General features: G+C 58.8%; 1 long non-coding RNA gene and 4 other non-coding genes across 5 annotated transcripts; all 5 read left to right on the top strand.

The window, feature by feature from the left end:
* Window positions 1-242: 242 nt before the first annotated feature.
* On the top strand, window positions 243-316 carry TRNAN-GUU (transfer RNA asparagine (anticodon GUU)). Its single transcript has one exon. It is a non-coding gene; the product is annotated as a tRNA-Asn (tRNA).
* Window positions 317-1,867: 1,551 nt separating this feature from the next.
* Window positions 1,868-1,941, top strand: TRNAN-AUU (transfer RNA asparagine (anticodon AUU)). Its single transcript has one exon. It is a non-coding gene; the product is annotated as a tRNA-Asn (tRNA).
* A 30,833-nt stretch (window positions 1,942-32,774) lies between these two features.
* On the top strand, window positions 32,775-34,023 carry LOC149521545 (uncharacterized). The gene is made up of 3 exons (XR_016347882.1): window positions 32,775-32,898; window positions 33,453-33,520; window positions 33,918-34,023. It is a non-coding gene; the product is annotated as an uncharacterized LOC149521545 (long non-coding RNA).
* Window positions 34,024-45,832: 11,809 nt separating this feature from the next.
* Window positions 45,833-45,906, top strand: TRNAN-GUU (transfer RNA asparagine (anticodon GUU)). The gene has a single exon. It is a non-coding gene; the product is annotated as a tRNA-Asn (tRNA).
* Window positions 45,907-64,321: 18,415 nt separating this feature from the next.
* Window positions 64,322-64,395, top strand: TRNAN-GUU (transfer RNA asparagine (anticodon GUU)). Its single transcript has one exon. It is a non-coding gene; the product is annotated as a tRNA-Asn (tRNA).
* The last annotated feature ends 4,585 nt before the right edge of the window (window positions 64,396-68,980 follow it).

The raw sequence follows: 68,980 nt of genomic DNA on the forward strand, positions 1-68,980 counted from the left end.
GCCTGGCCTTTAGCTACTTGCAGCCTGGAGTGAAGGCGCGGAGTCAAAAGAGGCCGGCCCACACGTAGCAGAGGATGGTTTCGATCCATCGACCTCTGGGTTATGGGCCCAGCACGCTTCCGCTGCGCCACTCTGCTCCCTTTGGGCTAGACTGCCCGCAATCCACTCTAGCACCTGGGCTGCACTGGCACGGCCAGGCAGAGGAGCATGCTGCTAGGCAGCGTTTCGGAAAGATCTTCGAGGTCTCTGTGGCGCAATGGGTCAGCGCGTTCGGCTGTTAACTGAAAGGATGGTGGTTCGAGCCCACCCAGGGATGTGGCTACGCTCGGCCTCCTGGCGCTTGCTAGCGGGCTCCCTTTTGCCACCTCCAAGCCATCCCTCTCGGCCTCGGTGAGGTCACCTTGTGGCCGGCAAGGTTCAGGGGCCGTGCCGTGCCACAGGAGCCCGTCTCCCAGCAACCGCGCCGGGGCCTCGACCTCGGGGCTTAAGCCCCGAGCCCAAGCGCGAAAGCTCCAGCCGGGCAGGTGTCGTTCCCCTCCCGCCTCTACGCCAGCTGAGAGGGAGAAACGCACGAGCCGCGCGGGTTCTTAGCCGCCTCCCTCCTGCGGGCCTGTTTGCTGCGCAGACCTCTGGGCCTGTCTCATGCCTCCCCTGGGAAGCGTGGCCGCGCGAACTGAGCCCCAGTCGCAGCTCCTGAGGTTTCCTGTGCAGCCTTGGACTTGCATGGCTGCCATGGTTTCTCTTTGGAAGGGACTCGGTCCCGCTTGGACAGGCGACTCGCCCGTGTGACTCCAAACGCCATCTTGTGGCTGTCTTTTTCCCCCACAGCCAGAACACCAGGATTCGCCTCCCACGGCAGAAGATGCAAAAGGCCCTGGAAGGAAAGCCCTCCTGCTTTTTTACCTCGGGAGGATGTGGGCTACCAACCGAAGCTCTGAGCCAAGGACTGAAGGACCCGTCCAAGCCGTGGCCGTACTCCCGAGACTTGACCGAAGCCAGCTCTCTCTTCCATGACTGCTGCAAGCCTCAACCGAGACCGTGGCGAGTGCTCCCACAATTCCCTCTCCCCCTTTCCATTGAGGATTCTGAAGGACCGTCAGCTGGTGATTTTTGGCTCTGACTGTAAGGGATGAATTGAGCCGGGAACGTAGCTGGTCCTCTTGGGCTGGGCAGAAGCTTTTGATGGGATGAGATGGGTTTTGGTCAGCCGGCGTGTGCCTAAAGAGCGTGGGTGGTGGCGATGCGGGAGAAGCGGCGCGTCGGAGGGAATTGCTCGCGTGTCCTGTTGTTGAGCAGTATGGCGAAGGCAGAAGTTCTCTTTGTGAGGGGTTTGGCGTGCCTGGGAGTAGTAGAGCAAGGCCAGTGTTGATGCTGTGGCAGCTCTCTGTCTAGGCGTTTTGTCTAGGCCTGAATGAAGGCTCTGGGTAGCGTGGTCCAGAAGTGCTTTGTTCCACGAGCGTCTGGAGAGCCTCCCTGGCGCGCTCCCTGAGCGGGTCCCGGCGGCCCTTGTGGGTGGGAAAAGGGCAGGAGGAAGCCCTGTTGCCTGAGGACAGAAGAGGAGGCCTCCGTGCCTCCCACACAGGAAGCGGGGGGCTGCCGAGAGCTTCCCCGCAGGCGGCATCCTGGCCTGGCCTTTAGCTACTTGCAGCCTGGAGTGAAGGCGCGGAGTCAAAAGAGGCCGGCCCACACGTAGCAGAGGATGGTTTCGATCCATCGACCTCTGGGTTATGGGCCCAGCACGCTTCCGCTGCGCCACTCTGCTCCCTTTGGGCTAGACTGCCCGCAATCCACTCTAGCACCTGGGCTGCACTGGCACGGCCAGGCAGAGGAGCAGGCTGCTAGGCAGCGTTTCGGAAACACCTTTGAGGTCTCTGTGGCGCAATGGGTCAGCGCGTTCGGCTATTAACCGAAAGGATGGTGGTTCGAGCCCACCCGGGGACGTGGCTACGCTCGGCCTCCTGGCGCTTGCTAGCGGGCTCCCTTTTGCCACCTCCAAGCCATCCCTCTCGGCCTCGGTGAGGTCACCTTGTGGCCGGCAAGGTTCAGGGGCCGTGCCGTGCCACAGGAGCCCGTCTCCCAGCAACCGCGCCGGGGCCTTGGCCTCAGGGCTTAAGCCCGGAGCCCAAGCGCGAAAGCTCCAGCCGGGCAGGTGTCGTTCCCCTCCCGCCTCTACGCCAGCTGAGAGGGAGAAACGCACGAGCCGCGCGGGTTCTTAGCCGCCTCCCTCCTGCGGGCCTGTTTGCTGCGCAGACCTCTGGGCCTGTCTCATGCCTCCCCTGGGAAGCGTGGCCGCGCGAACTGAGCCCCAGTCGCAGCTCCTGAGGTTTCCTGTGCAGCCTTGGACTTGCATGGCTGCCATGGTTTCTCTTTGGAAGGGACTCGGTCCCGCTTGGACAGGCGACTCGCCCGTGTGACTCCAAACGCCATCTTGTGGCTGTCTTTTTCCCCCACAGCCAGAACACCAGGATTCGCCTGCTCCTGGGTGGCCTGTGTCCCTTTCGGGCCATGGCGGCCGCTATGCGCCCGTAGACGGCCACGTTCCTCCTCCTAGTACAGAGATCATGGACGCTGGGGCCCTGCCCCCAAACCTCAATGAGGTCCATGACCTCCACACTAGACCAGGAGGGTGCGCGCCATCTACGGCCCCTGGCTGGCCCCTGGGTGCTGGGGGACTGGGCGGGGGGACGGCTCGCTGGCACTGGCTGCCTGGCTCATCCTGCAGCCCCTGGTTCGGGGCAGAGACTGCTGGCAGGGCTGGCTCTGGCAAGTGCCGTCTGGCCAGAGTCTACCCCTTTAAGGGCCCCAGGGCTGGGGAGAGGAGAGGAGTTTTCCTGCTTTGGCCCAGAGCAGCCACCAGGGGAACCTGGGGAGGGCTGGGCTCCAGCTACTTCGAATTAAGTGGCTACACAGCCCTTAATTCCAACTACTGAATTCGAATTTGGCGTTACTCCTGGTAGAATGAAGTTTACCTAGTTCGAATTAAGTCCAAACTAGCGGTTTGTATGTGTAGCACCTATGAAAGTTACTTCCAACTAACGGCTGTTAGTTCGAATTAACTTTGTAGTGTAGACATACCCATAGTTCCTATACAACTAGCAGCTAATGGGTAGTCTCCAGTAGTTTAAATCTTGGGGCATTTGGAAAAGGAGGGGGAGCTACATGTGTGCGGGGTGTATTGTTGCCCTCTGCTGGATGGACTGTAAATGCTTTATGTATGTATCATATGCCCTATAGTGCTAACAGTTAATGGAGATTCTCCTCTAGCTCACACCTGGCATTTTCTAAAGTAATATATGTGTGTGTATGTGCGAGAAAGAGCAAGAGCCTGGGGGCTCCCTCATGTCTCCTCCCCATCCTGATCTGCTTGGCTTAAGTGCAGGAAAGAAGAAGTAGTGAGCTTTGTGTATTTGACATCAGGTGGAAGCAGGGGAATGGAGGAGTAGTGGGAACAAGAGCACTTGGCTTCTTTTCCTGCAGACCGAGAGGGGTGGGGACTGGCTTGAGCTATATAAATCAGATGCCGCTCCATGCCTCAGTTTCCCCCTTCATACAATGCCGATGACACAGAGAATGTTTGTAAAGTGCCTTGTTGTTAGCCCATGGGGCAGAGGGGGAAACTCGGTCTCAGAAGCAGACTGGGGGGAGGTAAAAGCCTACCTAGGCAGCGCTGGTTCCACTACGTCACGCTGCCAGACCGGTCTGAGTGGGTCCCTCTCTTGGCTGCTCCTCCCCCCAGGAGGAGTGGGTTCCTCTCCATCGGCTGCAGGAACCAGCATTTCAAGGTCTTTGCCAATGGGCAGCCGTTCTGCAATTCAGCTCTGCCGCGGCTTCCAGCAGATCGATACACTGGAGATCGATGGTGCCGTGGTCGGGTCCTGTGCCCAGTTCTGAGCCCGACCGGTGCCGCTGCCCAGACGGAGATGAGTGGCACACACACGACACCCCCCTACGGCCGCCCTCGCAGACCCAATAAACCTCTCCCTTTCGCAGAACGACTCTGCTCCTGCGTGGTTCTGGGGCTACTTGTGTGTGTGTCCTAGACCCCCTTTCTGCTCAGCGCAGGTAGAGCTGAGTGCGACGCCTGCACTGGGATGGCGTATTGGGATAATGTACTGACAGCTCCTCTGCGCCACCCCTCCTCTTCCTGCCGCTGCAACATCAAATTAACCTTCCTGGTCTGCCCCCGTCCTCCCTCCGGTACCAGGAGACCCCACGCATGATGGGAGGGGTTCGCACTAGCCGGCTTTTAAAAATGGCGGCGCCGGCTTTATGCTAATGAAGCCCGGGAAATTCAAATCCCGGGGTTCATTAGCAAGTTCGGTATGCATACATTACCCCCCTAGTTCAAACTAGCGGGGTAGTGTAGAAATACATACCCAGGGGGCCTAGAGCCTCCAGGCCTGGCCCCCGTTGAGAGAGAAGCTCAGAGATTGGAGCTGGGGCAGCCAGGAGCCCCCCACTGCTTTGTGGGGTGCAGAACAATGACTGCTCCCGAGGGGGGAAAGGAAGGTGCCTGCACTGCAGGGCCTCCCTGGAGAGACAGTATCGGTCCCTGGCAGACAAAGGTGGAACCAGTTCCAGGGCCTGGCCAGGAAAGAGCCCAAGTCCTGGGAGAAATCAGGCTCCATGCTCAGCTGTGAGTCCGAGTCCCATAGACAAAAGCGCCCCAGGGCAGTGGTGGAGTCTCCACATGTCAATGGGTCTAGTGCAGGCCAGAGGCCTTGCTGGGATGCGCTAGGGCAAAGCCCAGGGCTGGGGCCGGACGGGAGCCCGTGAGAGGCAGCGGGGCGAGTGGGAGGCTCTAACTCTTGCTCCTGGCCAGGAAGTCCAGTGCTGGGTGACACCAAGGCCACGTCTGCACTGCAGGCATTTTGCTCAAGAACAACTGTTCTTGTGCAAAAACTTGTGGCGCGTCTACACTGCACGTGAATTCTTGTGCAAGTAAATTTGCAGTAAAGCATCAGAAAAGAGGGCTTCTTGCACAGGAGTTATTCCTCTCCCCACGAGGAATAAGCCCCTTTTGTGCAAGAGCTGTTGTGCAAGAAGGCAGCGTGGACGGGCACCAGGGGCTTCTTGAGCAAGACACTTTTATGGCTAAAATGGTCATCAGAGCTTTCTTGCACGAGAAAGCGTTCACAATGCCATGGACACTCTTGTGCAAAAGCACATGGCAGGGTGGAGGTGCTCTTGCACGAGACCTTTTGCGCAAGAACTCCGGTGTGAAACAGTTCTTGTGCAAGAAGCCTGCAGTGTAGGGCAGGGAGCAGCCTATGGGGCTACTGGAGCTGCTGGCTGCAGGATGCCCAGTCAGGGAGTGGGGGGGACCCCTAGGAATGGCTCCAACTTCCCAGAGGGGTGGCCAGAGGCAGGACATTTGCCTGGCAGGGTGAGGTGGGGGGGCAGTGACCTCACAGGGGCTTTGGGCAGCCCTCAGCAGATCAGGCAAAGGGCAGGTGGGGAGGTGGTGACCTCACAGAGGAACCCACATCTCAGGCTGAGAAAAGGGGGGGGCGGGCCCAGGGGACTTTGGAGACCCCCGGTTGCTTTAGCTCTGGTGCGTCTCCTGCTCACAGTTGCTTTGTCCTCTGTGAGTTCCACATCCGGACAGCGTTTTGCAGAAGGTAAGAGCCCCCAGGGGTTTGGATCCCGCCCGGGGCCGGCTGGGTTCCAGGCAGGCCCAGCCCTCGGTCAAGGGCCAGAAGTGCCTGTGCAAGACCGAGCCGATAAGCAAGGGGCCATTTGGGGGCTGGGGGCAGTCGCTCTGGGGAGCTGGAACCCCTGGATTTCGCTCTGCAGGCTGCGCCCCAAGCTCCCCTTTGCTCCCCTCATTTGCAGCATGGCCAAACACATCAGGCTGTGGTTCCGGAAAGCCCTGAAGATGGCCCCAGGGCCGGTGGGAAGCAGCTCCTCCGTCCCCGCGGGCGGGGAAGCTGAATCCCACCAGCTCGGGGCGACTCGCCCACCGGCCAGGCCCCTCCGGACCTGGCTCCAGAGGCGGCTGGGAAGGCGGGACCCAGCCCAGCGGGGCAGCCGGGTAGGGTGGCTCTGGGGCCTCCTCTGTGGAGAGAAACACCTGCCCCAGGAGCCCAGCCCCCATTACCACCAGGGGGCATCGCCCTGCCCGGCCCCCGGGGACCTGCCAGTCTCCGGGAGCCCCCAGCCTCTCCGCACCAGCCCCTGCAGCTGTGGGTCCAGCTCAGTGAGCAGCAGCGCCTGGGCCTCCAGCTGCAGCCGGGCCACCTCCTGCAGCCGCTCAGACCCAGGTGAGGGGCCGTGAACATGCTGGGCCCAGGGGCTCACCCAGTACACGGGGGGGCAGCCCCAGTGTCTGCCCCGCAGCCAGGGCAATGGATGGGGGCGGGAGCTGCTGCTTGGCTCTCTTGTTCCTGGTGGGGGCTCTGCTGAGGGCGTTGGCAGATGTGAGGGTGGAAGGGGGATGGGTCCCTGCGAGGGGCGTGTGGGGCCCAAGCTGCCCTGGGTCCCTGACATGGGGGCGCGTGACCCCTGCTGGCCGCTGGAGTCACCCTGGTCCCTTCCCTCCCGCACAGAGCCCCCCTGCGCCTCGGCGGAGCTCTGCCAGGAGCGGATGGACTCCCGGGTGGAGGAAGGGGCCATCTATGATATTGAAGAGCAGCTCCACACCCGGGACACGGTAGGAACCTTCTCCACACGGGGGGGACCCGAGATTGTCCGGCCCCTTCCCAGCACGTCCCCCCCTCCGGGAGGGGCTTGTCCCTGGGGATCCCCCTGGGGCCCCTTCTCCTGCATGACCTGGGCCCCCCAAGCTGAGGTCTCTTGTCATGCACCAGCTGGGCCCCCACAAGCCTGAGGAAGCAGTTGGGGGGGGAGTGTGGGTGCTTGGACAACCGGCAGCTCCCACCTCCACTCCTGGGAGGCCTGAGCCCTGCAGCTGTCCGTGGGGGGCAGGCAGGCCCCAGGCTCACAGACTCTCTCTGGGGTGCAGAGCCCAGCCGCCCTGCAGCGGTTCCTCCTGGCCGTCCCCCCCGCCTGCCTCGCCGCCCTCCAAAGGGGCGAGGACACCCTGGCGCCGCGCTGCTGCAAGGACACCATGATGGCCAGGATCGTGGTGAGCGAGTCGCGGCGGCCGGGAGGAGGGGAGGGGATACGTGGGGTGGACAGGGGTCTGCCTGGGCCATGGCGGCGGGTGGGGGTGCTGGAAATGGGATGGGTGGGGCCAGGAGTGCTGGAGGGGAGGGGGAGGTGGACATGGGGAGGGTGGGTGGGGATGCTGGAGGAGGGAGGGACACAGAAATGGGGCAGGTCTGGGGTGCTGGACAGGGAGGGGGATTCGGAACAGGGAGGGGTCTCCCCGGGCCATGGGGGGGGGGAGCTGGAAGGTTAGCAGAGCGGGCTGCTGAGGATGCGCCTGGGGAGCAGGGATGAGGAGGTTCAGAGGCTGGTCACCAGGGCAGTGAGGGGCAGGAGACGGCCTGGGGACAAGGATTGAGCTGGTCCCGGTTTGGGAGGGGGGTGCTGGGAGGGGCCCTGTGCCGGGCAGGGGGGCTACAGGCCAGCGGGAGGCAGTGGGGTTGGATCCTGCTGGGTGGGGGCGCTGGCCGTGTGAGCGTCTCTTGGGGGCCCCAGCCTCACACGCCCCTTTGTCTCCTTGGGTCTCACAGGAGATCATGGAGGACTCCCCCCCCCCACTGGTCTTGGCCGACTGCCTCAACGCCGCCTGCAGCCTCAGGTACCGACCCCCCCCCCCCCCCCGCCGACTCCCCCCCAGAGCAGATCCCCTGACCAGGGAGTGGGAAAGTCTCTGTCTCCTGGGCTATGTCTAGACTGCAAGCCTCTTTCGAAAGAGAGCACCCAGTGAGTCTGGATGCTCTCTTTCGAAGAAGCCCTAGTTCCATTCAAGAACGCCTTCGTTCGAAAGAAGCACTTTCCAAAGAAGGCGTTCTTCCTCGTGAAATGAGGTTTACCGCCGTGGAAAGAAAAGCCGCGTTCTTTCGATTTAATTTCGAAAGAACGCGACTGCAGTCTAGACGCAGGTGATGTTTTTTCGGAAAAAGGCTACTTTTCCCGAAAAACCCCCTGAGTCTGGACACAGCCCTGCTGCTGAATGAACAGTCTCTGCCCCTCTCTCCTGCCAGCACCTTGCAGCCTCCCCTACAGGCCCAGCTCCTGAGCCCCCTGCTGAGGGCGGCCGTGGGACAGACTGTGTCTGGGGACTGGCAGCAGGAGCCCATCCACACACAGGTACGTCCCTCCGGGCCCTGCTCCCGGGCTGGGCTGGAGCTCCAGAGAGGAGTGGGGGTGGGGGCAGAGGGAGAGAAGAAGCTGCAGGTTTGGATCCTTCCCTCCAGGTTTCCCGTTGCTCTCCCTGGGGGCCCGTCCCTTCCATGCCCAGCCTGGGCTCCTCCCTGCTCTGCGAGGCGGCTCAGACCCTGCTCAAGGCTGCACCCCGGGGCCAGCGGGTGGCCTGGATTCCCCAACCCCCCTCTGACCCAGGGCTCCCCCTTGTCTTGCAGCAGTTCATCCGGGCCCTTCCCGTCGACCTCCAGGCCCTACTGGCAAGCCTCCTCGCCGAGTCCCCAGACACCGCCAGGCTGCAGCTGATCATGGAGGTGAGCCCCGTGGGGGGGACGGGGCCATTGGCCCTGCTTCCTCGGGGGGCCGAGAGAGGAGCTGTGTCAGTGGCTGGGGGGGGGGGGCACAGTCTGAGAGGAGCCCCAGGCTCTGCCCAGAACCGGCGCCTCCCTACGGGTCCTGACCTGCCTCTTTCCCCCCCAGCACCTGAGCCCGTGGCTGGAGTCCCGCCTGCCCCAGGAGCGAGCCAGGGCCCTTGGCAGCACCACGGCCCTGCTGGGAGTCGCCACCACCCTCCCGGGGTTTGAGGTAAGTGACCTCGGAGCCGGGGGGTCTGGGGCTGCAGGGCGCGGGGCTGGGAGCGTCCCCGGGAGGCAGAGCTGGGAATGGGCCGGGAATGGGCCGCGTTCTCCTTTCCCCGGGGAGGGGCGACCCTGGGCCTTTCCGGGGGGCACCTGGGCCCCAGACTGGGGAGTGGCCGTCAGTGGATCCCCTTGTTCCACCCCCGGAGTGACCCTTCAGTCGGGGCCATTGCTCAGGGTTGTCTCCTCGCAAGGCCGGCCCCGCCCCGCCCCGCCCCGCCCCGGGAGGTGTCTCTGTCCGTCCCCGAGCTCAGAACCGCCTCGGCGGCCGTTAGCATGGGACGTGCAGCCCCAGGATGCTGAGGGACCCCCCCTCTTCTCTCCCCTCAGAACTCCGCCGACTGGCCGAGGATGGGTCACCACGTGGCCCAGCTGGGCCTTTTTATTTCGGACCCATCCGAAGACGTCAGCCGGCTGGCCCGGAAGGGGGTGCACAGCCTGTACCGACTCCTCCTGCACCACAGGGGTAAGGAACCCAGCCGGGACCTGGGCCCCAGGGACACCCTGAGGGTGCCGGCGGCGGGGGGAGGGGACCCAGCCCTTTTCCCCCAGACTGGCCCAAGGGGGGATGCGTCCCTCTGTGTTCCCCTTCTGCCCCCTGTGCCCCTCCATTTGCCCAGGGATGCCTGCAGGGACCCGTGGGAGGGGAAGGGCTCAGACCTGCCAGCAGAATCACCCTGGTTTGTCTCTTGCAGGCCTCAACATCCACCAGGCAGAGGACCTGTGGTGCAGGCACTACTATAAGGAGAGATGGGTCCTGGCGCACAGCAACACCGTGCGGGTGGGAGAGGTAAGGACGCGCTGCCAGGGCAGGGCAGGGCTCGGGGGTGGGGCTGGCTGGGGCCCTCGTGCGGGTAGGACGCGGGGTGGGAGCGGGGAGTCGCTGATCGAATGGTCGATGCATTTTCCCTCGACTATTCGAGCCGTGGACAGGGCGGCGCTGCCCCTTTGTGACGCTGTCCCGGCGTTTCAAAGGGGCGGCGCTTCCTAGGGGCAGCGCCGCACCTTGCCCCGGATCTCCCGTAGGAGGGGAAGCAGGGCGGGACGGGGGGCAACACTTTTTGATGGAGGTCGCTCCAAGATGTTGGCCAGTGGCCTAGGGCTGCTCTGTTGTGCGGAGGGGGGTGAGGTCTGGGAGGGTCTTGGGGGCAGGAGGAAGGTGTGACCTGGGGCAGGGGTTAGGGTGCAGGGTGAGGAGAGCGTCTGGGTGCAGGGTCTGGAAGGGAGTTTGCAGAAGGAGGAAGCTGTTTTAGCCCCAGGAGTTGGGGCCGGGCTCTGGGCCGTCAGCTGAAACCTCCCGTGCTCTTGATTTCAGGTCTTTGGGCAGCTCTTCACGCCAGAGCAGGAGAACTGCTTTTTAGACAAGGCTCTGCTCGCTGCCCGCTCCCCCCTGAGGCGCCCCAGCCAGGCCGGGCTGGTCCTGGCCCACGCCCTGCATGGGCAGGCCCATCAGCTCCTGGGATACATGGTGAGCAGCCGGAGCAGATGCAGGAGAGCGGGGCAGGGCCAGGGTCTCCTTCCCATCCCCTCAGGGAGTCCCCCGCCCCTTTCCTCATGCTGCCCCCACCCCACGTCCCTGCTGGGTGGGTCAGAAGCTCACCCTGCGGGCCTGACGGGGGGTGACCAGAGAGCAGAACAAGTCTCAGCGCAGGGGGGAGGAGGGGGAAATGCTGGGGGGGCCCAGTACCCCTGAGTCCCCAGGGATGAATGTGACGGATTCTGCTTCCCTTGCAGCAGGAAGACAGCCAGTGAGAGCACAAGGAGCTGAGGAGCCAGCAGCTGCGTCCCCCTCCCCCCAACCCTCCCAATTGTATAGAATGTATTTAAATTCGGATTAAATAACGTTTCAAAAACCATTTGGATCAGGCTTTGTCAATAATTTTTAATGGGGGGGCATTTTGGCAAGTGGTCAAGGGCCACATTTCTACCGAGGAGTTTGGGGTCTGGGACGGGGCGGTTGGGTGCAGAAGAGAGCTGAGGGGAGGAGCCTGGGTGCGCACCGTCCATTGCATCATCACGCGGCGCCATTGTGCTAGTGCTGGAGCTTGGGTGACTGGTTTAATTTGAATGTTTACACAGATTAGGTGTTTTAACTTTAGGAAACTTCATTTTCAATAAGGTCAAATGTTAATTTCTGTCTACCACAAAGGGTTTCAAAGTTTTCTTTCTTAAAGGCAGGGATGAGGAACCTTTTTTGTCTCCAGGGCCACTGACCCCCAGAAAAACCAGTTGGGGACCACACACGAGAAAAGCAAAATACAAAAACCCTTCTTCCAAAACCCACAAGCCTCACTGAGGTGAGGGGAAGGGACAGGGAGGACTGAGGTTCGGGGATCCCTCATTTTTGGCCCCCCCTCAGATTGAGAGGGACCCGCAAATGCCACTCTCCCTGGAACCCAGGAGAGTTAATCTGTGCTGGGGCTGGAGTGCCAGGGGAGTGAGATGTCTCAGTCGGGGCCACATTCGTGAGGCTTGGGGGGGTTGGAGGCGCCAGGGACGCATTCAGATAGAGCAGGGGAGCCGGCAGGGACCCTGAGAGGAGAAGTGGGAGTGAGAGCCCAGCCGGGGAGACACAAGGAAACCAGAGTCAGTCTAGTATCTCTCAGGCAGCTGGGGTAGACACCCCCCACCCCAAACCCCAGCCTCCTGTTGGATCCTCCTCCCACAGTTAACTGCCTCTGAGTCTGCACCCAAACTCCCATCGCTGCCCTGAACCTGTCCCAGAGCCTGCAACCCGCAGCCTCTCCCGCGCCCCACTCCCCAGCCATCCTGCACCGTAACCCCAGCCTCAGGCCAGCGAACCTGAGTGAGGGTGGGGGAGCCCAAGCAGCAGAGGGAGGGGGGAGTGGAATGAGTGGGGGCGTGGCCTCAGAACAGGGGCAGGGGTAGGTGCGGGGAAGGGGGCGGGGCAATGGTAGTGGCCTCTAATGCCCACACCCCTCCCTTCGGCATCGCTTATGTCCCATGTCCGCCCCCTCCTGAGCCCACAGCCGGTGCCAAGGCCTCGTGCCCAGGGCGGGGTCGCCCCTGTGAGCTGCCAGCCATACTGGGGAGAGGCGAGAGGGTCTGGGCTGCTGTGTCCGTTGCTGGCTCCTGTCAGGCCTTTGCACCAAGTCCTGGTGCAGCCTGAGCAAACCTGGGTCCTTCCCTGCTCCTCCAACACCACCTGGGCAAAGGGAGGAGAGTCCCCAACAGCCTCTGTCACTTCGGCCTCCTGTCGGGGGAACATGCCCCCTGCAGCATGATCCCCTGTAGATCTAGCCCTCTGGGCACTCACCCAAGGTCTCTACACGGCAGCTGCTCTGTGCCTAGTGCTGGCACTGCAGAGCCATTTGCCACTTTGCACCCGACTGTCACCAGGTCCTTTCCATTTGCAGGGCCGGCCACATCTCCTGCCCGCTAGGCCATTGGCTGCACCCTCGTCTCGCTCCTCCTGGTGTCTGTATCCGTCATCACCTTGGTGCTGGAGAGATGGGGCCTGCCCCAGCCTGCCGGGCTGCAAGGGACTCCTGTTGGGAGCAGCTGCATGGGAACCAGAGGCCCAAGAATGGGAGAACCCTATTGACCTGCTGTGAGCAGGAGACGGGGGTGGGGAGGGGGCTGGGGAGGTACCTGTACTCAGCTCTGAATGGGGGCTGGGGAGACACAGACACTGCTGATGATTGCTGCACTGTGGGCCCCTGGGTTACAGTCTATGCCCAGGCAGCTCCTCCAGTCACTGCCTGTCACATTACTGGATCTTGAGGGGAGCAGCCAGATCACTGCTGCACCCATAGGTGGGGGTGTTGGCCCCAGAAAATGGTAGAAAAGGGGGCCATGTGGGGTGCTGAATAGAAGCTTATTATCTGATAGTCCTATGTAAGCTATTTATGTGCTTGTATAACGTCTGTGTGTGTAGTTAGGAATCTGTAGTCTGTGTGGATCCTGAATATTTCTCTGCATGTGGTTGAGCATTGGGCAGAGCCCGGCCTGTGGACATGCTAATTAGCGAGGCCCTGTGGGACAATGGCACTGAATGGGCCAAGGACACACCTAAAGCATGAGGGCGGACACCTAAGAGCGGCCAGCAGAGAGAGGCTGAGGACCAGGTGATCTCCTGCAGCCAAGAAGAGGCCAGGAAGGAGGGATAAATAGGCCATGTGGTCGATGCCATCTTGGTTCTCAGCTCAGCACTTCATCCCAGAGGCAGCATTGCAGGGATCGAAGAGCCTGGAAGACCTGTGAACCCATCCTGACCCTAGGATGTGCAACAAGAACTCTTAAACCAGCAGCTGTAACATCTCTGCTAGAGGCTGCATCGAGAACTGGGAGATTCGGTGCATGTAACATACTATTCCTTTAACAACCTTACTCTCATGCTTTTCTTTATTGTAATAATAAACCTTTAGGTGTTAGATGCTAAAGGATTGGCTCAGCATGATTTGTGGGTAAGATCCAGAGGGTAAATTGACCAGGGATCTGTGGCTGGTTTCTTGGGACCAGACAGAACTTGTTCGGGGTAGGTGGGATTGGGTGCTAGGACCCCCACCGGTGTATGAGGCCCGGGGCCATCGGGGGCATGGATATTGCTGGGGTGCCGGAGGGGTTTTGCTCGTGAGGCTTCAGGCAGGCAGCTGAAGCGCTCTGTGGGACTGGTTTGTGGCCTGTGTGGAGAGGTCACCAGTCTGGGGGCTGTAAGGAGCCCCGGATTTGAGCAATTCGCCCTGAGCAGACGCCCTCAGCTGTGCCCAGACACGGCCCGGTCCGTCACACTGCCCCTCAGCCTGCAGGCCTCTCCTCGCTCTCAGCCAGGCCAAGGGCTGAGCCCTGCTGTGGCCTGCCCCAGCCAGCCAGCCAGCCCAGCTCCTCCTCCTGCACAAACAGTCCCGCCTGCTCCTTTAGCAAAGCAGAGCGGGCTGGTTGTGGAACTTCTGGGAGACTGAGGTTCAAGTCCCAGGTCTGCTGCAGAGCCCTTGGCCCTGCCACTCCCCTGAGTGGGCCTCAGCCCCCGTGTGTGAAACGGGGACACTGATTCTAACTCGTCTAAGGGGAGAATTTTCAAAGCCCTAAGGGAGTTGGGAGCACAAGTGTGTGACTGTGCTTTGTGCCCACTGCTTGGTGCTCCTAAATCCCCCAGGTGCTTAGCTTGGGAGCTTTTCCGGGCAGGGGCTGCGGCTAGGGTTGCCAGGTGTCCCGTTTGAACCGGACAGTCCAGTATTTGAGCTTTCTGTCCAGGAGATAAATTGAGAAAATATCTCAGTTTTCTAAATAAGATGTACTCTAGGTTGTGATGCAATGGCAAGTATGTCTGGTATTTTTATTGACCATCTGGCAACCCTGGCTGCGGCTGCCTCTCACTACTCTGGTGTGGACAAAGCACTGCAGTCATCCCGGGACAACGCCCCCAGAGACGCTCTCCCTCTGGGGCAGGGTCCTTTAATGCTTTTCACACTGACATAGGCTACGGGACAGCCCCTTGGACACGGGCATGAGTGTCCCCGCGGGGCGGTATCCCCCGGACGCTGCGCAATGCAGAGAAGAGGGGTGAGTCCTGGGGGATTGGTGGGACAAGAGACGTTCCGTTATTTTAACCCCACCCGCTATAAAGCAGCAAAACCCTGGGTCCAGGTACTCAAAAGTGCAGGGCTCTGCTTCTGCGGGATTAGCCGCCCCTTCTCGGCTGGGAACACGCAGGCGAAGCATCAAAGGGCTCCCACCCCACTGAGATGGTGACTGCATGTCTCGGGAAGGGAAGAATCCAGCCATGGGGGGGGGGGGGAGGGATCCCCTCTGGCACTGACAGAGAGGCCCAGAGACATGCAGAAGGAAAGTTCGGGAGGGAGGGGGCAGAGATACCAGGTAGGGAGGAGGACGGAGGTGCAGCTAACTCTGGTACTCGTGACACCCAGACCCCATCTCTCCCCACCTCCTTGGACCCAGGCAGCACCTGCTCCTTTTTGTCTCCTCTCCCATTGACTGCCGCCCTCCTCACCACCAGGTCTCCCAAAGGTTCCTCTCCCCAAATGTTTCCCACTCCCCTCCCACTGTTCCTCGCTCCCAAATCCCTGGGGTCCTGTCAAACAAACGTCTCTTCCTCCCTCCTGTGGCTGGCACCTCCATGTCCTGTAGCCTGGCCCCCCTCCCTTTACTCCATCCTTCACCAACCCTTCCAGCTCCTTGAGTTCCATTTCTTCCAGCCTCCACCCCAACTCCCTCCATCTGCATCTCCACCCCAGCCCTGCCTCCCAGCCCCGCCTCTTAGCCCCTGGCCCCAAACCTTCCCTTCCCTGGTTCTTCCCTCCCCAAACTGCCTGTTCTGCTTATTTCTAGGCCAGGGGTGAAGCAGGAGCCATTCTGCTGGGCACTCTGCAAACACAGAACAAGGACAGTCCCAGCCCCACACATCTGGCCCTTGAAGAACAAACCCAGAGGCAGAGGGACCTGGACAGACGGGATGGTGAGGGGCAATTTCCCTCAGCAGCTTGGGCCGTCCTGGCAGAATGGTGTCTCAGTCTCCTAGGAGATCACGGTAGTGGGAACCAACTGTCCATGTTGTGCTAGACAAGGGCGATAGGAAGCCGCTCTGGGGTGCCCCACTAAGCCTGGCGGGCTGGGGGCGGGGCTTTGGGTGCTGTCAGCACGCTGGGCTGCACAGCCACAGTGTACTCCAGGGATCTGGTGGCCAAGTAGTGTAGTGGCTGCACTCCCAGTCCCCTGCCCTGAGCCTCCAAACACCCCCCCCCCACCTACCCCTGACTCCTGCACCACAATCCCTGCACTGCGCCCCCCCTCACTCCTGGACTCCCTGCCCTGAGCTCCCCACACCCCTACACTCCCCAGCCCCCTGTCCTGAGCTCCACCATACCCCTGCCCTGAGCTCTCCATCCTCCCACACTCCCCACCCCCTGCCCTGAGCTCCCCCACATCCTCACACTCCTCATCCCCCGCCCTGAGCTCCCCATACTCCCACATTCCCCATCCCACTGCTCTGAGCTCCCCCACATCTACAGACTTCCCACCCCCCTGCCCTGAGCTCCCCCACATCCTCACACTCCATCCCCCTAACCTGAGCTCCCCACACCCACACACCCCAGCCCTGAGCTCCCTGGATTCCACACATTCAAATTTCTCAGAGGTAATTTCCTGTCATTCAGTTTGGACACAGGCCGGCTAACCTTGTGAGGAGGGCTTTAAACTAGGTTCGACGGGGACAGGTGAGCAAAGCCCACAGGTAAGTGCTGAATGTGCGGGACTGAGAGATGGGTTGGAAATGGGGGGGATTACGGCCTATAATGGGAAGGAGCAAGGAGGGTCAGGGCACAACAGGGAGGCAAGATCAAATCAGTATCTTAGATGCCTATATACAAATCCAAGAAGTATGGGTAATAAGCAGGAAGAACTGGAATTGCTAACCAATAAATACAACTTTGATATCATTGGTATTACAGAAACCTGGTGGGATGGGACGCACGATTGGAATGTTGGTATGGAAGGGTACGGCTTGCTCAGGAAGGACAGACAGGGAAAAAAGGGAGGAGGGGTTGCCTTGTATATTAAAAATGTACACACTTGGACTGAAGTGGAGATGAACGTAGGAGATAGCTGTGTAGACAGTCTCTGGGTTAAGCTAAAAGGGGTAAAAAACGAGGGTGATATCATGCTAGGAGTCTACTACAGGCCACCTAGCCAGGTGGAAGAGGTGGATGAGGCCTTTTTTAAACAATTAACAAAACTAGCCAAAGCCCAAGATTTGGTGGTGATGGGGGACTTCAACTATCCAGACATATGTTGGGAAACTAACACAGCGGGGCGCAGGCTATCCAAGAAGTTTCTGGACTGCATTGGAGACAACTTTCTGTTTCAGAAGGTTGAAAAAGCTACCAGAGGAGAAGCTGTTCTGGATTTGGTTTTAAGAAATAGGGAGGAACTAGTGGAGAACTTGAAAGTGGAAGACAGTATAGGGGACAGTGATCACGAAATAATAGAGTTCATGATCTTAAGGAAAGGTAGAAGGGAGACCAGCACAATTGAGCTAATGGATTTCAGGAAGGCAGATTTTGATAAGCTCAGAGAACTTGTAGGTAAGGTCCCATGGGAAGCAAGACTGAAGGGAAAAACAACTGAGGAGAGTTGGAAGTATTTCAAAGGGACGTTGTTAAGGGCCCAAAAGCAAACAATTCCGCTGTGTAGGAAAGATAGAAAATATGGCAAAAGACCAGCTTGGCTTAACAAGGAGATCTTGCATGATCTCAAAATAAAAAAGGAGTCGTATAAAAAATGGAAACTAGGACAACTAACAAAGGATGAATATAGGCAAGCAACACGGGAATGCAGGGGCAAGATTAGAAAGGCAAAGGCACAAAATGAGATCAAACTAGCTACAGGCATAAAGGGAAACAAGAAGACCTTTTATAAATACATTAAAAGCAAGAGGAAGACCAAGGACAGGGTAGGCCCACTGCTTAGTGAGGAGGGAGAAGCAGTAACAGGAAACTTGGAAATGGCAGAGATGCTCAATGACTTCTTTGTTTCGGTCTTCACCGAGAAGTCTGGAGGTGTGCCTAACGTAGTGAATACAAGCAGAGAGAGGGTAAGTTTAGAAGATAGGATACACAAAGAACAAGTTAAAAATCACTTAGGAAAGTTAGATGTCAGCAAGTCACCAGCTCCTGATGAAATGCATCCCAGGATACTCAAGGAGCTGATAGAGGAGCTATCTGAGCCTTTAGCTATGATTTTTGAAAAATCATGGCAGACAGGGGAGATTCCAGAAGACTGGAAAAGGGCAAATATTGTGCCCATCTATAAAAAGGGGAATAAGAACAACCCAGGAAACTACAGACCGGTCAGTTTAACGTCTGTCCCAGGGAAGATAATGGAGCAGGTAATTAAGGAAATCATATGCAAACACTTGGAAGGTAATAAAGTGATAGGGAATAGCCAGCATGGGTTTGTGAAGAACAAGTCATGCCAAACTAATCTGATAGCTTTCTTTGATAGGATAACGAGCCTTGTGGATAAGGGAGAAGCGGTGGATGTCATATACCTAGACTTTAGTAAGGCATTTGATACGGTCTCGCATGATATTCTTATTGATAAACTAGGCAAATATAACTTAGATAGGGCCACGATAAGGTGGGTGCATAATTGGCTGGGTAACCGTAGTCAGAGAGTTGTTGTTAACGGTTCTAAATCCTGCTGGAAAGGGATAACAAGTGGAGTTCCTCAAGGGTCTGTTTTGGGACCCGTACTGTTCAATATCTTCATCAATGATGTAGATATTGGGATAGAGAGTACGCTTATTAAGTTTGCAGATGATACCAAACTGGGTGGGGTTGCAACTTCTTTGGAGGAGAGGGACATAATTCAAAATGACCTTAGCAAGTTAGGGAAATGGTCAGAGGTAAACAGGATGAGGTTTAATAAAGAGAAATGCAAAGTGCTCCACTTAGGAAGGAACAATCAGTTCCATACATACAAGATGGGAAGCGACTGTCTAGGAAGGAGCATGGTGGAAAGAGATCTAGGGGTCATAGTGGACCACAAGTTGAATATGAGTCAACAGTGTGATGCTGTTGCAAAAAAAGCAAATATGATTCTAGGTTGTATCAACAGGTGTGTTGTAAGCAAAACTCGTGAAGTCATTCTGCCGCTCTACTCTGCACTAGTTAGGCCTCAGCTGGAGTACTGTGTCCAGTTCTGGGCGCCACATTTCAAGAAAGAGGTGGAGAAATTGGAAAGGGTACAGAGAAGAGCGACAAGAATGATTAAAGGTTTAGAGAACATGACCTATGAAGCCAGGCTTCATGAACTGGGCTTGTTTAGTTTGGAAAAAAGAAGATTAAGGGGGGACATGATAGCGGTTTTCAAATATCTAAAAGGGTGTCACAAGGAGGAAGGAGAAAATTTGTTCCTCTTGGTTTCTGAGGACAGGACAAGGAGTAATGGGCTTAAAGTGCAGCAGGGGAGGTTTAGATTGGACATTAGGAAAAAATTCCTAACCGTCAGGGTGGTCAAATATTGCAATAAATTGCCAAGGGAGGTGGTGGAATCTCCCTCTCTGGAGTTATTTAAGAACAGGTTAGATAGACATCTGTCAGGGATGGTGTAGACTGAGCTTGGTCCTGCCTTGAGGGCGGGAGGCTGGACTCGATGACCTCTTGAGGTCCCTTCCAGTCCTATTATTCTATGATTCTGTGATTCAAGCTCTTGCCTTGACCTCCACAAAGGGAGGTGTGGTACCACAGTACCTGTAAGAATTTTAAGTTGCTTTCACTCCTGACGCTAGACACAGAAAGTGAGGGGGGATTTTTAGGAAACAATGTGGGGGAGAGGAAAGCAACTTTTCCTCCCTGCCCCCAGTCATGTTACTGGATGTTGAGGGGAGCAGCCAGATCACTGCTGCACCCATGTGGGGGTGTTGGCCCCAAAAGTGGCACAAAGGGGGGCCACGTGAGGTGTCCAGTAGAAGCCTACTTTCTTCTGATTCCATATATGCTATTCATGTGATTGTATAATGTTGGTATGTGAAGTTATAAGCATGTATTTTGTATGGATACCAGATGTTTCTCTGTATGTGGTTGAACTATGGGCAAAGCAGCTCAGCCTATGGATATGCTAACGAGTAAAGCTCTGGAACAATAGCCCTCTTTAGGCCAAGGACACACCTCAAGAGTGGTGACTCATACCTAGTGGCTACCAGCAGGGAACACAGGGATAAGCCATGGGCCAGGTGACCTGCTGTAGCCAAGAAGAGACCAGGAAGGAGGGATAAATAGGCCATGTGGTCGACTCCATCTTGGTACTCAGCTCAGCACTTCATCCCAGAGGCAGCAGTGCAGGGATCGAAGAGCCAGGAAGAACTGTGTGCCCATCCTGACCCTAGGATGCGCAACAAGGACTTGTAAGCCAGCAGCTGTAACATCTCTGCTAGAGGCTGCATCGAGAACCGGGAAATTTGATGCATGTAATGTACTATCCTTTAACAACCTTACTCTCATGCTTTTCTTTATTGTAATAATAAACCTTTAGATGTTAGATGCTAAAGGATTGGCTCAGCATGATTTGTGGGTAAGGTCCAGAGGGTAAATTGACCAGGGATCTGTGGCTGGTTTCTTGGAACCGGACAGTACTTGTTCGGGGTAGGTGGGATTGGGTGCTAAGACCCCCCCACCGGTGTATGAGGCCCGGGGCCATCTGGGGCATGGATATTGCTGGGGTTTCGGAGGGGTTTTGCTCGTGAGGCTTCAGGCAGGCAGCTGAAGCACTCTGTGAGACTGGTTTGTGGCCTGTTTGGAGAGGTAACCAGTCTGGGGACTGTAAGGAGCCCCGAAGTTGAGCAATTCGCCCTGAGCGGAAGCCCTCAGCTGTGCCCAGACACAGTCCGGTCTGTCCCAGCCCCAGCCAAGCCGTTTGCTGCGCCCTGAGGAGAACCGCCCTGTGCTGGGCACCTGAGCAGTGAAGAGAAGTTCAGCGCCCAGACTGCCTGGGAGGGCAGCACAAGGAGTCATCGTCTCCAGGAGAGGCAGTGGTCTCATCACACCATCAGCCCCAGGGTTCTCCTGGCTTTGCAGGCGTCATGGAGACGGGGAGTGCTACGGAGGGAAGGGATGATGAGGCAGCTCAATGGATGTTTTCGGGGAGTTCGTTCAGAGCAGCGAGGCAGAAAGCACAGAGCCCTGGAGGGGCAGGGCGTCAAGAAACCCCCTGAAATCTTCAAGTCTGAGCTGTGAGGGGAGCACGTCACCCTGGACCATTCCTCACAGGTGTCTGCCCAGCCTCTTTTTAAACGCCTCCAGCGACAGCGATTCCACAGCCTCCTTTGGGAGCCTCTTCCAGAGCTTAACTGCCCTTAGGGACAGAAAGTTCCCCTAAATCTCCCTCGGTGCAGGTAAAGTCCCTCACACATTGTCCAACTTCAGTGGACATAGAGACAAGTGATCATCAGCCCCTTTAGAAGAGCCCGTAACACACGTGAAGGCCTGTTATCGGCCCTCCCTACCTTTTCTTTTCTCAAGACTGTCTATGGCGTTCTCATGGGTCAGGTATTTTACACCTTTTATCATTTTTGTGACTCTCCCCTGGACTCGCTCCACCTGGCCCACATCTTCCCTACAGTGTGGCAGCCAGAACCCAACAGAGTCCGTCAGCTGAGACTGGTGGAGGAGGACAGGCACCGGCCAGATCTGACAAGCCAGAGCCCTGTTTAGACAAACCCTTTTTTGCAGCTGTATTACCTTGTTGACTCATATGCCCATTTGTGATCTTGGATAACCCCCAGATCGTGTTCAGCAGCACTGTCCCCAGCCCATGGGCCATCCTCAGCTGGAGCAATTGCACAATCTGGCCTGGGACTTCCTGTCCATTACTGCCCCATGCCCTGCTCTTTCCCACCATCACCCCGCCCTCTCCCTGCGTGGCATCTTGTACCCTAGGATGCAGCTTTGGGGATCACTGGGGGGCTGGCACCACATGGAGGCAGCAGTCATGCCCCCTCTATTCTCTGTGTGGCAGGAGCCATGGCGGAGTCAGACAGCACTGGACAAATGCACTTGCTCTGTTGTGCTCTGCTTCCCCATGGCTCCTACTGATGTGGGGAGTGTGTGTGGGGCCCGACTGCTGCCTCTGCACAGCACCAGGCCCCCCAGTGACCTCCAAAGCCACGTCCTCCCTCTTCCCAAGCAGAGAGATCCGATCCCAGACAGGAGATGCCACAGCTGAGGATGGCACAACTATGAGGAGCTGCCGGTGTGGGATGCTGGCTCCTGGGAACTTCTTCAGAGGGGTATCCCAAGCTCTGCTACCACTAGCAAGCTTGAAGAAAACCCAATAATCTCTGATAGCTGACCTCTCAGTCTTAGTCATGCACTCACCCACCTCCTATTACTTTCCAGGACACAAGAATCAGATCCTAGTCTTTAAAAGGGTGTTCTTATTCACAAAACAAAAAGATATTCTTGATAAAGGATACTTCATTGCTAGGTGTTATAGAGCAGCTGAGAAAAGAATAGATTAAAACACAGAGAATTGCTTCCCTGGGATTCAGTTTTAGTTACAGCGTAAGGGGGGGTTAACTAAACACCAAAACAAAGAAAATTGTGTAGAACTATAAACATTCCCTATCTACTCACATGTTTGTACTTCCAAAGTCTAGTCCATTTCTAGGCATGGGTATTCATCTCCCTTCCCCCCAGTTCTTGGTTTGAATGCCCAAAGGAAAAGCAGCAGGCAGATTCCCTTTCAAGCCAACTCTAACACGGTCTTCCCATTGGTTCTCCTGGCTACCTGCCAACACTTCCTGGTCACCCACTTTCCAGGGTGAACCCTTTAGTTACTGAATGCTGAACTGTTTCTTCAGACAACGAGGGTGAGAAAGGCCAATCTGTACCTCTCTCCTTCACTCTCTTACCAAAACATTGCTTCTCTTTTGAAGCTGTAATATTTTACTAGAAGACTTACTTGGCCTTGCTCGGGTCCTTCAGGGCAGGGGGCTGGCGGTGTGGGGAGTGCAGGAGTCAGAGCTAAGTGGGATGGGCCCTGCCAGCAAGGAGGAGACAGGAAGCCTGCACCTCGTACTCCTGCGAAAAGCCTGCCTGGGGGAAACTCAGCTCTGGAGGGAAGAAGGAAGCCACAGGCTGGCGCACACAGGGCTCTGTGGGCTTGTCGGAGGCTATGGGTGTCAGGCTGTGAGCCCAGCAGCAGAGCATTTAAGGCACCCAGAGTTCCAGGGCAGACGATGACACAACACCTCACTCCCAGAACATGCACCTCAGTCTGTAGAGCGGTGCCGGTAAGGTTCAGGGAGGTGTCACAGGCCGAGGGAGCGAGCTGCAGTGGCTGGAGGCTGACCCTGGAGGTGCTCCCTGTGGCAATAAGAGGCCAGGCTGATTATGGAACCTGGTGGGAGGGAGGGCAAGGGCATGGCAGGTAGCACTGGCATGAAATGCCCAAGCCAGGCAACGCTCCTCAGCCTGGTCCATCCTGCCAGGCCGGAGCCATTCCCTCCCATAGGCTGTGTGAACCACGGCAGCCAGCCACTCCCAGCAACTCAGCCCTGGCTCCTCGTGGTCTCCTGGATGCTTTATTCCCACTGTTCAATCCCAGGGCGCATCCCAGGGGAACGCCCCCAGGAGGCCTCCCATGCGGTCCCGGTAGATCCCGTCGAAGGCCTTGCTCTGCGCCGCTGTGAAATGGTTCTTCCAGTCCCCACAGATGCCTGTGGAAGGCGAGTGGCGCTGCTCAGGATTCGCACCATGGCCATCGCGGGGACTGGGACTCGCCTCCCACCCTGCAGATCGCGGGGCGCTTGCTGCTGCAAGGGGGGTTGAGCCCACCCTGCTCCCAGTGCACAATCCTGGCTCTGCCCCCGGCTCATCCCCCACAAGGGCTCGATGGGATCTGTGAAGCTCCCCAATGATGGGGCTGCCTGACAGCAGCCTCCTCACTATAACTTTGGGCTGGGCCCTGACTGAGCTCCCAGGCAGCCTTCTTATAGTCCTAGTCCCGCCCTTTGACTTCCGGTCAGGTGAGGGGGCGGGGCTAGGCTGGGCCCAAAATGGCTCCCAGAGGGGTTCCTCCGCCTCCGGCTCAGTGGGTGGCCATTCCACCCCCCTACACTCCTCCCCCCTTAAGTCCAGCTCCCAATCTCCGGGACCGGGATTCTGCTCTTCCTCCCTGCGGGACAGGGCATCGACATTGTCCCTCCCTGCTCGGTGTTTCACTGTGAATACATACGGTTGGAGGGACAGGTACCATCTCATGATGCGACTGTTGGTATCCCGCATCTGATGGAGCCATTGTAGGGGTGCATGGTCTGTAAAAAGAATAAAAGAGTCTCCAAGGAGGTAATACCGCAGCGCCTCGATGGCCCACTTTATCGCTAGGGCCTCCTTCTCAATTGCGGCGTAGCGGGGCTCTCGAGGAAATAGTTTTCGGCTGATATACAGCACTGGGTGTTCTTCTCCCTCAATTTCCTGGGACAGTACTGCCCCCAGTCCGCAGTCTGACGCGTCCGTCTGGACAATGAAGGGCCGGGAGAAATCGGGGCTGAACAGAACTGGCTCGCTGCACACAGCGGCTTTTAGGTCCTGAAAAGCTGTCTTGCATTCCGGCGACCACCTGATCCTTTGAGGACTGTCTTTCTTGAGGAGCGCCGTGAGAGGCGCGGCTCGAGTTGCAAAGTGTGGCACAAAACGGCGATAGTAGCCTGCCAACCCTAAAAACTGTCTTACTTTCTTCTTGGAGTTGGGTGCCGGGTAGTTTTGGACCGCCTCCACCTTCCCTACTAGAGGCCGGACTAGGCCCCACCCCAGCTGGTACCCGAGGTAGGTGGTTTCCTGCCAGCCAAGTTTACATTTCGTGGGATTGGTGGTCAGGCCGGCATCCCGCAATGTCCGCATTACGGCCGCTACCCGCTCGAGATGTTCCTCCCAATCTTGGCTGTAAATTACCACATCATCTAGGAACGCGGCGGCATACGCCGTATGCGGGGATAGCAAGCGGTCCATCATTCGCTGAAATGTTGCAGGGGCCCCATGGAGTCCGAATGGCATCCTTATAAAATGGAACAATCCCGGGGGAGTTGAAAAGGCAGTTTTTTCTCTCGATTCGGAGTCCAGGGGGATCTGCCAATATCCCTCTGTAAGATCTAGGGTGGTTATAAAGTCGGCTCTCCCCAAGCGTTCTAACAGTGCGTCTGTTCGCGGCATGGGGTAGGCGTCAAATTTTGAAATTTCATTTACTCGTCTGAAATCGATGCAGAAGCGGACACTGCCATCTGGCTTCGGCACCAAGACGATTGGGCTACGCCACTCGCTCTGGGAGCGCTCTATCACTCCCAGTTGCAGCATCGACTGGACTTCCTCCTCGACTACCTTCCGCATCTGGCGGGGGAGAGGCCGAGTACCTTCTCGTACCACTTGGCCTGGAGGGGTCCAAATGTTATGTGTTATTACCCCAGTATGGCCGGGTTGGGTTGTGAAGGTCTTTCGAAATGTCTCTCTGGGTATGTCTACACTACCCTCCTAGTTCGAACTAGGAGGGTAATGTAGGCATACCGCACTTGCAGATGAAGCCCGGGATTTGAATTTCCCGGGCTTCATTTGCATAAGCGGGGCGCCGCCATTTTTAAAAGCCCGCTGGTTCGAACCCCGTGCAGCGCGGCTACATTCCATGAGGAGTAACGGTAGTTTGAACTAGGAAGCCTAGTTCGAACTACCTAGTTCGTGCCCCGTGTAGCCACGCTGCACGGGGTTCGAACCAGTGGGGTTTTAAAAATGGCGCCGGCCGGCTTATGCAAATGAAGCCTGGGAAATTCAAATCCCGGGCTTCATTTGCAAGTGCGGTATGCCTACATTACCCCGCTAGTTCGAACTAGCGGGGTAGTGTCGACATACCCTATGAGACAATGTGCTTGTTTCACCTGGGTTGCAGAGAGGGTGTTTCCCAGCTGTGGCTCTCTTTCCTCCCCCAGATCAGGTATTTCCGGCCCTAGAGTGGGCTCCGCTGGCTAGGGGGTAATCATCAGGGCCTCCTGTTCTCGCCAGTGCTTCAGGAAATTTACATGAAATATTTGGGTTTTCTTCTTCCGATCCGGTTGATAGATCTCGTAGTTCACCGGCCCGACCTGACGAGTGACCTCACCGGTGTATGAGGCCCGGGGCCATCTGGGGCACGGATATTGCTGGGGTGTCGGAGGGGTTTTGCTCGGGAGGCTTCAGGCAGGCTGCTGAAGCGCTCCGTGGGACTGGTTTTTGGCCTGTTTGGAAAGGTCACCAGTCTGAGGGCTGTAAGGAGCCCCGAATTTGAGCAATTCGCCCTGAGCGGATGCCCTCAGCTGTGCCCAGACACGGCCCGGTCCGGTCCGGTCCGTCACACATGGCAACGGATGCCAAAGGAAATATGATGACACAACGGGGGGGGGGCGGGCTTGTCCAATGAGGTGCTTTGTCTCCATGCCCCTTTCCTGGGCTTCGCCCAGCATGACTGAGCCTGGAAATGTCTTTTCAGGGCAGGAAAGTGGCTCTTTCCGAGGGGGAATGCCAAACCCTTCTGCTGGGCGAGTTTCTTCTGGAATTCCCTGCCCCTGTCGTAACCCGGCAGCCAGTGAGTTATTGCCTCCTCTGCACTCACTGGGTGGGGGGTTGCTGTGGCAGGAGGCACCAGACGTATCATCCCACCTGGGCTTCTATTTGACATTTTCCTTTGTTTTGAGTTTTTTGCAAATGAAAGGAGACAGAACGGTCAGTTAGAAGCACAAATGGCTTGTGTGAGGTTTAGTTTCAAATAGACATTTTCCTGCCAGTTTGGATTTGGATGCCCAAATCCAAATTGTCACCGCAAAGCACAGGAAAAGATCGCCTTTCAATGCTAAATGATTGTGTGGAATGCCCAAGATCATTGCACGTGAAGTGTTTGAGGGCAAAGATTTAACTGAAATTAAACGATTTGTGCTTTAAAAATGTTGGTAAAATATTGTAGAAAAACTTCAATCAGCTTTTTTTTTCATACGCAACGTTTTCGGTGCAGTCTGTTGCCCTCTGTTGCATGGCATCAGAACTGCAAGAGTGTGTCATTAATGGGTATGTCTACACTACAGCACGAATTCGAACTAACTGAATTGGAATTAGTTAATTCGAACTAAGCTAATTTGAACTAGTGTATCTAGACCTAAAAGCTAATTTGAATTCAATCGGGGGACTGTCAGGATCCAGGAGGCCCTGCAGGAGAGCTTCCACCCAAGGAGCCTGCAGAGCCACCCTAGTCCTCCCCATCGGGGGCTCATGCCCCATTCCTCCCTCACCTTCTTCCACTTACCCCTCCCTAGCCCCCCTTCCTGATGTAAAAAAAATAAAGGACACGTGTGTTCAAAAATACAAACTCTCTTTATTTAACAAAACTGGGGAGGGGAAATAAAACTGTGGGGAGACGGGGGAAAGGAGGCAGGAAAGGGCAGGAGAGAGTGTGGGAGAGGGGAGGGGGAAAACTGGGAGGAGGGAGCTGGAAGGGGAAAGCAAGGGGAAAGAGGGGGAGGGGAAACTCAGGGATCGGGGTGGGGGTGACGCCGGGCCAACCGCCTCCCAGCACGGCAAGGGAGGGGGCCTCGGCGTCCCCGGGGGGATGGGGTGGAGGGTGCAGAGGTTGAGGTGGGGGGTGTGGACATTGAGGAGGAGGAGGGTGTGGGGGTTGAGGAGGAAGAGGTGGGAGGGGGGCAGGAGTGGGAGGAGGGACAGTTGTTGGGGGGGCAGCAGGCGCAGGATCAGCACAGGGCACCATGCTCTGCAGCAGGGCCTGCAGATTTGCATTTCTGGCTCGGTCCTCAGCCAGCTGCTCCTGGCGGAGCTGCAGGTCTTCCCACATCCAGGCCTTGACGGTGTGGTGCAGGGCTCGCAAGGACCCCAGGTGCTGGTCCCAGTACTCCTGCTCTGTGGTGGCGGACCGGAGCAGGCCATGGGTGCGGGAGCATGTCCCGGGTGGGGTGGTGCGCCCTGCACGAGCAGCTGGTACAGCTGTAGAGAAAGAGAGTGGTCACTTCTCCCTGGGGACACAGTAGATGATGCCCAGCCCCCTCCCCCCGCCCCGCAACGTGAGGGCGACCATGCCCTGCACCGTCAGAGCCGCTGTGCTTGTACAGAGGCCATGGTCAGGATGTCTGGCTCTCCCCGGGACGGGGAGCTGCCCCAAGACTGCACCCATGTCCCTGTGCCATGTATAGTGTGGCCGGGGCGGTGGGCGGGCGGGCGGGGGGGGGGGAGATGTCCCCTGCCTCCATGTAGAGGAGACGTGTGGAGGGAAAGCATCCTGCTGGGTCCCGCCCCAGGGTCAGGAGCATGTCAGGTCTCTTCAGACATGCATGTGCCTATTGGGCCACGGCCCCTGGGTGTCACGCAGCTGGAGCGTGGCATGGCATGTGCTTGCACGTGCACAGGTGTCTGTGTGATCCGTGGGAGGCATGGCCCACGTGCGCGGTCCCTGGTCTCCCTCCCGCCTCCTCCCCCGAACTACTTAATTGGAACTACTTCCCCGGTACGGTCTCCCTGGATGACCCTGCCGACTCCAGTGCTGGAACTCCTTGTGGTGGCCCCTCCGGTGTGCCCAGGTCAGGGCCCTCCAGTCCCGGCTCGCTGCCTCCCGGGCTGGCACGGACCGCCCCGCCCCCCAAGAGTCGGTCGAGGGCAGGGAAGTAGGGGCAGGTGGCAGCCCCTGCTGCGGCGCCGCCCCTGGTGGCCATGGCGTACGCCTGCCGCAGCTGTTTTACTTTCAGGTGCACCTGCTCCTGGGTGGCCTGTGTCCCTTTCGGGCCATGGCGGCCGCTATGCGCCCGTAGACGGCCACGTTCCTCCTCCTAGTACAGAGATCATGGACGCTGGGGGCCTGCCCCCAAACCTCAATGAGGTCCATGACCTCCACACTAGACCAGGAGGGTGCGCACCATCTACGGCCCCTGGCTGGCCCCTGGGTGCTGGGGGACTGGGCGGGGGGACGGCTCGCTGGCACTGGCTGCCTGGCTCATCCTGCAGCCGCTGGCTCGGGGCAGAGACTGCTGGCAGGGCTGGCTCTGGCAAGTGCCGTCTGGCCAGAGTCTACCCCTTTAAGGGCCCCAGGGCTGGGGAGAGGAGAGGAGTTTTCCTGCTTTGGCCCAGAGCAGCCACCAGGGGAACCTGGGGAGGGCTGGCCTCCAGCTACTTCGAATTAAGTGGCTACACAGCCCTTAATTCCAACTACTGAATTCGAATTTGGCGTTACTCCTGGTAGAATGAAGTTTACCTAGTTCGAATTAAGTCCAAACTAGCGGTTTGTATGTGTAGCACCTATGAACGTTACTTCCAACTAACGGCTGTTAGTTCGAATTAACTTTGTAGTGTAGACATACCCATAGTTCCTATACAACTAGCAGCTAATGGGTAGTCTCCAGTAGTTTAAATCTTGGGGCATTTGGAAAAGGAGGGGGAGCTACATGTGTGCGGGGTGTATTGTTGCCCTCTGCTGGATGGACTGTAAATGCTTTATGTATGTATCATATGCCCTATAGTGCTAACAGTTAATGGAGATTCTCCTCTAGCTCACACCTGGCATTTTCTAAAGTAATATATGTGTGTGTATGTGCGAGAAAGAGCAAGAGCCTGGGGGCTCCCTCATGTCTCCTCCCCATCCTGATCTGCTTGGCTTAAGTGCAGGAAAGAAGAAGTAGTGAGCTTTGTGTATTTGACATCAGGTGGAAGCAGGGGAATGGAGGACTGGTGGGAACAAGAGCACTTGGCTTCTTTTCCTGCAGACCGAGAGGGGTGGGGACTGGCTTGAGCTATATAAATCAGATGCCGCTCCATGCCTCAGTTTCCCCCTTCATACAATGCCGATGACACAGAGAATGTTTGTAAAGTGCCTTGTTGTTAGCCCATGGGGCAGAGGGGGAAACTCGGTCTCAGAAGCAGACTGGGGGGAGGTAAAACCCTACCTAGGCAGCGCTGGTTCCACTACGTCACGCTGCCAGACCGGTCTGAGTGGTTCCCTCTCTTGGCTGCTCCTCCCCCCAGGAGGAGTGGGTTCCTCTCCATCGGCTGCAGGAACCAGCATTTCAAGGTCTTTGCCAATGGGCAGCCGTTCTGCAATTCAGCTCTGCCGCGGCTTCCAGCAGATCGATACACTGGAGATCGATGGTGCCGTGGTCGGGTCCTGTGCCCAGTTGTGAGCCCGACCGGTGCCGCTGCCCAGACGGTGATGAGTGGCACACACACGACACCCCCCTACGGCCGCCCTCGCAGACCCAATAAACCTCTCCCTTTCGCAGAACGACTCTGCTCCTGCGTGGTTCTGGGGCTACTTGTGTGTGTGTCCTAGAGCCCCTTTCTGCTCAGCGCAGATAGAGACTCCTCTGCAGGTAGAGCTGAGTGCGACGCCTGCACTGGGATGGCGTATTGGGATAATGTACTGACAGCTCCTCTGCGCCACCCCTCCTCTTCCTGCCGCTGCAACATCAAATTAACCTTCCTGGTCTGCCCCCGTCCTCCCTCCGGTACCAGGAGACCCCACGCATGATGGGAGGGGCTGCAAACTGGGGAGCAGGCTACTGCAGGGCTGAGGGCAGCAAACCAGCCCCCAGAGCCCTGCAGGGCCTGGCCACGGGGAAGGGGAACTGATGTGAGCAGCATTTAGAGCTGGGGGGGGGCTGCGGGGAGGAGGACAACGGAGCCACGAGCAGGACAGGGGGTGAGCCAGCACCAGAGAGTCTCAGGGGGTATGTCTACACTACCCCGCTAGTTCGAACTAGGGGGGTAATGTATGCATACCGAACTTGCTAATGAAGCCCGGGATTTGAATTTCCCGGGCTTCATTAGCATAAAGCCGGCGCCGCCATTTTTAAAAGCCGGCTAGTGCGAACCCCTGCTTTGTGGGGTGCAGAACAATGACTGCTCCCGAGGGGGGAAAGGAAGGTGCCTGCACTGCAGGGCCTCCCTGGAGAGACAGTATCGGTCCCTGGCAGACAAAGGTGGAACCAGTTCCAGGGCCTGGCCAGGAAAGAGCCCAAGTCCTGGGAGAAATCAGGCTCCATGCTCAGCTGTGAGTCCGAGTCCCATAGACAAAAGCGCCCCAGGGCAGTGGTGGAGTCTCCACATGTCAATGGGTCTAGTGCAGGCCAGAGGCCTTGCTGGGATGCGCTAGGGCAAAGCCCAGGGCTGGGGCCGGACGGGAGCCCGTGAGAGGCAGCGGGGCGAGTGGGAGGCTCTAACTCTTGCTCCTGGCCAGGAAGTCCAGTGCTGGGTGACACCAAGGCCACGTCTGCACTGCAGGCATTTTGCTCAAGAACAACTGTTCTTGTGCAAAAACTTGTGGCGCGTCTACACTGCACGTGAATTCTTGTGCAAGTAAATTTGCAGTAAAGCATCAGAAAAGAGGGCTTCTTGCACAGGAGTTATTCCTCTCCCCACGAGGAATAAGCCCCTTTTGTGCAAGAGCTGTTGTGCAAGAAGGCAGCGTGGACGGGCACCAGGGGCTTCTTGAGCAAGACACTTTTATGGCTAAAATGGTCATCAGAGCTTTCTTGCACAAGAAAGCGTTCACAATGCCATGGACACTCTTGTGCAAAAGCACATGGCAGGGTGGAGGTGCTCTTGCACGAGACCTTTTGCGCAAGAACTCCGGTGTGAAACAGTTCTTGTGCAAGAAGCCTGCAGCGTAGGGCAGGGAGCAGCCTATGGGGCTACTGGAGCTGCTGGCTGCAGGATGCCCAGTCAGGGAGTGGGGGGGACCCCTAGGAATGGCTCCAACTTCCCAGAGGGGTGGCCAGAGGCAGGACATTTGCCTGGCAGGGTGAGGTGGGGAGGGCAGTGACCTCACAGGGGCTTTGGGCAGCCCTCAGCAGATCAGGCAAAGGGCAGGTGGGGAGGTGGTGACCTCACAGAGGAACCCACATCTCAGGCTGAGAAAAGGGGGGGGCGGGCCCAGGGGACTTTGGAGACCCCCGGTTGCTTTAGCTCTGGTGCGTCTCCTGCTCACAGTTGCTTTGTCCTCTGTGAGTTCCACATCCGGACAGCGTTTTGCAGAAGGTAAGAGCCCCCAGGGGTTTGGATCCCGCCCGGGGCCGGCTGGGTTCCAGGCAGGCCCAGCCCTCGGTCAAGGGCCAGAAGTGCCTGTGCAAGACCGAGCCGATAAGCAAGGGGCCATTTGGGGGCTGGGGGCAGTCGCTCTGGGGAGCTGGAACCCCTGGATTTCGCTCTGCAGGCTGCGCCCCAAGCTCCCCTTTGCTCCCCTCATTTGCAGCATGGCCAAACACATCAGGCTGTGGTTCCGGAAAGCCCTGAAGATGGCCCCAGGGCCGGTGGGAAGCAGCTCCTCCGTCCCCGCGGGCGGGGAAGCTGAATCCCACCAGCTCGGGGCGACTCGCCCACCGGCCAGGCCCCTCCGGACCTGGCTCCAGAGGCGGCTGGGAAGGCGGGACCCAGCCCAGCGGGGCAGCCGGGTAGGGTGGCTCTGGGGCCTCCTCTGTGGAGAGAAACACCTGCCCCAGGAGCCCAGCCCCCATTACCACCAGGGGGCATCGCCCTGCCCGGCCCCCGGGGACCTGCCAGTCTCCGGGAGCCCCCAGCCTCTCCGCACCAGCCCCTGCAGCTGTGGGTCCAGCTCAGTGAGCAGCAGCGCCTGGGCCTCCAGCTGCAGCCGGGCCACCTCCTGCAGCCGCTCAGACCCAGGTGAGGGGCCGTGAACATGCTGGGCCCAGGGGCTCACCCAGTACACGGGGGGGCAGCCCCAGTGTCTGCCCCGCAGCCAGGGCAATGGATGGGGGCGGGAGCTGCTGCTTGGCTCTCTTGTTCCTGGCGGGGGCTCTGCTGAGGGCATTGGCAGATGTGAGGGTGGAAGGGGGATGGGTCCCTGCGAGGGGCGTGTGGGGCCCAAGCTGCCCTGGGTCCCTGACATGGGGGCGCGTGACCCCTGCTGGCCGCTGGAGTCACCCTGGTCCCTTCCCTCCCGCACAGAGCCCCCCTGCGCCTCGGCGGAGCTCTGCCAGGAGCGGATGGACTCCCGGGTGGAGGAAGGGGCCATCTATGATATTGAAGAGCAGCTCCACACCCGGGACACGGTAGGAACCTTCTCCACACGGGGGGGACCCGAGATTGTCCGGCCCCTTCCCAGCACGTCCCCCCCTCCGGGAGGGGCTTGTCCCTGGGGATCCTCCTGGGGCCCCTTCTCCTGCATGACCTGGGCCCCCCAAGCTGAGGTCTCTTGTCATGCACCAGCTGGGCCCCCACAAGCCTGAGGAAGCAGTTGGGGGGGGAGTGTGGGTGCTTGGACAACCGGCAGCTCCCACCTCCACTCCTGGGAGGCCTGAGCCCTGCAGCTGTCCGTGGGGGGCAGGCAGGCCCCAGGCTCACAGACTCTCTCTGGGGTGCAGAGCCCAGCCGCCCTGCAGCGGTTCCTCCTGGCCGTCCCCCCCGCCTGCCTCGCCGCCCTCCAAAGGGGCGAGGACACCCTGGCGCCGCGCTGCTGCAAGGACACCATGATGGCCAGGATCGTGGTGAGCGAGTCGCGGCGGCCGGGAGGAGGGGAGGGGATACGTGGGGTGGACAGGGGTCTGCCTGGGCCATGGCGGCGGGTGGGGGTGCTGGAAATGGGATGGGTGGGGCCAGGAGTGCTGGAGGGGGAGGGGGAGGTGGACATGGGGAGGGTGGGTGGGGATGCTGGAGGAGGGAGGGACACAGAAATGGGGCAGGTCTGGGGTGCTGGACAGGGAGGGGGATTCGGAACAGGGAGGGGTCTCCCCGGGCCATGGGGGGGGGGAGCTGGAAGGTTAGCAGAGCGGGCTGCTGAGGATGCGCCTGGGGAGCAGGGAGGAGGAGGTTCAGAGGCTGGTCACCAGGGCAGTGAGGGGCAGGAGACGGCCTGGGGACAAGGATTGAGCTGGTTCCGGTTTGGGAGGGGGGTGCTGGGAGGGGCCCTGTGCCGGGCAGGGGGGCTACAGGCCAGCGGGAGGCAGTGGGGTTGGATCCTGCTGGGTGGGGGCGCTGGCCGTGTGAGCGTCTCTTGGGGGCCCCAGCCTCACACGCCCCTTTGTCTCCTTGGGTCTCACAGGAGATCATGGAGGACTCCCCCACCCCACTGGTCTTGGCCGACTGCCTCAACGCCGCCTGCAGCCTCAGGTACCGACCCCCCCCCGCCGACTCCCCCAGAGCAGATCCCCTGACCAGGGAGTGGGAAAGTCTCTGTCTCCTGGGCTATGTCTAGACTGCAAGCCTCTTTCGAAAGAGAGCACCCAGTGAGTCTGGATGCTCTCTTTCGAAGAAGCCCTAGTTCCATTCAAGAACGCCTTCGTTCGAAAGAAGCACTTTCCAAAGAAGGCGTTCTTCCTCGTGAAATGAGGTTTACCGCCGTGGAAAGAAAAGCCGCGTTCTTTCGATTTAATTTCGAAAGAACGCGACTGCAGTCTAGACGCAGGTGATGTTTTTTCGGAAAAAGGCTACTTTTCCCGAAAAACCCCCTGAGTCTGGACACAGCCCTGCTGCTGAATGAACAGTCTCTGCCCCTCTCTCCTGCCAGCACCTTGCAGCCTCCCCTACAGGCCCAGCTCCTGAGCCCCCTGCTGAGGGCGGCCGTGGGACAGACTGTGTCTGGGGACTGGCAGCAGGAGCCCATCCACACACAGGTACGTCCCTCCGGGCCCTGCTCCCGGGCTGGGCTGGAGCTCCAGAGAGGAGTGGGGGTGGGGGCAGAGGGAGAGAAGAAGCTGCAGGTTTGGATCCTTCCCTCCAGGTTTCCCGTTGCTCTCCCTGGGGGCCCGTCCCTTCCATGCCCAGCCTGGGCTCCTCCCTGCTCTGCGAGGCGGCTCAGACCCTGCTCAAGGCTGCACCCCGGGGCCAGCGGGTGGCCTGGATTCCCCAACCCCCCTCTGACCCAGGGCTCCCCCTTGTCTTGCAGCAGTTCATCCGGGCCCTTCCCGTCGACCTCCAGGCCCTACTGGCAAGCCTCCTCGCCGAGTCCCCAGACACCGCCAGGCTGCAGCTGATCATGGAGGTGAGCCCCGTGGGGGGGACGGGGCCATTGGCCCTGCTTCCTCGGGGGGCCGAGAGAGGAGCTGTGTCAGTGGCTGGGGGGGGGGGGGGCACAGTCTGAGAGGAGCCCCAGGCTCTGCCCAGAACCGGCGCCTCCCTACGGGTCCTGACCTGCCTCTTTCCCCCCCAGCACCTGAGCCCGTGGCTGGAGTCCCGCCTGCCCCAGGAGCGAGCCAGGGCCCTTGGCAGCACCACGGCCCTGCTGGGAGTCGCCACCACCCTCCCGGGGTTTGAGGTAAGTGACCTCGGAGCCGGGGGGTCTGGGGCTGCAGGGCGCGGGGCTGGGAGCGTCCCCGGGAGGCAGAGCTGGGAATGGGCCGGGAATGGGCCGCGTTCTCCTTTCCCCGGGGAGGGGCGACCCTGGGCCTTTCCGGGGGGCACCTGGGCCCCAGACTGGGGAGTGGCCGTCAGTGGATCCCCTTGTTCCACCCCCGGAGTGACCCTTCAGTCGGGGCCATTGCTCAGGGTTGTCTCCTCGCAAGGCCGGCCCCGCCCCGCCCCGCCCCGCCCCGGGAGGTGTCTCTGTCCGTCCCCGAGCTCAGAACCGCCTCGGCGGCCGTTAGCATGGGACGTGCAGCCCCAGGATGCTGAGGGACCCCCCCTCTTCTCTCCCCTCAGAACTCCGCCGACTGGCCGAGGATGGGTCACCACGTGGCCCAGCTGGGCCTTTTTATTTCGGACCCATCCGAAGACGTCAGCCGGCTGGCCCGGAAGGGGGTGCACAGCCTGTACCGACTCCTCCTGCACCACAGGGGTAAGGAACCCAGCCGGGACCTGGGCCCCAGGGACACCCTGAGGGTGCCGGCGGCGGGGGGAGGGGACCCAGCCCTTTTCCCCCAGACTGGCCCAAGGGGGGATGCGTCCCTCTGTGTTCCCCTTCTGCCCCCTGTGCCCCTCCATTTGCCCAGGGATGCCTGCAGGGACCCGTGGGAGGGGAAGGGCTCAGACCTGCCAGCAGAATCACCCTGGTTTGTCTCTTGCAGGCCTCAACATCCACCAGGCAGAGGACCTGTGGTGCAGGCACTACTATAAGGAGAGATGGGTCCTGGCGCACAGCAACACCGTGCGGGTGGGAGAGGTAAGGACGCGCTGCCAGGGCAGGGCAGGGCTCGGGGGTGGGGCTGGCTGGGGCCCTCGTGCGGGTAGGACGCGGGGTGGGAGCGGGGAGTTGCTGATCGAATGGTCGATGCATTTTCCCTCGACTATTCGAGCCGTGGACAGGGCGGCGCTGCCCCTTTGTGACGCTGTCCCGGCGTTTCAAAGGGGTGGCGCTTCCTAGGGGCAGCGCCGCACCTTGCCCCGGATCTCCCGTAGGAGGGGAAGCAGGGCGGGGGGGGGCAACACTTTTTGATGGAGGTCGCTCCAAGATGTTGGCCAGTGGCCTAGGGCTGCTCTGTTGTGCGGAGGGGGGTGAGGTCTGGGAGGGTCTTGGGGGCAGGAGGAAGGTGTGACCTGGGCAGGGGTTGGGGTGCAGGGTGAGGAGAGCGTCTGGGTGCAGGGTCTGGAAGGGAGTTTGCAGAAGGAGGAAGCTGTTTTAGCCCCAGGAGTTGGGGCCGGGCTCTGGGCCGTCAGCTGAAACCTCCCGTGCTCTTGATTTCAGGTCTTTGGGCAGCTCTTCACGCCAGAGCAGGAGAACTGCTTTTTAGACAAGGCTCTGCTCGCTGCCCGCTCCCCCCTGAGGCGCCCCAGCCAGGCCGGGCTGGTCCTGGCCCACGCCCTGCATGGGCAGGCCCATCAGCTCCTGGGATACATGGTGAGCAGCCGGAGCAGATGCAGGAGAGCGGGGCAGGGCCAGGGTCTCCTTCCCATCCCCTCAGGGAGTCCCCCGCCCCTTTCCTCATGCTGCCCCCACCCCACGTCCCTGCTGGGTGGGTCAGAAGCTCACCCTGCGGGCCTGACGGGGGTGACCAGAGAGCAGAACAAGTCTCAGCGCAGGGGGGAGGAGGGGGGAAATGCTGGGGGGGCCCAGTACCCCTGAGTCCCCAGGGATGAATGTGACGGATTCTGCTTCCCTTGCAGCAGGAAGACAGCCAGTGAGAGCACAAGGAGCTGAGGAGCCAGCAGCTGCGTCCCCCTCCCCCCAACCCTCCCAATTGTATAGAATGTATTTAAATTCGGATTAAATAACGTTTCAAAAAACATTTGGATCAGGCTTTGTCAATAATTTTTAATGGGGGGGGGGGGCATTTTGGCAAGTGGTCAAGGGCCACATTTCTACCGAGGAGTTTGGGGTCTGGGACGGGGCGGTTGGGTGCAGAAGAGAGCTGAGGGGAGGAGCCTGGGTGCGCACCGTCCATTGCATCATCACGCGGCGCCATTGTGCTAGTGCTGGAGCTTGGGTGACTGGTTTAATTTGAATGTTTACACAGATTAGGTGTTTTAACTTTAGGAAACTTCATTTTCAATAAGGTCAAATGTTAATTTCTGTCTACCACAAAGGGTTTCAAAGTTTTCTTTCTTAAAGGCAGGGATGAGGAAACTTTTTTGTCTCCAGGGCCACTGACCCCCAGAAAAACCAGTTGGGGACCACACACGAGAAAAGCAAAATACAAAAACCCTTCTTCCAAAACCCACAAGCCTCACTGAGGTGAGGGGAAGGGACAGGGAGGACTGAGGTTCGGGGATCCCTCATTTTTGGCCCCCCCTCAGATTGAGAGGGACCCGCAAATGCCACTCTCCCTGGAACCCAGGAGAGTTAATCTGTGCTGGGGCTGGAGTGCCAGGGGAGTGAGATGTCTCAGTCGGGGCCACATTCGTGAGGCTTGGGGGGGGTTGGAGGCGCCAGGGACGCATTCAGATAGAGCAGGGGAGCCGGCAGGGACCCTGAGAGGAGAAGTGGGAGTGAGAGCCCAGCCGGGGAGACACAAGGAAACCAGAGTCAGTCTAGTATCTCTCAGGCAGCTGGGGTAGACACCCCCCACCCCAAACCCCAGCCTCCTGTTGGATCCTCCTCCCACAGTTAACTGCCTCTGAGTCTGCACCCAAACTCCCATCGCTGCCCTGAACCTGTCCCAGAGCCTGCAACCCGCAGCCTCTCCCGCGCCCCACTCCCCAGCCATCCTGCACCGTAACCCCAGCCTCAGGCCAGCGAACCTGAGTGAGGGTGGGGGAGCCCAAGCAGCAGAGGGAGGGGGGAGTGGAATGAGTGGGGGCGTGGCCTCAGAACAGGGGCAGGGGTAGGTGCGGGGAAGGGGGCGGGGCAATGGTAGTGGCCTCTAATGCCCACACCCCTCCCTTCGGCATCGCTTATGTCCCATGTCCGCCCCCTCCTGAGCCCACAGCCGGTGCCAAGGCCTCGTGCCCAGGGCGGGGTCGCCCCTGTGAGCTGCCAGCCATACTGGGGAGAGGCGAGAGGGTCTGGGCTGCTGTGTCCGTTGCTGGCTCCTGTCAGGCCTTTGCACCAAGTCCTGGTGCAGCCTGAGCAAACCTGGGTCCTTCCCTGCTCCTCCAACACCACCTGGGCAAAGGGAGGAGAGTCCCCAACAGCCTCTGTCACTTCGGCCTCCTGTCGGGGGAACATGCCCCCTGCAGCATGATCCCCTGTAGATCTAGCCCTCTGGGCACTCACCCAAGGTCTCTACACGGCAGCTGCTCTGTGCCTAGTGCTGGCACTGCAGAGCCATTTGCCACTTTGCACCCGACTGTCACCAGGTCCTTTCCATTTGCAGGGCCGGCCACATCTCCTGCCCGCTAGGCCATTGGCTGCACCCTCGTCTCGCTCCTCCTGGTGTCTGTATCCGTCATCACCTTGGTGCTGGAGAGATGGGGCCTGCCCCAGCCTGCCGGGCTGCAAGGGACTCCTGTTGGGAGCAGCTGCATGGGAACCAGAGGCCCAAGAATGGGAGAACCCTATTGACCTGCTGTGAGCAGGAGACGGGGGTGGGGAGGGGGCTGGGGAGGTACCTGTACTCAGCTCTGAATGGGGGCTGGGGAGACACAGACACTGCTGATGATTGCTGCACTGTGGGCCCCTGGGTTACAGTCTATGCCCAGGCAGCTCCTCCAGTCACTGCCTGTCACATTACTGGATCTTGAGGGGAGCAGCCAGATCACTGCTGCACCCATAGGTGGGGGTGTTGGCCCCAGAAAATGGTAGAAAAGGGGGCCATGTGGGGTGCTGAATAGAAGCTTATTATCTGATAGTCCTATGTAAGCTATTTATGTGGTTGTATAACGTCTGTGTGTGTAGTTAGGAATCTGTAGTCTGTGTGGATCCTGAATATTTCTCTGCATGTGGTTGAGCATTGGGCAGAGCCCGGCCTGTGGACATGCTAATTAGCGAGGCCCTGTGGGACAATGGCACTGAATGGGCCAAGGACACACCTAAAGCATGAGGGCGGACACCTAAGAGCGGCCAGCAGAGAGAGGCTGAGGACCAGGTGATCTCCTGCAGCCAAGAAGAGGCCAGGAAGGAGGGATAAATAGGCCATGTGGTCGATGCCATCTTGGTTCTCAGCTCAGCACTTCATCCCAGAGGCAGCATTGCAGGGATCGAAGAGCCTGGAAGACCTGTGAACCCATCCTGACCCTAGGATGTGCAACAAGAACTCTTAAACCAGCAGCTGTAACATCTCTGCTAGAGGCTGCATCGAGAACTGGGAGATTCGGTGCATGTAACATACTATTCCTTTAACAACCTTACTCTCATGCTTTTCTTTATTGTAATAATAAACCTTTAGGTGTTAGATGCTAAAGGATTGGCTCAGCATGATTTGTGGGTAAGATCCAGAGGGTAAATTGACCAGGGATCTGTGGCTGGTTTCTTGGGACCAGACAGAACTTGTTCGGGGTAGGTGGGATTGGGTGCTAGGACCCCCACCGGTGTATGAGGCCCGGGGCCATCGGGGGCATGGATATTGCTGGGGTGCCGGAGGGGTTTTGCTCGTGAGGCTTCAGGCAGGCAGCTGAAGCGCTCTGTGGGACTGGTTTGTGGCCTGTGTGGAGAGGTCACCAGTCTGGGGGCTGTAAGGAGCCCCGGATTTGAGCAATTCGCCCTGAGCAGACGCCCTCAGCTGTGCCCAGACACGGCCCAGTCCGTCACACTGCCCGTCAGCCTGCAGGCCTCTCCTCGCTCTCAGCCAGGCCAAGGGCTGAGCCCTGCTGTGGCCTGCCCCAGCCAGCCAGCCAGCCCAGCTCCTCCTCCTGCACAAACAGTCCCGCCTGCTCCTTTAGCAAAGCAGAGCGGGCTGGTTGTGGAACTTCTGGGAGACTGAGGTTCAAGTCCCAGGTCTGCTGCAGAGCCCTTGTCCCTGCCACTCCCCTGAGTGGGCCTCAGCTCCCGTCTGTGAAACGGGGACACTGATTCTAACTCGTAAAAGGGGAGAATTTTCAAAGCCCTAAGGGAGTTGGGAGCACAAGTGTGTGACTGTGCTTTGTGCCCACTGCTTGGTGCTCCTAAATCCCCCAGGTGCTTAGCTTGGGAGCTTTTCCGGGCAGGGGCTGCGGCTAGGGTTGCCAGGTGTCCCGTTTGAACCGGACAGTCCAGTATTTGAGCTTTCTGTCCAGGAGATAAATTGAGAAAATATCTCAATTTTCTAAATAAGATGTACTCTAGGTTGTGATGCAATGGCAAGTATGTCTGGTATTTTTATTGACCATCTGGCAACCCTGGCTGCGGCTGCCTCTCACTACTCTGGTGGGGACAAAGCACTGCAGTCATCCCGGGACAACGCCCCCAGAGACGCTCTCCCTCTGGGGCAGGGTCCTTTAATGCTTTTCACACTGACATAGGCTACGGGACAGCCCCTTGGACACGGGCATGAGTGTCCCCACGGGGCGGTATCCCCCGGACGCTGCGCAATGCAGAGAAGAGGGGTGAGTCCTGGGGGATTGGTGGGACAAGAGACGTTCCGTTATTTTAACCCCACCCGCTATAAAGCAGCAAAACCCTGGGTCCAGGTACTCAAAAGTGCAGGGCTCTGCTTCTGCGGGATTAGCCGCCCCTTCTCGGCTGGGAACACGCAGGCGAAGCATCAAAGGGCTCCCACCCCACTGAGATGGTGACTGCATGTCTCGGGAAGGGAAGAATCCAGCCATGGGGGGGGGGGGGAGGGATCCCCTCTGGCACTGACAGAGAGGCCCAGAGACATGCAGAAGGAAAGTTCGGGAGGGAGGGGGCAGAGATACCAGGTAGGGAGGAGGACGGAGGTGCAGCTAACTCTGGTACTCGTGACACCCAGACCCCATCTCTCCCCACCTCCTTGGACCCAGGCAGCACCTGCTCCTTTTTGTCTCCTCTCCCATTGACTGCCGCCCTCCTCACCACCAGGTCTCCCAAAGGTTCCTCTCCCCAAATGTTTCCCACTCCCCTCCCACTGTTCCTCGCTCCCAAATCCCTGGGGTCCTGTCAAACAAACGTCTCTTCCTCCCTCCGGTGGCTGGCACCTCCATGTCCTGTAGCCTGGCCCCCCTCCCTTTACTCCATTCTTCACCAACCCTTCCAGCTCCTTGAGTTCCATTTCTTCCAGCCTCCACCCCAACTCCCTCCATCTGCATCTCCACCCCAGCCCTGCCTCCCAGCCCCGCCTCTTAGCCCCCGGCCCCAAACCTTCCCTTCCCTGGTTCTTCCCTCTCCAAACTGCCTGTTCTGCTTATTTCTAGGCCAGGGGTGAAGCAGGAGCCATTCTGCTGGGCACTCTGCAAACACAGAACAAGGACAGTCCCAGCCCCACGCGTCTGGCCCTTGAAGAACAAACCCAGAGGCAGAGGGACCTGGACAGACGGGATGGTGAGGGGCAATTTCCCTCAGCAGCTTGGGCCGTCCTGGCAGAATGGTGTCTCAGTCTCCCAGGAGATCACCGTAGTGGGAACCAACTGTCCATGTTGTGCTAGACAAGGGCGATAGGAAGCCGCTCTGGGGTGCCCCACTAAGCCTGGCGGGCTGGGGGCGGGGCTTTGGGTGCTGTCAGCACGCTGGGCTGCACAGCCACAGTGTACTCCAGGGATCTGGTGGCCAAGTAGTATAGTGGCTGCACTCCCAGTCCCCTGCCCTGAGCCTCCAAACACCCCCCACCACCTACCCCTGACTCCTGCACCACAATCCCTGCACTGCGCCCCCCCTCACTCCTGGACTCCCTGCCCTGAGCTCCCCACACCCATACACTCCCCAGCCCCCTGTCCTGAGCTCCACCATACCCCTGCCCTGAGCTCCCCATCCTCCCACACTCCCCACCCCCTGCCCTGAGCTCCCCCACATCCTCACACTCCTCATCCCCCGCCCTGACCTCCCCATACTCCCACATTCCCCATCCCACTGCTCTGAGCTCCCCCACATCTACAGACTTCCCACCCCCCTGCCCTGAGCTCCCCCACATCCTCACACTCCATCCCCCTAACCTGAGCTCCCCACACCCACACACCCCAGCCCTGAGCTCCCTGGATTCCACACATTCAAATTTCTCACAGGTAATTTCCTGTCATTCAGTTTGGACACAGACCGACTAACCTTGTGAGGAGGGCTTTAAACTAGGTTCGACGGGGACAGGTGAGCAAAGCCCACAGGTAAGTGCTGAATGTGCGGGACTGAGAGATGGGTTGGAAATGGGGGGGATTACGGCCTATAATGGGAAGGAGCAAGGAGGGTCAGGGCACAACAGGGAGGCAAGATCAAATCAGTATCTTAGATGCCTATATACAAATCCAAGAAGTATGGGTAATAAGCAGGAAGAACTGGAATTGCTAACCAATAAATACAACTTTGATATCATTGGTATTACAGAAACCTGGTGGGATGGGACGCACGATTGGAATGTTGGTATGGAAGGGTACGGCTTGCTCAGGAAGGACAGACAGGGAAAAAAGGGAGGAGGGGTTGCCTTGTATATTAAAAATGTACACACTTGGACTGAAGTGGAGATGAACGTAGGAGATAGCTGTGTAGACAGTCTCTGGGTTAAGCTAAAAGGGGTAAAAAACGAGGGTGATATCATGCTAGGAGTCTACTACAGGCCACCTAGCCAGGTGGAAGAGGTGGATGAGGCCTTTTTTAAACAATTAACAAAACTAGCCAAAGCCCAAGATTTGGTGGTGATGGGGGACTTCAACTATCCAGACATATGTTGGGAAACTAACACAGCGGGGCGCAGGCTATCCAAGAAGTTTCTGGACTGCATTGGAGACAACTTTCTGTTTCAGAAGGTTGAAAAAGCTACCAGAGGAGAAGCTGTTCTGGATTTGGTTTTAAGAAATAGGGAGGAACTAGTTGAGAACTTGAAAGTGGAAGACAGTATAGGGGACAGTGACCACGAAATAATAGAGTTCATGATCTTAAGGAAAGGTAGAAGGGAGACCAGCACAATTGAGCTAATGGATTTCAGGAAGGCAGATTTTGATAAGTTCAGAGAACTTGTAGGTAAGGTCCCATGGGAAGCAAGACTGAAGGGAAAAACAACTGAGGAGAGTTGGAAGTATTTCAAAGGGACGTTGTTAAGGGCCCAAAAGCAAACAATTCCGCTGTGTAGGAAAGATAGAAAATATGGCAAAAGACCAGCTTGGCTTAACAAGGAGATCTTGCATGATCTCAAAATAAAAAAGGAGTCGTATAAAAAATGGAAACTAGGACAACTAACAAAGGATGAATATAGGCATGCAACACGGGAATGCAGGGGCAAGATTAGAAAGGCAAAGGCACGAAATGAGATCAAACTAGCTACAGGCATAAAGGGAAACAAGAAGACCTTTTATAAATACATTAAAAGCAAGAGGAAGACCAAGGACAGGGTAGGCCCACTGCTTAGTGAGGAGGGAGAAGCAGTAACAGGAAACTTGGAAATGGCAGAGATGCTCAATGACTTCTTTGTTTCGGTCTTCACCGAGAAGTCTGGAGGTGTGCCTAACGTAGTGAATACAAGCAGAGAGAGGGTAAGTTTAGAAGATAGGATACACAAAGAACAAGTTAAAAATCACTTAGGAAAGTTAGATGTCAGCAAGTCACCAGCTCCTGATGAAATGCATCCCAGGATACTCAAGGAGCTGATAGAGGAGCTATCTGAGCCTTTAGCTATGATTTTTGAAAAATCATGGCAGACAGGGGAGATTCCAGAAGACTGGAAAAGGGCAAATATTGTGCCCATCTATAAAAAGGGGAATAAGAACAACCCAGGAAACTACAGACCGGTCAGTTTAACGTCTGTCCCAGGGAAGATAATGGAGCAGGTAATTAAGGAAATCATATGCAAACACTTGGAAGGTAATAAAGTGATAGGGAATAGCCAGCATGGGTTTGTGAAGAACAAGTCATGCCAAACTAATCTGATAGCTTTCTTTGATAGGATAACGAGCCTTGTGGATAAGGGAGAAGCGGTGGATGTCATATACCTAGACTTTAGTAAGGCATTTGATACGGTCTCGCATGATATTCTTATTGATAAACTAGGCAAATATAACTTAGATAGGGCCACGATAAGGTGGGTGCATAATTGGTTGGATAACCGTAGTCAGAGAGTTGTTGTTAACGGTTCTAAATCCTGCTGGAAAGGGATAACAAGTGGAGTTCCTCAAGGGTCTGTTTTGGGACCCGTACTGTTCAATATCTTCATCAATGATGTAGATATTGGGATAGAGAGTACGCTTATTAAGTTTGCAGATGATACCAAACTGGGTGGGGTTGCAACTTCTTTGGAGGAGAGGGACATAATTCAAAATGACCTTAGCAAGTTAGGGAAATGGTCAGAGGTAAACAGGATGAGGTTTAATAAAGAGAAATGCAAAGTGCTCCACTTAGGAAGGAACAATCAGTTCCATACATACAAGATGGGATGCGACTGTCTAGGAAGGAGCATGGTGGAAAGAGATCTAGGGGTCACAGTGGACCACAAGTTGAATATGAGTCAACAGTGTGATGCTGTTGCAAAAAAAGCAAATATGATTCTAGGTTGTATCAACAGGTGTGTTGTAAGCAAAACTCGTGAAGTTGTGGTACCGCCCCAGGGTCAGGAGCATGTCAGGTCTCTTCAGACATGCATGTGCCTATTGGGCCACGGCCCCTGGGTGTCACGCAGCTGGAGCGTGGCATGGCATGTACTTGCACGTGCACAGGTGTCTGTGTGATCCGTGGGAGGCATGGCCCACGTGCGCGGTCCCTGGTCTCCCTCCCGCCTCCTCCCCCAAACTACTTAATTGGAACTACTTCCCCGGTATGGTCTCCCTGGATGACCCTGCCGACTCCAGTGCTGGAATTCCTTGTGGTGGCCCCTCCGGTGTGCCCAGGTCAGGGCCCTCCAGTCCCGGCTCGCTGCCTCCCGGGCTGGCACGGACCGCCCCGCCCCCCAAGAGTCGGTCGAGGGCAGGGAAGTAGGGGCAGGTGGCAGCCCCTGCTGCGGCGCCGCCCCTGGTGGCCATGGCGTACGCCTGCCGCAGCTGTTTTACTTTCAGGTGCTCCCACGGCAGAAGATGCAAAAGGCCCTGGAAGGAAAGCCCTCCTGCTTTTTTACCTCGTGAGGATGTGGGCTACCAACCGAAGCTCTGAGCCAAGGACTGAAGGACCCGTCCAAGCCGTGGCCGTACTCCCGAGACTTGACCGAAGCCAGCTCTCTCTTCCATGACTGCTGCAAGCCTCAACCGAGAACGTGGCGAGTGCTGCCCGTGCTCCCACAATTCCCTCTCCCCCTTTCCATTGAGGATTCTGAAGGACCGTCAGCTGGTGATTTTTGGCTCTGACTGTAAGGGATGAATTGAGCCGGGAACGTAGCTGGTCCTCTTGGGCTGGGCAGAAGCTTTTGATGGGATGAGATGGGTTTTGGTCAGCCGGCGTGTGCCTAAAGAGCGTGGGTGGTGGCGATGCGGGAGAAGCGGCGCGTCGGAGGGAATTGCTCGCGTGTCCTGTTGTTGAGCAGTATGGCGAAGGCAGAAGTTCTCTTTGTGAGGGGTTTGGCGTGCCTGGGAGTAGTAGAGCAAGGCCAGTGTTGATGCTGTGGCAGCTCTTTGTCTAGGCGTTTTGTCTAGGCCTGAATGAAGGCTCTGGGTAGCGTGGTCCAGAAGTGCTTTGTTCCACGAGCGTCTGGAGAGCCTCCCTGGCGCGCTCCCTGAGCGGGTCCCGGCGGCCCTTGTGGGTGGGAAAAGGGCAGGAGGAAGCCCTGTTGCCTGAGGACAGAAGAGGAGGCCTCCGTGCCTCCCACACAGGAAGCGGGGGGCTGCCGAGAGCTTCCCCGCAGGCGGCATCCTGGCCTGGCCTTTAGCTACTTGCAGCCTGGAGTGAAGGCGCGGAGTCAAAAGAGGCCGGCCCACACGTAGCAGAGGATGGTTTCGATCCATCGACCTCTGGGTTATGGGCCCAGCACGCTTCTGCTGCGCCACTCTGCTCCCTTTGGGCTATACTGCCCACAATCCACTCTAGCACCTGGGCTGCACTGGCACGGCCAGGCAGAGGAGCAGGCTGCTAGGCAGCGTTTCGGAAACCCCTTCGAGGTCTCTGTGGCGCAATGGGTCAGCGCGTTCGGCTGTTAACCGAAAGGATGGTGGTTCGAGCCCACCCAGGGACGTGGCTACGCTCGGCCTCCTGGCGCTTGCTAGCGGGCTCCCTTTTGCCACCTCCAAGCCATCCCTCTCGGCCTCGGTGAGGTCACCTTGTGGCCGGCAAGGTTCAGGGGCCGTGCCGTGCCACAGGAGCCCGTCTCCCAGCAACCGCGCCGGGGCCTCGGCCTCGGGGCTTAAGCCCCGAGCCCAAGCGCGAAAGCTCCAGCCGGGCAGGTGTCGTTCCCCTCCCGCCTCTACGCCAGCTAAGAGGGAGAAACGCACGAGCCGCGCGGGTTCTTAGCCGCCTCCCTCCTGCGGGCCTGTTTGTTGCGCAGACCTCTGGGCCTGTCTCATGCCTCCCCTGGGAAGCGTGGCCGCGCGAACTGAGCCCCAGTCGCAGCTCCTGAGGTTTCCTGTGCAGCCTTGGACTTGCATGGCTGCCATGGTTTCTCTTTGGAAGGGACTCGGTCCCGCTTGGACAGGCGACTCGCCCGTGTGACTCCAAACGCCATCTTGTGGCTGTCTTTTTCCACAGCCAGAACACCAGGATTCGCCTGCTCCTGGGTGGCCTGTGTCCCTTTCGGGCCATGGCGGCCGCTATGCGCCCGTAGACGGCCATGTTCCTCCTCCTAGTACAGAGATCATGGACGCTGGGGCCCTGCCCCCAAACCTCAATGAGGTCCATGACCTCCACACTAGACCAGGAGGGTGCGCGCCATCTACGGCCCCTGGCTGGCCCCTGGGTGCTGGGGGACTGGGCGGGGGGACGGCTCGCTGGCACTGGCTGCCTGGCTCATCCTGCAGCCGCTGGTTCGGGGCAGAGACTGCTGGCAGGGCTGGCTCTGGCAAGTGCCGTCTGGCCAGAGTCTACCCCTTTAAGGGCCCCAGGGCTGGGGAGAGGAGAGGAGTTTTCCTGCTTTGGCCCAGAGCAGCCACCAGGGGAACCTGGGGAGGGCTGGCCTCCAGCTACTTCGAATTAAGTGGCTACACAGCCCTTAATTCCAACTACTGAATTCGAATTTGGCGTTACTCCTGGTAGAATGAGGTTTACCTAGTTCGAATTAAGTCCAAACTAGCGGTTTGTATGTGTAGCACCTATGAAAGTTAATTCCAACTAACGGCTGTTAGTTCGAATTAACTTTGTAGTGTAGACATACCCATAGTTCCTATACAACTAGCAGCTAATGGGTAGTCTCCAGTAGTTTAAATCTTGGGGCTGCTGGATGGACTGTAAATGCTTTATGTATGTATCATATGCCCTATAGTGCTAACAGTTAATGGAGATTCTCCTCTAGCTCACACCTGGCATTTTCTAAAGTAATATATGTGTGTGTATGTGCGAGAGAGAGCAAGAGCCTGGGGGCTCCCTCATGTCTCCTCCCCATCCTGATCTGCTTGGCTTAAGTGCAGGAAAGAAGAAGTAGTGAGCTTTGTGTATTTGACATCAGGTGGAAGCAGGGGAATGGAGGAGTAGTGGGAACAAGAGCACTTGGCTTCTTTTCCTGCAGACCGAGAGGGGTGGGGACTGGGTTGAGCTATATAAATCAGATGCCGCTCCATGCCTCAGTTTCCCCCTTCATACAATGCCGATGACACAGAGAATGTTTGTAAAGTGCCTTGTTGTTAGCCCATGGGGCAGAGGGGGAAACTCGGTCTCAGAAGCAGACTGGGGGGAGGTAAAAGCCTACCTAGGCAGCGCTGGTTCCACTACGTCACGCTGCCAGACCGGTCTGAGTGGGTCCCTCTCTTGGCTGCTCCTCCCCCCAGGAGGAGCGGGTTCCTCTCCATCGGCTGCAGGAACCAGCATTTCAAGGTCTTTGCCAATGGGCAGCCGTTCTGCAATTCAGCTCTGCCGCGGCTTCCAGCAGATCGATACACTGGAGATCGATGGTGCCGTGGTCGGGTCCTGTGCCCAGTTCTGAGCCCGACCGGTGCCGCTGCCCAAACGGAGATGAGTGGCACACACACGACACCCCCCTACGGCCGCCCTCGCAGACCCAATAAACCTCTCCCTTTCGCAGAACGACTCTGCTCCTGCGTGGTTCTGGGGCTACTTGTGTGTGTGTCCTAGACCCCCTTTCTGCTCAGCGCAGATAGAGACTCCTCTGCAGGTAGAGCTGAGTGCGACGCCTGCACTGGGATGGCGTATTGGGATAATGTACTGACAGCTCCTCTGCGCCACCCCTCCTCTTCCTGCCGCTGCAACATCAAATTAACCTTCCTGGTCTGCCCCCGTCCTCCCTCCGGTACCAGGAGACCCCACGCATGATGGGAGGGGCTGCAAACTGGGGAGTAGGCTACTGCAGGGCTGAGGGCAGCAAACCAGCCCCCAGAGCCCTGCAGGGCCTGGCCACGGGGAAGGGGAACTGATGTGAGCAGCATTTAGAGCTGGGGGGGGCTGCGGGGAGAAGGACAATGGAGCCACGAGCAGGACAGGGGGTGAGCCAGCACCAGTGAGTCTCAGGGGGTATGTCTACACTACCCCGCTAGTTGGAACTAGGGGGGTAATGTATGCATACCGAACTTGCTAATGAAGCCCGGGATTTGAATTTCCCGGGCTTCATTAGCATAAAGCCGGCGCTGCCATTTTTAAAAGCCGGCTAGTGCGTACCCCGAGCCGTGGAACGAGGAGTACAGATAGTTCGGAATGGCTACGTAGTTCGAACTATCTAGCCCGTGCCGCGTGTAGCCGCGCGGCACGGGGTTCGCACTAGCCGGCTTTTAAAAATGGCGGCGCCGGCTTTATGCTAATGAAGCCCGGGAAATTCAAATCCCGGGCTTCATTAGCAAGTTCGGTATGCATACATTACCCCCCTAGTTCCAACTAGCGGGGTAGTGTAGAAATACATACCCAGGGGGCCTAGAGCCTCCAGGCCTGGCCCCCGTTGAGAGAGAAGCTCAGAGATTGGAGCTGGGGCAGCCAAGAGCCCCCCACTGCTTTGTGGGGTGCAGAACAATGACTGCTCCCGAGGGGGGAAAGGAAGGTGCCTGCACTGCAGGGCCTCCCTGGAGAGACAGTATCGGTCCCTGGCAGACAAAGGTGGAACCAGTTCCAGGGCCTGGCCAGGAAAGAGCCCAAGTCCTGGGAGAAATCAGGCTCCATGCTCAGCTGTGAGTCCGAGTCCCATAGACAAAAGCGCCCCAGGGCAGTGGTGGAGTCTCCACATGTCAATGGGTCTAGTGCAGGCCAGAGGCCTTGCTGGGATGCGCTAGGGCAAAGCCCAGGGCTGGGGCCGGACGGGAGCCCGTGAGAGGCAGCGGGGCGAGTGGGAGGCTCTAACTCTTGCTCCTGGCCAGGAAGTCCAGTGCTGGGTGACACCAAGGCCACGTCTGCACTGCAGGCATTTTGCTCAAGAACAACTGTTCTTGTGCAAAAACTTGTGGCGCGTCTACACTGCACGTGAATTCTTGTGCAAGTAAATTTGCAGTAAAGCATCAGAAAAGAGGGCTTCTTGCACAGGAGTTATTCCTCTCCCCACGAGGAATAAGCCCCTTTTGTGCAAGAGCTGTTGTGCAAGAAGGCAGCGTGGACGGGCACCAGGGGCTTCTTGAGCAAGACACTTTTATGGCTAAAATGGTCATCAGAGCTTTCTTGCACGAGAAAGCGTTCACAATGCCATGGACACTCTTGTGCAAAAGCACATGGCAGGGTGGAGGTGCTCTTGCACGAGACCTTTTGCGCAAGAACTCCGGTGTGAAACAGTTCTTGTGCAAGGAGCCTGCAGTGTAGGGCAGGGAGCAGCCTATGGGGCTACTGGAGCTGCTGGCTGCAGGATGCCCAGTCAGGGAGTGGGGGGGACCCCTAGGAATGGCTCCAACTTCCCAGAGGGGTGGCCAGAGGCAGGACATTTGCCTGGCAGGGTGAGGTGGGGGGGCAGTGACCTCACAGGGGCTTTGGGCAGCCCTCAGCAGATCAGGCAAAGGGCAGGTGGGGAGGTGGTGACCTCACAGAGGAACCCACATCTCAGGCTGAGAAAAGGGGGGGGCGGGCCCAGGGGACTTTGGAGACCCCCGGTTGCTTTAGCTCTGGTGCGTCTCCTGCTCACAGTTGCTTTGTCCTCTGTGAGTTCCACATCCGGACAGCGTTTTGCAGAAGGTAAGAGCCCCCAGGGGTTTGGATCCCGCCCGGGGCCGGCTGGGTTCCAGGCAGGCCCAGCCCTCGGTCAATGGCCAGAAGTGCTTGTGCAAGACCGAGCCGATAAGCAAGGGGCCATTTGGGGGCTGGGGGCAGTCGCTCTGGGGAGCTGGAACCCCTGGATTTCGCTCTGCAGGCTGCGCCCCAAGCTCCCCTTTGCTCCCCTCATTTGCAGCATGGCCAAACACATCAGGCTGTGGTTCCGGAAAGCCCTGAAGATGGCCCCAGGGCCGGTGGGAAGCAGCTCCTCCGTCCCCGCGGGCGGGGAAGCTGAATCCCACCAGCTCGGGGCGACTCGCCCACCGGCCAGGCCCCTCCGGACCTGGCTCCAGAGGCAGCTGGGAAGGCGGGACCCAGCCCAGCGGGGCAGCCGGGTAGGGTGGCTCTGGGGCCTCCTCTGTGGAGAGAAACACCTGCCCCAGGAGCCCAGCCCCCATTACCACCAGGGGGCATCGCCCGGCCCGGCCCCCGGGGACCTGCCAGTCTCCGGGAGCCCCCAGCCTCTCCGCACCAGCCCCTGCAGCTGTGGGTCCAGCTCAGTGAGCAGCAGCGCCTGGGCCTCCAGCTGCAGCCGGGCCACCTCCTGCAGCCGCTCAGACCCAGGTGAGGGGCCGTGAACATGCTGGGCCCAGGGGCTCACCCAGTACACGGGGGGGCAGCCCCAGTGTCTGCCCCGCAGCCAGGGCAATGGATGGGGGCGGGAGCTGCTGCTTGGCTCTCTTGTTCCTGGCGGGGGCTCTGCTGAGGGCATTGGCAGATGTGAGGGTGGAAGGGGGATGGGTCCCTGCGAGGGGCGTGTGGGGCCCAAGCTGCCCTGGGTCCCTGACATGGGGGCGCGTGACCCCTGCTGGCCGCTGGAGTCACCCTGGTCCCTTCCCTCCCGCACAGAGCCCCCCTGCGCCTCGGCGGAGCTCTGCCAGGAGCGGATGGACTCCCGGGTGGAGGAAGGGGCCATCTATGATATTGAAGAGCAGCTCCACACCCGGGACACGGTAGGAACCTTCTCCACACGGGGGGGGGGGGACCCGAGATTGTCCGGCCCCTTCCCAGCACGTCCCCCCCTCCGGGAGGGGCTTGTCCCTGGGGATCCCCCTGGGGCCCCTTCTCCTGCATGACCTGGGCCCCCCAAGCTGAGGTCTCTTGTCATGCACCAGCTGGGCCCCCACAAGCCTGAGGAAGCAGTTGGGGGGGGAGTGTGGGTGCTTGGACAACCGGCAGCTCCCACCTCCACTCCTGGGAGGCCTGAGCCCTGCAGCTGTCCGTGGGGGGCAGGCAGGCCCCAGGCTCACAGACTCTCTCTGGGGTGCAGAGCCCAGCCGCCCTGCAGCGGTTCCTCCTGGCCGTCCCCCCCGCCTGCCTCGCCGCCCTCCAAAGGGGCGAGGACACCCTGGCGCCGCGCTGCTGCAAGGACACCATGATGGCCAGGATCGTGGTGAGCGAGTCGCGGCGGCCGGGAGGAGGGGAGGGGATACGTGGGGTGGACAGGGGTCTGCCTGGGCCATGGCGGCGGGTGGGGGTGCTGGAAATGGGATGGGTGGGGCCAGGAGTGCTGGAGGGGGAGGGGGAGGTGGACATGGGGAGGGTGGGTGGGGATGCTGGAGGAGGGAGGGACACAGAAATGGGGCAGGTCTGGGGTGCTGGACAGGGAGGGGGATTCGGAACAGGGAGGGGTCTCCCCGGGCCATGGGGGGGAGCTGGAAGGTTAGCAGAGCGGGCTGCTGAGGATGCGCCTGGGGAGCAGGGATGAGGAGCTTCAGAGGCTGGTCACCAGGGCAGTGAGGGGCAGGAGACGGCCTGGGGACAAGGATTGAGCTGGTCCCGGTTTGGGAGGGGGGTGCTGGGAGGGGCCCTGTGCCGGGCAGGGGGGCTACAGGCCAGCGGGAGGCAGTGGGGTTGGATCCTGCTGGGTGGGGGCGCTGGCCGTGTGAGCGTCTCTTGGGGGCCCCAGCCTCACACGCCCCTTTGTCTCCTTGGGTCTCACAGGAGATCATGGAGGACTCCCCCCCCCCACTGGTCTTGGCCGACTGCCTCAACGCCGCCTGCAGCCTCAGGTACCGACCCCCCCCCCCCCCGCCGACTCCCCCAGAGCAGATCCCCTGACCAGGGAGTGGGAAAGTCTCTGTCTCCTGGGCTATGTCTAGACTGCAAGCCTCTTTCGAAAGAGAGCACCCAGTGAGTCTGGATGCTCTCTTTCGAAGAAGCCCTAGTTCCATTCAAGAACGCCTTCGTTCGAAAGAAGCACTTTCCAAAGAAGGCGTTCTTCCTCGTGAAATGAGGTTTACCGCCGTGGAAAGAAAAGCCGCGTTCTTTCGATTTAATTTCGAAAGAACGCGACTGCAGTCTAGACGCAGGTGATGTTTTTTCGGAAAAAGGCTACTTTTCCCGAAAAACCCCCTGAGTCTGGACACAGCCCTGCTGCTGAATGAACAGTCTCTGCCCCTCTCTCCTGCCAGCACCTTGCAGCCTCCCCTACAGGCCCAGCTCCTGAGCCCCCTGCTGAGGGCGGCCGTGGGACAGACTGTGTCTGGGGACTGGCAGCAGGAGCCCATCCACACACAGGTACGTCCCTCCGGGCCCTGCTCCCGGGCTGGGCTGGAGCTCCAGAGAGGAGTGGGGGTGGGGGCAGAGGGAGAGAAGAAGCTGCAGGTTTGGATCCTTCCCTCCAGGTTTCCCGTTGCTCTCCCTGGGGGCCCGTCCCTTCCATGCCCAGCCTGGGCTCCTCCCTGCTCTGCGAGGCGGCTCAGACCCTGCTCAAGGCTGCACCCCGGGGCCAGCGGGTGGCCTGGATTCCCCAACCCCCCTCTGACCCAGGGCTCCCCCTTGTCTTGCAGCAGTTCATCCGGGCCCTTCCCGTCGACCTCCAGGCCCTACTGGCAAGCCTCCTCGCCGAGTCCCCAGACACCGCCAGGCTGCAGCTGATCATGGAGGTGAGCCCCGTGGGGGGGACGGGGCCATTGTCCCTGCTTCCTCGGGGGGCCGAGAGAGGAGCTGTGTCAGTGGCTGGGGGGGGGGGGGCACAGTCTGAGAGGAGCCCCAGGCTCTGCCCAGAACCGGCGCCTCCCTACGGGTCCTGACCTGCCTCTTTCCCCCCCAGCACCTGAGCCCGTGGCTGGAGTCCCGCCTGCCCCAGGAGCGAGCCAGGGCCCTTGGCAGCACCACGGCCCTGCTGGGAGTCGCCACCACCCTCCCGGGGTTTGAGGTAAGTGACCTCGGAGCCGGGGGGTCTGGGGCTGCAGGGCGCGGGGCTGGGAGCGTCCCCGGGAGGCAGAGCTGGGAATGGGCCGGGAATGGGCCGCGTTCTCCTTTCCCCGGGGAGGGGCGACCCTGGGCCTTTCCGGGGGGCACCTGAGCCCCAGACTGGGGAGTGGCCGTCAGTGGATCCCCTTGTTCCACCCCCGGAGTGACCCTTCAGTCGGGGCCATTGCTCAGGGTTGTCTCCTCGCAAGGCCGGCCCCGCCCCGCCCCGCCCCGCCCCGGGAGGTGTCTCTGTCCGTCCCCGAGCTCAGAACCGCCTCGGCGGCCGTTAGCATGGGACGTGCAGCCCCAGGATGCTGAGGGACCCCCCCTCTTCTCTCCCCTCAGAACTCCGCCGACTGGCCGAGGATGGGTCACCACGTGGCCCAGCTGGGCCTTTTTATTTCGGACCCATCCGAAGACGTCAGCCGGCTGGCCCGGAAGGGGGTGCACAGCCTGTACCGACTCCTCCTGCACCACAGGGGTAAGGAACCCAGCCGGGACCTGGGCCCCAGGGACACCCTGAGGGTGCCGGCGGCGGGGGGAGGGGACCCAGCCCTTTTCCCCCAGACTGGCCCAAGGGGGGATGCGTCCCTCTGTGTTCCCCTTCTGCCCCCTGTGCCCCTCCATTTGCCCAGGGATGCCTGCAGGGACCCGTGGGAGGGGAAGGGCTCAGACCTGCCAGCAGAATCACCCTGGTTTGTCTCTTGCAGGCCTCAACATCCACCAGGCAGAGGACCTGTGGTGCAGGCACTACTATAAGGAGAGATGGGTCCTGGCGCACAGCAACACCGTGCGGGTGGGAGAGGTAAGGACGCGCTGCCAGGGCAGGGCAGGGCTCGGGGGTGGGGCTGGCTGGGGCCCTCGTGCGGGTAGGACGCGGGGTGGGAGCGGGGAGTCGCTGATCGAATGGTCGATGCATTTTCCCTCGACTATTCGAGCCGTGGACAGGGCGGCGCTGCCCCTTTGTGACGCTGTCCCGGCGTTTCAAAGGGGCGGCGCTTCCTAGGGGCAGCGCCGCACCTTGCCCCGGATCTCCCGTAGGAGGGGAAGCAGGGCGGGGGGGGGGCAACACTTTTTGATGGAGGTCGCTCCAAGATGTTGGCCAGTGGCCTAGGGCTGCTCTGTTGTGCGGAGGGGGTGAGGTCTGGGAGGGTCTTGGGGGCAGGAGGAAGGTGTGACCTGGGGCAGGGGTTAGGGTGCAGGGTGAGGAGAGCGTCTGGGTGCAGGGTCTGGAAGGGAGTTTGCAGAAGGAGGAAGCTGTTTTAGCCCCAGGAGTTGGGGCCGGGCTCTGGGCCGTCAGCTGAAACCTCCCGTGCTCTTGATTTCAGGTCTTTGGGCAGCTCTTCACGCCAGAGCAGGAGAACTGCTTTTTAGACAAGGCTCTGCTCGCTGCCCGCTCCCCCCTGAGGCGCCCCAGCCAGGCCGGGCTGGTCCTGGCCCACGCCCTGCATGGGCAGGCCCATCAGCTCCTGGGATACATGGTGAGCAGCCGGAGCAGATGCAGGAGAGCGGGGCAGGGCCAGGGTCTCCTTCCCATCCCCTCAGGGAGTCCCCCGCCCCTTTCCTCATGCTGCCCCCACCCCACGTCCCTGCTGGGTGGGTCAGAAGCTCACCCTGCGGGCCTGACGGGGGGTGACCAGAGAGCAGAACAAGTCTCAGCGCAGGGGGGAGGAGGGGGGAAATGCTGGGGGGGCCCAGTACCCCTGAGTCCCCAGGGATGAATGTGACGGATTCTGCTTCCCTTGCAGCAGGAAGACAGCCAGTGAGAGCACAAGGAGCTGAGGAGCCAGCAGCTGCGTCCCCCTCCCCCCAACCCTCCCAATTGTATAGAATGTATTTAAATTCGGATTAAATAACGTTTCAAAAAACATTTGGATCAGGCTTTGTCAATAATTTTTAATGGGGGGGGGCATTTTGGCAAGTGGTCAAGGGCCACATTTCTACCGAGGAGTTTGGGGTCTGGGACGGGGCGGTTGGGTGCAGAAGAGAGCTGAGGGGAGGAGCCTGGGTGCGCACCGTCCATTGCATCATCACGCGGCGCCATTGTGCTACTGCTGGAGCTTGGGTGACTGGTTTAATTTGAATGTTTACACAGATTAGGTGTTTTAACTTTAGGAAACTTCATTTTCAATAAGGTCAAATGTTAATTTCTGTCTACCACAAAGGGTTTCAAAGTTTTCTTTCTTAAAGGCAGGGATGAGGAACCTTTTTTGTCTCCAGGGCCACTGACCCCCAGAAAAACCAGTTGGGGACCACACACGAGAAAAGCAAAATACAAAAACCCTTCTTCCAAAACCCACAAGCCTCACTGAGGTGAGGGGAAGGGACAGGGAGGACTGAGCTTCGGGGATCCCTCATTTTTGGCCCCCCCTCAGATTGAGAGGGACCCGCAAATGCCACTCTCCCTGGAACCCAGGAGAGTTAATCTGTGCTGGGGCTGGAGTGCCAGGGGAGTGAGATGTCTCAGTCGGGGCCACATTCGTGAGGCTTGGGGGGGGTTGGAGGCGCCAGGGACGCATTCAGATAGAGCAGGGGAGCCGGCAGGGACCCTGAGAGGAGACGTGGGAGTGAGAGCCCAGCCGGGGAGACACAAGGAAACCAGAGTCAGTCTAGTATCTCTCAGGCAGCTGGGGTAGACACCCCCCACCCCAAACCCCAGCCTCCTGTTGGATCCTCCTCCCACAGTTAACTGCCTCTGAGTCTGCACCCAAACTCCCATCGCTGCCCTGAACCTGTCCCAGAGCCTGCAACCCGCAGCCTCTCCCGCGCCCCACTCCCCAGCCATCCTGCACCGTAACCCCAGCCTCAGGCCAGCGAACCTGAGTGAGGGTGGGGGAGCCCAAGCAGCAGAGGGAGGGGGGAGTGGAATGAGTGGGGGCGTGGCCTCAGAACAGGGGCAGGGGTAGGTGCGGGGAAGGGGGCGGGGCAATGGTAGTGGCCTCTAATGCCCACACCCCTCCCTTCGGCATCGCTTATGTCCCATGTCCGCCCCCTCCTGAGCCCACAGCCGGTGCCAAGGCCTCGTGCCCAGGGCGGGGTCGCCCCTGTGAGCTGCCAGCCATACTGGGGAGAGGCGAGAGGGTCTGGGCTGCTGTGTCCGTTGCTGGCTCCTGTCAGGCCTTTGCACCAAGTCCTGGTGCAGCCTGAGCAAACCTGGGTCCTTCCCTGCTCCTCCAACACCACCTGGGCAAAGGGAGGAGAGTCCCCAACAGCCTCTGTCACTTCGGCCTCCTGTCAGGGGAACATGCCCCCTGCAGCATGATCCCCTGTAGATCTAGCCCTCTGGGCACTCACCCAAGGTCTCTACACGGCAGCTGCTCTGTGCCTAGTGCTGGCACTGCAGAGCCATTTGCCACTTTGCACCCGACTGTCACCAGGTCCTTTCCATTTGCAGGGCCGGCCACATCTCCTGCCCGCTAGGCCATTGGCTGCACCCTCGTCTCGCTCCTCCTGGTGTCTGTATCCGTCATCACCTTGGTGCTGGAGAGATGGGGCCTGCCCCAGCCTGCCGGGCTGCAAGGGACTCCTGTTGGGAGCAGCTGCATGGGAAGCAGAGGCCCAAGAATGGGAGAACCCTATTGACCTGCTGTGAGCAGGAGACGGGGGTGGGGAGGGGGCTGGGGAGGTACCTGTACTCAGCTCTGAATGGGGGCTGGGGAGACACAGACACTGCTGATGATTGCTGCACTGTGGGCCCCTGGGTTACAGTCTATGCCCAGGCAGCTCCTCCAGTCACTGCCTGTCACATTACTGGATCTTGAGGGGAGCAGCCAGATCACTGCTGCACCCATAGGTGGGGGTGTTGGCCCCAGAAAATGGTAGAAAAGGGGGCCATGTGGGGTGCTGAATAGAAGCTTATTATCTGATAGTCCTATGTAAGCTATTTATGTGGTTGTATAACGTCTGTGTGTGTAGTTAGGAATCTGTAGTCTGTCTGGATCCTGAATATTTCTCTGCATGTGGTTGAGCATTGGGCAGAGCCCGGCCTGTGGACATGCTAATTAGCGAGGCCCTGTGGGACAATGGCACTGAATGGGCCAAGGACACACCTAAAGCATGAGGGCGGACACCTAAGAGCGGCCAGCAGAGAGAGGCTGAGGACCAGGTGATCTCCTGCAGCCAAGAAGAGGCCAGGAAGGAGGGATAAATAGGCCATGTGGTCGATGCCATCTTGGTTCTCAGCTCAGCACTTCATCCCAGAGGCAGCATTGCAGGGATCGAAGAGCCTGGAAGACCTGTGAACCCATCCTGACCCTAGGATGTGCAACAAGAACTCTTAAACCAGCAGCTGTAACATCTCTGCTAGAGGCTGCATCGAGAACTGGGAGATTCGGTGCATGTAACATACTATTCCTTTAACAACCTTACTCTCATGCTTTTCTTTATTGTAATAATAAACCTTTAGGTGTTAGATGCTAAAGGATTGGCTCAGCATGATTTGTGGGTAAGATCCAGAGGGTAAATTGACCAGGGATCTGTGGCTGGTTTCTTGGGACCAGACAGAACTTGTTCGGGGTAGGTGGGATTGGGTGCTAGGACCCCCACCGGTGTATGAGGCCCGGGGCCATCGGGGGCATGGATATTGCTGGGGTGCCGGAGGGGTTTTGCTCGTGAGGCTTCAGGCAGGCAGCTGAAGCGCTCTGTGGGACTGGTTTGTGGCCTGTGTGGAGAGGTCACCAGTCTGGGGGCTGTAAGGAGCCCCGGATTTGAGCAATTCGCCCTGAGCAGACGCCCTCAGCTGTGCCCAGACACGGCCCGGTCCGTCACACTGCCCGTCAGCCTGCAGGCCTCTCCTCGCTCTCAGCCAGGCCAAGGGCTGAGCCCTGCTGTGGCCTGCCCCAGCCAGCCAGCCAGCCCAGCTCCTCCTCCTGCACAAACAGTCCCGCCTGCTCCTTTAGCAAAGCAGAGCGGGCTGGTTGTGGAACTTCTGGGAGACTGAGGTTCAAGTCCCAGGTCTGCTGCAGAGCCCTTGTCCCTGCCACTCCCCTGAGTGGGCCTCAGCTCCCGTCTGTGAAACGGGGACACTGATTCTAACTCGTCTAAGGGGAGAATTTTCAAAGCCCTAAGGGAGTTGGGAGCACAAGTGTGTGACTGTGCTTTGTGCCCACTGCTTGGTGCTCCTAAATCCCCCAGGTGCTTAGCTTGGGAGCTTTTCCGGGCAGGGGCTGCGGCTAGGGTTGCCAGGTGTCCCGTTTGAACCGGACAGTCCAGTATTTGAGCTTTCTGTCCAGGAGATAAATTGAGAAAATATCTCAATTTTCTAAATAAGATGTACTCTAGGTTGTGATGCAATGGCAAGTATGTCTGGTATTTTTATTGACCATCTGGCAACCCTGGCTGCGGCTGCCTCTCACTACTCTGGTGGGGACAAAGCACTGCAGTCATCCCGGGACAACGCCCCCAGAGACGCTCTCCCTCTGGGGCAGGGTCCTTTAATGCTTTTCACACTGACATAGGCTACGGGACAGCCCCTTGGACACGGGCATGAGTGTCCCCACGGGGCGGTATCCCCCGGACGCTGCGCAATGCAGAGAAGAGGGGTGAGTCCTGGGGGATTGGTGGGACAAGAGACGTTCCGTTATTTTAACCCCACCCGCTATAAAGCAGCAAAACCCTGGGTCCAGGTACTCAAAAGTGCAGGGCTCTGCTTCTGCGGGATTAGCCGCCCCTTCTCGGCTGGGAACACGCAGGCGAAGCATCAAAGGGCTCCCACCCCACTGAGATGGTGACTGCATGTCTCGGGAAGGGAAGAATCCAGCCATGGGGGGGGGGATCCCCTCTGGCACTGACAGAGAGGCCCAGAGACATGCAGAAGGAAAGTTCGGGAGGGAGGGGGCAGAGATACCAGGTAGGGAGGAGGACGGAGGTGCAGCTAACTCTGGTACTCGTGACACCCAGACCCCATCTCTCCCCACCTCCTTGGACCCAGGCAGCACCTGCTCCTTTTTGTCTCCTCTCCCATTGACTGCCGCCCTCCTCACCACCAGGTCTCCCAAAGGTTCCTCTCCCCAAATGTTTCCCACTCCCCTCCCACTGTTCCTCGCTCCCAAATCCCTGGGGTCCTGTCAAACAAACGTCTCTTCCTCCCTCCTGTGGCTGGCACCTCCATGTCCTGTAGCCTGGCCCCCCTCCCTTTACTCCATCCTTCACCAACCCTTCCAGCTCCTTGAGTTCCATTTCTTCCAGCCTCCACCCCAACTCCCTACATCTGCATCTCCACCCCAGCCCTGCCTCCCAGCCCCGCCTCTTAGCCCCCGGCCCCAAACCTTCCCTTCCCTGGTTCTTCCCTCCCCAAACTGCCTGTTCTGCTTATTTCTAGGCCAGGGGTGAAGCAGGAGCCATTATGCTGGGCACTCTGCAAACACAGAACAAGGACAGTCCCAGCCCCACGCGTCTGGCCCTTGAAGAACAAACCCAGAGGCAGAGGGACCTGGACAGACGGGATGGTGAGGGGCAATTTCCCTCAGCAGCTTGGGCCGTCCTGGCAGAATGGTGTCTCAGTCTCCTAGGAGATCACGGTAGTGGGAACCAACTGTCCATGTTGTGCTAGACAAGGGCGATAGGAAGCCGCTCTGGGGTGCCCCACTAAGCCTGGCGGGCTGGGGGCGGGGCTTTGGGTGCTGTCAGCACGCTGGGCTGCACAGCCACAGTGTACTCCAGGGATCTGGTGGCCAAGTAGTGTAGTGGCTGCACTCCCAGTCCCCTGCCCTGAGCCTCCAAACACCCCTCCCCCACCTACCCCTGACTCCTGCACCACAATCCCTGCACTGCGCCCCCCCTCACTCCTGGACTCCCTGCCCTGAGCTCCCCACACCCATACACTCCCCAGCCCCCTGTCCTGAGCTCCACCATACCCCTGCCCTGAGCTCCCCATCCTCCCACACTCCCCACCCCCTGCCCTGAGCTCCCCCACATCCTCACACTCCTCATCCCCCGCCCTGAGCTCCCCATACTCCCACATTCCCCATCCCACTGTTCACCAGGTCCTGATGAAATGCATCCCAGGATACTCAAGGAGCTGATAGAGGAGCTATCTGAGCATTTAGCTATGATTTTTGAAAAATCATGGCAGACGGGGGAGATTCCAGAAGACTGGAAAAGGGCAAATATTGTGCCCATCTATAAAAAGGGGAATAAGAACAACCCAGGAAACTACAGACCGGTCTGTTTAACGTCTGTCCCAGGGAAGATAATGGAGCAGGTAATTAAGGAAATCATATGCAAACACTTGGAAGGTAATAAAGTGATAGGGAATAGCCAGCATGGGTTTGTGAAGAACAAGTCATGCCAAACTAATCTGATAGCTTTCTTTGATAGGATAACGAGCCTTGTGGATAAGGGAGAAGCGGTGGATGTCATATACCTAGACTTTAGTAAGGCATTTGATACGGTCTCGCATGATATTCTTATTGATAAACTAGGCAACTATAACTTAGATAGGGCCACGATAAGGTGGGTGCATAATTGGCTGGATAACCGTAGTCAGAGAGTTGTTGTTAACGTCCTAAATCCTGCTGGAAAGGGATAACAAGTGGAGTTCCTCAAGGGTCTGTTTTGGGACCCGTACTGTTCAATATCTTCATCCATGATGTAGATATTGGGATAGAGAGTACGCTTATTAAGTTTGCAGATGATACCAAACTGGGTGGGGTTGCAACTTCTTTGGAGGAGAGGGACATAATTCAAAATGACCTTAGCAAGTTAGGGAAATGGTCAGAGGTAAACAGGATGAGGTTTAATAAAGAGAAATGCAAAGTGCTCCACTTAGGAAGGAACAATCAGTTCCATACATACAAGATGGGAAGCGACTGTCTAGGAAGGAGCATGGTGGAAAGAGATCTAGGGGTCACAGTGGACCACAAGTTGAATATGAGTCAACAGTGTGATGCTGTTGCAAAAAAAGCAAATATGATTCTAGGTTGTATCAACAGGTGTGTTGTAAGCAAAACTCGTGAAGTTGTGGTACCGCCCCAGGGTCAGGAGCATGTCAGGTCTCTTCAGACATGCATGTGCCTATTGGGCCACGGCCCCTGGGTGTCACGCAGCTGGAGCGTGGCATGGCATGTGCTTGCACGTGCACAGGTGTCTGTGTGATCCGTGGGAGGCATGGCCCACGTGCGCGGTCCCTGGTCTCCCTCCCGCCTCCTCCCCCGAACTACTTAATTGGAACTACTTCCCCGGTACGGTCTCCCTGGATGACCCTGCCGACTCCAGTGCTGGAACTCCTTGTGGTGGCCCCTCCGGTGTGCCCAGGTCAGGGCCCTCCAGTCCCGGCTCGCTGCCTCCCGGGCTGGCACGGACCGCCCCACCCCCCAAGAGTCGGTCGAGGGCAGGGAAGTAGGGGCAGGTGGCAGCCCCTGCTGCGGCGCCGCCCCTGGTGGCCATGGCGTACGCCTGCCGCAGCTGTTTTACTTTCAGGTGCTCCCACGGCAGAAGATGCAAAAGGCCCTGGAAGGAAAGCCCTCCTGCTTTTTTACCTCGGGAGGATGTGGGCTACCAACCGAAGCTCTGAGCCAAGGACTGAAGGACCCGTCCAAGCCGTGGCCGTACTCCCGAGACTTGACCGAAGCCAGCTCTCTCTTCCATGACTGCTGCAAGCCTCAACCGAGAACGTGGCGAGTGCTGCCCGTGCTCCCACAATTCCCTCTCCCCCTTTCCACTGAGGATTCTGAAGGACCGTCAGCTGGTGATTTTTGGCTCTGACTGTAAGGGATGAATTGAGCCGGGAACGTAGCTGGTCCTCTTGGGCTGGGCAGAAGCTTTTGATGGGATGAGATGGGTTTTGGTAAGCCGGCGTGTGCCTAAAGAGCGTGGGTGGTGGCGATGCGGGAGAAGCGGCGCGTCGGAGGGAATTGCTCGCGTGTCCTGTTGTTGAGCAGTATGGCGAAGGCAGAAGTTCTCTTTGTGAGGGGTTTGGCTGTGCCTCGGAGTAGTAGAGCAAGGCCAGTGTTGATGCTGTGGCAGCTCTTTGTCTAGGCCTGAATGAAGGCTCTGGGTAGCGTGGTCCAGAAGTGCTTAGTTCCACGAGCGTCTGGAGAGACTCCCTGGCGCACTCCCTGAGCGGGTCCCGGCGGCCCTTGTGGGTGGGAAAAGGGCAGGAGGAAGCCCTGTTGCCTGAGGACAGAAGAGGAGGCCTCCGTGCCTCCCACACAGGAAGCGGGGGGCTGCCGAGGGATTCCCCGCAGGCGGAATCCTGGCCTGGCCTTTAGCTACTTGCAGCCTGGAGTGAAGGCGCGGAGTCAAAAGAGGCCGGCCCACACGTAGCAGAGGATGGTTTCAATCCATCGACCTCTGGGTTATGGGCCCAGCACGCTTCTGCTGCGCCACTCTGCTCCCTTGGGGCTAGACTGCCCGCAATCCACTCTAGCACCTGGGCTGCACTGGCACGGCCAGGCAGAGGAGCAGGCTGCTAGGCAGCGTTTCGGAAACCCCTTCGAGGTCTCTGTGGCGCAATGGGTCAGCGCGTTTGGCCGTTAACCGAAAGGATGGTGATTCGAGCCCACCCAGGGACGTGGCTACGCACGGCCTCCTGGCGCTTGCTAGCGGGCTCCCTTTTGCCACCTCCAAGCCATCCCTCTCGTCCTCCGTGAGGTCACCTTGTGGCCGGCAAGGTTCAGGGGCCGTGCCGTGCCACAGGAGCCCGTCTCCCAGCAACCGCGCCGGGGCCTCGGCCTCGGCCTCAGGGCTTAAGCCCCGAGCCCAAGCGCGAAAGCTCCAGCCGGGCAGGTGTCGCTCCCCTCCCGCCTCTACGCCAGCTGAGAGGGAGAAACGCACGAGCCGCGCGGGTTCTTAGCCGCCTCCCTCCTGCGGGCCTGTTTGCTGCGCAGACCTCTGGGCCTGTCTCATGCCTCCCCTGGGAAGCGTGGCCGCGCGAACTGAGCCCCAGTCGCAGCTCCTGAGGTTTCCTGTGCAGCCTTGGACTTGCATGGCTGCCATGGTTTCTCTTTGGAAGGGACTCGGTCCCGCTTGGACAGGCGACTCGCCCGTGTCACTCCAAACGCCATCTTGTGGCTGTCTTTTTCCCCCACAGCCAGAACACCAGGATTCGCCTCCCACGGCAGAAGATGCAAAAGGCCCTGGAAGGAAAGCCCTCCTGCTTTTTTACCTCGGGAGGATGTGGGCTACCAACCGAAGCTCTGAGCCAAGGACTGAAGGACCCGTCCAAGCCGTGGCCGTACTCCCGAGACTTGACCGAAGCCAGCTCTCTCTTCCATGACTGCTGCAAGCCTCAACCGAGACCGTGGCGAGTGCTCCCACAATTCCCTCTCCCCCTTTCCATTGAGGATTCTGAAGGACCGTCAGCTGGTGATTTTTGGCTCTGACTGTAAGGGATGAATTGAGCCGGGAACGTAGCTGGTCCTCTTGGGCTGGGCAGAAGCTTTTGATGGGATGAGATGGGTTTTGGTCAGCCGGCGTGTGCCTAAAGAGCGTGGGTGGTGGCGATGCGGGAGAAGCGGCGCGTCGGAGGGAATTGCTCGCGTGTCCTGTTGTTGAGCAGTATGGCGAAGGCAGAAGTTCTCTTTGTGAGGGGTCTGGCGTGCCTGGGAGTAGTAGAGCAAGGCCAGTGTTGATGCTGTGGCAGCTCTTTGTCTAGGCGTTTTGTCTAGGCCTGAATGAAGGCTCTGGGTAGCGTGGTCCAGAAGTGCTTTGTTCCACGAGCGTCTGGAGAGCCTCCCTGGCGCGCTCCCTGAGCGGGTCCCGGCAGCCCTTGTGGGTGGGAAAAGGGCAGGAGGAAGCCCTGTTGCCTGAGGACAGAAGAGGAGGCCTCCGTGCCTCCCACACAGGAAGCGGGGGGCTGCCGAGAGCTTCCCCGCAGGCGGCATCCTGGCCTGGCCTTTAGCTACTTGCAGCCTGGAGTGAAGGCGCGGAGTCAAAAGAGGCCGGCCCACACGTAGCAGAGGATGGTTTCGATCCATCGACCTCTGGGTTATGGGCCCAGCACGCTTCCGCTGCGCCACTCTGCTCCCTTGGGGCTAGACTGCCCGCAATCCACTCTAGCACCTGGGCTGCACTGGCACGGCCAGGCAGAGGAGCAGGCTGCTAGGCAGCGTTTCGGAAAGCCCTTCGAGGTCTCTGTGGCGCAATGGGTCAGCGCGTTCGGCTGTTAACCGAAAGGATGGTGATTCGAGCCCACCCGGGGACGTGGCTACGCTCGGCCTCCTGGCGCTTGCTAGCGGGCTCCCTTTTGCCACCTCCAAGCCATCCCTCTCGGCCTCGGTGAGGTCACCTTGTGGCCGGCAAGGTTCAGGGGCCGTGCCGTGCCACGGGAGCCCGTCTCCCAGCAACCGCGCCGGGGCCTCGGCCTCGGGGCTTAAGCCCCGAGCCCAAGCGCGAAAGCTCCAGCCGGGCAGGTGTCGCTCCCCTCCCGCCTCTACGCCAGCTGAGAGGGAGAAACGCACGAGCCGCGCGGGTTCTTAGCCGCCTCCCTCCTGCGGGCCTGTTTGCTGCGCAGACCTCTGGGCCTGTCTCATGCCTCCCCTGGGAAGCGTGGCCGCGCGAACTGAGCCCCAGTCGCAGCTCCCGAGGTTTCCTGTGCAGCCTTGGACTTGCATGGCTGCCATGGTTTCTCTTTGGAAGGGACTCGGTCCCGCTTGGACAGGCGACTCGCCCGTGTGACTCCAAACGCCATCTTGTGGCTGTCTTCTTCCACAGCCAGAACACCAGGATTCGCCTGCTCCTGGGTGGCCTGTGTCCCTTTCGGGCCATGGCGGCCGCTATGCGCCCGTAGACGGCCACGTTCCTCCTCCTAGTACAGAGATCATGGACGCTGGGGCCCTGCCCCCAAACCTCAATGAGGTCCATGACCTCCACACTAGACCAGGAGGGTGCGCGCCATCTACGGCCCCTGGCTGGCCCCTGGGTGCTGGGGGACTGGGCGGGGGGACGGCTCGCTGGCACTGGCTGCCTGGCTCATCCTGCAGCCCCTGGCTCGGGGCAGAGACTGCTGGCAGGGCTGGCTCTGGCAAGTGCCGTCTGGCCAGAGTCTACCCCTTTGAGGGCCCCAGGGCTGGGGAGAGGAGAGGAGTTTTCCTGGTTTGGCCCAGAGCAGCCACCAGGGGAACCTGGGGAGGGCTGGGCTCCAGCTACTTCGAATTAAGTGGCTACACAGCCCTTAATTCCAACTACTGAATTCGAATTTGGCGTTACTCCTGGTAGAATGAAGTTTACCTAGTTCGAATTAAGTCCAAACTAGCGGTTTGTATGTGTAGCACCTATGAACGTTACTTCCAACTAACGGCTGTTAGTTCGAATTAACTTTGTAGTGTAGACATACCCATAGTTCCTATACAACTAGCAGCTAATGGGTAGTCTCCAGTAGTTTAAATCTTGGGGCATTTGGAAAAGGAGGGGAGCTACATGTGTGCGGGGTGTATTGTTGCCCTCTGCTGGATGGACTGTAAATGCTTTATGTATGTATCATATGCCCTATAGTGCTAACAGTTAATGGAGATTCTCCTCTAGCTCACACCTGGCATTTTCTAAAGTAATATATGTGTGTGTATGTGCGAGAAAGAGCAAGAGCCTGGGGGCTCCCTCATGTCTCCTCCCCATCCTGATCTGCTTGGCTTAAGTGCAGGAAAGAAGAAGTAGTGAGCTTTGTGTATTTGACATCAGGTGGAAGCAGGGGAATGGAGGAGTAGTGGGAACAAGAGCACTTGGCTTCTTTTCCTGCAGACCGAGAGGGGTGGGGACTGGGTTGAGCTATATAAATCAGATGCCGCTCCATGCCTCAGTTTCCCCCTTCATACAATGCCGATGACACAGAGAATGTTTGTAAAGTGCCTTGTTGTTAGCCCATGGGGCAGAGGGGGAAACTCGGTCTCAGAAGCAGACTGGGGGGAGGTAAAACCCTACCTAGGCAGCGCTGGTTCCACTACGTCACGCTGCCAGACCGGTCTGAGTGGGTCCCTCTCTTGGCTGCTCCTCCCCCCAGGAGGAGTGGGTTCCTCTCCATCGGCTGCAGGAACCAGCATTTCAAGGTCTTTGCCAATGGGCAGCCGTTCTGCAATTCAGCTCTGCCGCGGCTTCCAGCAGATCGATACACTGGAGATCGATGGTGCCGTGGTCGGGTCCTGTGCCCAGTTGTGAGCCCGACCGGTGCCGCTGCCCAGACGGAGATGAGTGGCACACACACGACACCCCCCTACGGCCGCCCTCGCAGACCCAATAAACCTCTCCCTTTCGCAGAACGACTCTGCTCCTGCGTGGTTCTGGGGCTACTTGTGTGTGTGTCCTAGACCCCCTTTCTGCTCAGCGCAGATAGAGACTCCTCTGCAGGTAGAGCTGAGTGCGACGCCTGCACTGGGATGGCGTATTGGGATAATGTACTGACAGCTCCTCTGCGCCACCCCTCCTCTTCCTGCCGCTGCAACATCAAATTAACCTTCCTGGTCTGCCCCCGTCCTCCCTCCGGTACCAGGAGACCCCACGCATGATGGGAGGGGCTGCAAACTGGGGAGCAGGCTACTGCAGGGCTGAGGGCAGCAAACCAGCCCCCAGAGCCCTGCAGGGCCTGGCCACGGGGAAGGGGAACTGATGTGAGCAGCATTTAGAGCTCGGGGGGGGCTGCGGGGAGGAGGACAACGGAGCCACGAGCAGGACAGGGGGTGAGCCAGCACCAGTGAGTCTCAGGGGGTATGTCTACACTACCCCGCTAGTTCGAACTAGGGGGGTAATGTATGCATACCGAATTTGCTAATGAAGCCCGGGATTTGAATTTCCCGGGCTTCATTAGCATAAAGCCGGCGCCGCCATTTTTAAAAGCCGGCTAGTGCGAACCCCGTGCCGTGGAACGAGGAGTACAGATAGTTCGGAATGGCTACGTAGTTCGAACTATCTAGCCCGTGCCGCGTGTAGCCGCGCGGCACGGGGTTCGCACTAGCCGGCTTTTAAAAATGGCGGCGCCGGCTTTATGCTAATGAAGCCCGGGAAATTCAAATCCCGGGCTTCATTAGCAAGTTCGGTATGCATACATTACCCCCCTAGTTCCAACTAGCGGGGTAGTGTAGAAATACATACCCAGGGGGACTAGAGCCTCCAGGCCTGGCCCCCGTTGAGAGAGAAGCTCAGAGATTGGAGCTGGGGCAGCCAGGAGCCCCCCACTTCTTTGTGGGGTGCAGAACAATGACTGCTCCCGAGGGGGGAAAGGAAGGTGCCTGCACTGCAGGGCCTCCCTGGAGAGACAGTATCGGTCCCTGGCAGACAAAGGCCAGGGCCTGGCCAGGAAAGAGCCCAAGTCCTGGGAGAAATCAGGCTCCATGCTCAGCTGTGAGTCCGAGTCCCATAGACAAAAGCGCCCCAGGGCAGTGGTGGAGTCTCCACATGTCAATGGGTCTAGTGCAGGCCAGAGGCCTTGCTGGGATGCGCTAGGGCAAAGCCCAGGGCTGGGGCCGGACGGGAGCCCGTGAGAGGCAGCGGGGCGAGTGGGAGGCTCTAACTCTTGCTCCTGGCCAGGAAGTCCAGTGCTGGGTGACACCAAGGCCACGTCTGCACTGCAGGCATTTTGCTCAAGAACAACTGTTCTTGTGCAAAAACTTGTGGCGCGTCTACACTGCACGTGAATTCTTGTGCAAGTAAATTTGCAGTAAAGCATCAGAAAAGAGGGCTTCTTGCACAGGAGTTATTCCTCTCCCCACGAGGAATAAGCCCCTTTTGTGCAAGAGCTGTTGTGCAAGAAGGCAGCGTGGACGGGCACCAGGGGCTTCTTGAGCAAGACACTTTTATGGCTAAAATGGTCATCAGAGCTTTCTTGCACGAGAAAGCGTTCACAATGCCATGGACACTCTTGTGCAAAAGCACATGGCAGGGTGGAGGTGCTCTTGCACGAGACCTTTTGCGCAAGAACTCCGGTGTGAAACAGTTCTTGTGCAAGGAGCCTGCAGTGTAGGGCAGGGAGCAGCCTATGGGGCTACTGGAGCTGCTGGCTGCAGGATGCCCAGTCAGGGAGTGGGGGGGACCCCTAGGAATGGCTCCAACTTCCCAGAGGGGTGGCCAGAGGCAGGACATTTGCCTGGCAGGGTGAGGTGGGGGGGCAGTGACCTCACAGGGGCTTTGGGCAGCCCTCAGCAGATCAGGCAAAGGGCAGGTGGGGAGGTGGTGACCTCACAGAGGAACCCACATCTCAGGCTGAGAAAAGGGGGGGGCGGGCCCAGGGGACTTTGGAGACCCCCGGTTGCTTTAGCTCTGGTGCGTCTCCTGCTCACAGTTGCTTTGTCCTCTGTGAGTTCCACATCCGGACAGCGTTTTGCAGAAGGTAAGAGCCCCCAGGGGTTTGGATCCCGCCCGGGGCCGGCTGGGTTCCAGGCAGGCCCAGCCCTCGGTCAAGGGCCAGAAGTGCCTGTGCAAGACCGAGCCGATAAGCAAGGGGCCATTTGGGGGCTGGGGGCAGTCGCTCTGGGGAGCTGGAACCCCTGGATTTCGCTCTGCAGGCTGCGCCCCAAGCTCCCCTTTGCTCCCCTCATTTGCAGCATGGCCAAACACATCAGGCTGTGGTTCCGGAAAGCCCTGAAGATGGCCCCAGGGCCGGTGGGAAGCAGCTCCTCCGTCCCCGCGGGCGGGGAAGCTGAATCCCACCAGCTCGGGGCGACTCGCCCACCGGCCAGGCCCCTCCGGACCTGGCTCCAGAGGCGGCTGGGAAGGCGGGACCCAGCCCAGCGGGGCAGCCGGGTAGGGTGGCTCTGGGGCCTCCTCTGTGGAGAGAAACACCTGCCCCAGGAGCCCAGCCCCCA

The sequence above is a fragment of the Pelodiscus sinensis genome, chromosome 26 (genome assembly GCF_052426305.1).
Source record: "Pelodiscus sinensis isolate ZL-2025 chromosome 26, ASM5242630v1, whole genome shotgun sequence".
Classification (NCBI taxonomy): Eukaryota; Metazoa; Chordata; order Testudines; family Trionychidae; genus Pelodiscus; species Pelodiscus sinensis.